General features: G+C 35.9%; 2 protein-coding genes and 1 long non-coding RNA gene across 4 annotated transcripts in view; all 3 read right to left on the bottom strand.

The window, feature by feature from the left end:
* The window catches only part of LOC125654366 (Fanconi anemia group J protein homolog), a 56737-nt gene extending 42195 nt beyond the window's left edge, over positions 1-14542 (bottom strand). The window contains exons 1-6 of the mRNA XM_048884319.2: positions 14437-14542; positions 13882-13978; positions 6971-7082; positions 5081-5119; positions 4274-4354; positions 3566-3669 (exon numbers count right to left, since the gene is read on the bottom strand). Coding sequence (XP_048740276.2) covers positions 3566-3669; positions 4274-4354; positions 5081-5119; positions 6971-7082; positions 13882-13978; positions 14437-14441 — 438 coding nt within the window. The 5' untranslated portion in view covers positions 14442-14542. The remainder of the gene's footprint in view (positions 1-3565; positions 3670-4273; positions 4355-5080; positions 5120-6970; positions 7083-13881; positions 13979-14436) is intronic.
* Positions 14543-17754: 3212 nt separating this feature from the next.
* LOC130050223 (uncharacterized) lies at positions 17755-27905 on the bottom strand. Its single transcript, XR_008798647.1, has 4 exons — positions 27728-27905; positions 27396-27490; positions 26879-27099; positions 17755-19348 (listed from the first exon to the last, which is right to left on the bottom strand). It is a non-coding gene; the product is annotated as an uncharacterized LOC130050223 (long non-coding RNA).
* Positions 27906-65540: 37635 nt separating this feature from the next.
* LOC125654409 (T-box transcription factor TBX2-A-like) overlaps positions 65541-72089 on the bottom strand; it is a 16527-nt gene continuing 9978 nt past the window's right edge. For both annotated transcript variants that reach the window (XM_048884376.2, XM_048884370.2), the window contains exons 5-6: positions 70551-70711; positions 65541-67360 (exon numbers count right to left, since the gene is read on the bottom strand). In XM_048884376.2, the coding sequence (XP_048740333.2) occupies positions 66453-67360; positions 70551-70711 (1069 nt within the window). In that variant the 3' untranslated portion in view covers positions 65541-66452. The remainder of the gene's footprint in view (positions 67361-70550; positions 70712-72089) is intronic.

The following is a 72089-nucleotide window of genomic DNA, read 5'->3' as shown; positions in this document are numbered from 1 at the left end:
GATCCCTGTAGCATTCACTACTCGACTAACACAGATCCCTGTAGCTTTCACTACTCCACTGACACAGATCCCTGTAGCTTTCACTACTCCACTGACAGATCCCTGTAGTTTTCACTACTCCACTGACACAGATCCCTGTAGCTTTCACTACTCCACTGACACAGATCCCTGTAGCATTCACTACTCCGATGACGCAGATCCCTGTAGCTTTCACTACTCCACTGACACAGATCCCTGTAACATTCACTACTCCACTGACAGATCCCTGTAGCTTTCACTACTCCACTGACACAGATCCCTATAGCATTCACTACACCACTGACACAGATCCCTGTAGCTTTCACTACTTCACTGACACAGATCCCTGTAGCATTCACTACACCACTGACACAGATCCCTGTAGCTTTCACTACTCCACTCACAGATTCCTGTAGCTTTCACTACTCCACTGACACAGATCCCTGTAGCTTTCGCTACTCCCCTAACACAGATCCCTGTAGCTTTCACTACTTCACTGACACAGATCCCTGTAGCATTCACTACTCCACTGACACAGATCCCTGTAGCTTTCACTACTCCACTGACACAGATCCCTATAGCATTCACTACTCCACTGACAGATCCCTGTAACATTCACTACTCCACTAACACAGATCCCTATAGCATTCACTACTCCACTGACAGATCCCTGTAGCTTTCACTACATCACTGACACAGATCCCTGTAGCATTCACTACTCCACTGACAGATCCCTGTAGCTTTCGCTACTCCACTGACACAGATCACCATCACAAATTTTATAGATTTATTATACCCCCCCCCCCCACCCCCCCCCCCCCCCCGGCAAAGTTATTGGAGCCTGGTGCTCCTGCTCCGATGCCATGCCTCCATTTCTTTCTTGTATCAACGTGACAGTCCTTGACAGCACATTATATCACATTTAAAAACTTGTACAACAAATACTTGTACATGTTTCATTTTCTCCGGAAGTATCAAGGGCTAACAAAACTAAGAATAAACATTACTTTATACAACAAAAGGATACTTGCACATCAATTTGACAAATACTACTCTTGACAAAGATATTTTCTACAAGTTCCTAAGTAAAACATCCTGTCAATCCTGGCCACTGCAGGGTCATGGTTTGAAAAAACTTATATCTTTCATGCATGCATGGTTTGGCTTTTAGTCAAATGGTTATTGAGACGATTTCTTAAACACTCCATCCTCCTTTCATTTTTTTCTTGATCATCTCCCCTTGGAAAGGGGCGTGGTCTGTCCATTGAAAATATTTGAATACCCAAGACTTTGTATGAAGTTTGGTTTATAGTGTCCCAGTGGTTCTCATACCAACATATTGAAATCTACACTGACATATGCTGACATCAAATGGTCAGGCTTGATAGAAAACTAATTTCATTGCATGGCAATCTAATTTGGTGTTACTATTGAAATTAAGGAAGGAAATCGGGACCAATAAGTACTACATGTATATGATGTTAAGAGTGTTAAAAAAATAAAAATTTAGTAATGCAAGAAACACAAACATCTGTAACAACAATTGAAAGGACTCATCATTCCAACAGCACAAAACACCAATGAGTCAAACAGACCAGTCTACACCGTAATTTGAGAAAAACTGATGCCATATAAACAAAATTGCACACATTACAATGTATGTATTGACTTCACACTTTTCAGTCCTTGGAATCTTGTGTTACAGTTAAAGTGATCCTACCATGCCATTCGGATCTTTACTCCTGTTTTAGGGTAATGTATGGACATAATGGTACCATGTTCTTCATACAAGAGTGTAGTAAAAAATGCTTTGAAAAAACCCCCATCATTTTAAGAAATCCATCAATCATGACATCACAATGCTCGTGGAGAAGAACTTCGGTCAATTACAAGTCTTCCTATTGTTGCGCTCGTGAGATATATTTTTTTATTAGGATAATTACAATAAAGTTTAAGTCTGATATCAATCAAAAGTGTTAGAAATTCTCTTTTGTTTATTACCTGGATGTCATTAGATGTACAGACGGGAAATGCTTTTCGCACGATAATTACAGAATCCGTATGGTAGAGACAGATATTTTCCGGATTTAGGAATGACATGTTGACACATCAATAGTTTTAGAAATAAAACTTTATAAATAAAATGCTTGGATTACATTAAAAATCATAGATAAATTAACAAGTTATACATGAATTATACTAGTAAGTCAGAAGATCTCACTTTATTGAGAAAAGCATGTTTTAGGAGTTTTATGTACAGTACATGATGTAATGGGCTGCACCATTGTGTCAAGATATAAAAACCGCGAATCATAGTCCACGGCGACAGAATCCTGCAATATTCCATTACAAAGAAGTTTGGCACCGACTGCTGCACCGAAGTTGAGGTATTTCCTTTATTTTAGCAAATACTTTAAGTATTAAATTACGTAGCAGATTTAAATTATCAAGATACTACAAGAAAGGGAATTTTAGAGAATTAAAATAATAGTATATTTATTGATTACTTAGAAATTCAATAAATTCTCGACGTGAATTTTGATAGTCGGTGCATTCGGGGTTCTGTCCCTGGGAGACACACAAGGCCTCTCCCAGTTATTTAATATTTTATAGTTTATAATTAGTACTGAAGTTATTTGTTAATTCCAACGGATCTAGTTGGATCTTGAATCCATTACATTCTAATGAATTAGAAAACTTGAGATAATTTCATAGTTCAGTGCAAAGTTGCACCGTCACAGCACATTTCAGGTGCGTTGAATTTAGAATTGATTAATTATATCTTCTGTATGAATGTAGACTTGGTAGTGGTAGATTTGCATGGCATGTGTATGATGTATCCCTGTTCATTGAATATATAGTCTATGACGAGGTTATAGATTTAGGGTGGTGGACTTTAGTATGTTACAGATGGAGAAGGTTTAGAGTCGGTGCCCAAGCACATGGCACCGAGTTCCTTAAATATCGTACTTAGTTTAACCATGTTCTATATACATGACATGCTATAGATTGTGGGGGTTGGATTTTTATGTATAATTAAATTAGTTCAGGTTGTAATCCTGATCAGAGTCCGAGATCCAGACTTTGCCATCATAATCTAGTAGTATACTAGACTAGTCGTAGTGTTCGAGAACGACTACACCTGTAGCACCTAACACCAGATACCTAGTTACACCGGATACCTAGTTACACCGGACACCTAGTAACACCGGATACCTAGTTACACCGGACACCTAGTAGCACCGGGCACGGATTCCCATAAAAGCTTTATTACCAAGACATTTTAGTCAAGCAATCAAACTGATATTATGAATAAATTATTGTATTAACTGGTATACATTTTTCTTCATTGATATAGATAGGTACCTTCGAACTCTATTATTGTAATGAGCCTCATAGGTACCAGGTAGATACCTTATTGGTGTCATACCATCGATTATAATATACATCAAACAGTCGTTACACTATCATGGTGTCATTTACTTAGAACATATATGTAGATGGAATTAACTATGGTTAAATTGAATGTAGTCTTTAAAATCTTCACCTGTTTGAGATTTCCTGGTGTTCTGAAACTTCCAGGCTGTTGGAAGTCATCATCATCCTCTCCAAACGCTGAAGAACTGTTAGAAACAGCACTCAGTACATTTTCTACAAACATAAGTTGGATTTTAAATTGTCATGTGATATTCAAATCATATATAAGTATTTTTTTTTCAGTGCACATTGCTAAATAAATTTCTGGATACCCCCATAACTCAGTTACTATATTGCATGTGTCATCATGACAATTACAAAATTCTCTGTCTGTTTTAGATTTGCTAATCAAAGCTTATCTTTTTAGGATACCTTTCCTAAATCCATGATACACTGTAGATTCCCAAATATATGTGAGAAATTTATCATTGCATAATTTCACGAGAGGTATCACTCAAAAAATAAAGTTACTAGCTTCTCATTTTTTTGGTTAAAATACATGCAAGACCTCTTGATTAATAGACATGTGACTTCTTGTTCACGCGATTTGACGTGTACGAGTCATTCCGCCATATTAAGTACTCGTGTAAAACAGGAATCAGACAGAATAACATTTCAACACTGTACACTTACTCACAACTGAATTACTTTACTAAATCCATGATAAAAATGAAACAGAAAAAAACATTTCCACACTATACTTACTAATTACTGAATTACTTTCCTAAATCCATGATAAAAACGCAACAGAAAAAAAACATCTCTACACTATACTTACTAATTACTGAATTACTTTCTGTAATTCTATTTTCAATCTCCACCTTTTTGTCATCATTACAAGTACAATGTTTCTTGGTTTCTACAATAAAATACAAAGGTAAGCAAACATCCCATGGGAAACAATGCTCACCTGGGTAATCCTGCTCACACAGGGATAACAATACATACGCTGGGGACACTACTACTGTAAACTTAAAACACCAAGGGTCAAAGAATGAAGAAAATCGAATCTACATTGTATATCAATTCAATGCTTACATTATATTAATTTAGTTTGACGAACTGTCAATGCTTACATTATATTAATTTAGCTTGACGAACTGTCCCATTGTGGTTACAAGAAGAAGATTTTTCTTACTTCAAACTTTAACCCATCTTATGACCCTGTCGTGGCCCAGGAGGAGGGGGAGGGGTGTGTAGGCATGATCAAATTTGAATCTACACTATATAAAGAAGCTGTCATTTAAATTTTGGCTTTCTTAGTCAAGTGGTTCTTAGGATTCTGAAGAAGATTTTTAAAACAGCCCACCCTATTTCTTAATAATCTCTCCTGGAATGGGGCATAGTCCCCTCATTTGAACATCACAAACAAACTTTGTGTTGCAATTTTTGTAGAAATTGTCTCAGTGATTCTGAAGAAGTTGAAAATGTGAAAAATGAATGATGACAATGAAAGACAACAGACATTGATTAGAAAAGGTGACTTAAATGTACAGCTCACACTAGCTAAAATTGTTGGCACTTTTAAACAGTTGTAAGAATTCCTCAGATATTACACAATTACCCAATGTTTTGTAAAACATACCTTTGTCACTTGAATTTGTAAGTTCTTTTTCCCTTTTATCTATAAAATATAATGCATGTTTTATCATCAGAATCTATAACTAAAATAGTTAAACATCTGTTATGATTTTGAACTTCGGTTATATTGAAAGAAAAAGACTGGTCCCCTGAATTTCAATATATCCGGAGTAAGCTGTATTTTTTTTTTATTTGTACGAGTGTTGTGTGTGCATATGTGTATGTATGTTACTTGCGAAATTGGTGAGCAGTCTGCATGATAATAAAGTTATTTGCACATACTATTTGTCCTTTTTCAAAGAACGGTTTGCAGTGAGAGATCATTTCCATGCCATTATCACAAATTGTGACAATACTTTTGATTTCCATTAGTGGAACTCTTCAAATTAAAGGCGCGTAAAGTCGTGCTACCGGGACAACGTAAACAAATATGGCATTGAATACGAATTATAATCAACTGCAAAACACAACACTGATCAAAATTCTAAAGTTAAAAAAAAATTAATTATTTTAACAAGAAAAAAGACAAACTTATTAAACTATGTGAGGGAGCATAGGTACTGAATTTGCTAAATTTGACCGATATAAAGCATCAACTGCAAGAAGAACTGTAAAGGTTTTACCTATGCACATCCAACATAAAGAAATCTTCTTGCAAATAATGGGGGTTCATATGCTTTTAAAATTATTCTGTCAGACTATGAAGATATTTTATCATACAATTAGTGCAGGTTCATATGGCATGAACTTTGTAAGTATAAATTGGTACAGTATAAGTTTTACATGTAACCCCCCCCCCCCCACCCCTTCCTTTTCTAATATTAGAAAATAAATTACCCATCTGTCAAACTGCAATTTTGTTTTAATTTTGAGATGTTTATAACACTAATTAACACAACTGCTATGTTTCTGAACTTCATCTAAGCTATTTCAAAAATTACATATGTCGATGGAAATCGGATATAAAACATCGATTTTTGAAACAGATGTGGCGTTCAAAAACACATTAGTCTTATATATTAGTGTTAGATTTTTTAAAATGCAACTTGACTAATGGCTATTTTACCATGGCACCATGTTTTTTATAATATATATATATATATATATATAAAAGGGGAGGGGGGGGGGGGGGTACCAACGTTTTGCTTATGTCCCGGTAATCTCGCACTTGCTCGCGAGACTTGTTTTATTGACGCGCAAGAGTCATCAAAGCGCGATAACTCTGATGGGCTGGTAATAGGAAGTATTGTCAAGGTCAAAAGAAAATATAATGTACATGTACTAGTATTTGTCATAATTATCGAGATGGTATTATGATCATTATCATCACGATTTATCTACAATAGTTACCTCTCACATGTAATCGAACTTCAAAACCGTTTGTTGTAATGCTTAATGTGCCAATTTATTGAATAAAATACTGATAAAGAAGGTCAAAGGAAAAATCAATTCAAAAGGCATGATGGAAAGAATTTGTGATTTCCAAGACATAGATGACATTATTTCTAATAGGTCAATAATGAAGGATTCAAAAATGGAGAATATTAAATACTATATTAAAAGAAATATTATAGGAAATGTTTGCTTTATGATACTTTAACCGGGACACATCAATAATTCCATCAAGGTTTATGTTGGCCAAAAGTCATTTTTGTGACTTTAGAGCAATAATTTACCAAGGAAATTTGAATTCACGCAAATTTGCCTACTATGGATAGTGTTAAAATTGACAAAACTAAAAAAGGGGCAAAACTTTCTGAATATGTCTATTTGGGTTGGTCTGAAGGGTGCATTAAACTCAAAGAGGAAAAGCTCTGAGTCTAAAAAAAATAATCCTATTCATTTACTCTCCACTATTTCAATGTACAGTATATTGCAAATATTGTTTACTGACTGTACTCTGCAGCCTGCCATGCAAGCGCTGAGCATAACAGGGCCAAACTTTTGCCACTGCCTGTGGGACTCTCCAGAAGACAGTTCTCTCTTCTCTCGATTCCTTTAATCACCTACAAAATATTCAGTTTCAAAATAAAACAGTGACTGAGCATCTTGGAGGCGCATGTAAGCTGTGTCATATAAATGTCAACATCTTTTTCACCATAAGTATATATATAATTCCTATGTTTGGATAACCAAAATAGGTTAACAGGTGTTATATTTCATCTTCAATAGGAGTTGAGCGTAGCCAATCTGCCATAAATGACAAAAATTCATTATTCATTGAATTTTGTCTTTATTAATCACTTTTTTAAAAATAGATGTATCAGTATTGTATGAATGCCCCCGCTGACATTCAAGTTTGAAATAGATGTATAAAAAAAAAAAAAAAAAAAAAAAAAAAAAGATTGGGTGCAAATAAAACAAAAAACAGAATATCATATTCTTGAATCCGTTGAGAAGAGAATTGATTCACATCAATTTTTTAGGACATAGGAGTGCAAAGTGGACCTCATAATGAATAATTAAGATACCAATAACTTAATTTTGATAATTTGATTTTGATTTATTCAGAACGTTCAGGTATATTAGACAGTGATAAATCAGAGTCATTATCCTCTTTTGTTTTCTTTAAATTTTCCGCATCAATAGCATCAGACGCTTGCCTAAATCACTATCACGTACATTTAATAAGGTGTATATTGGGATGTATAGGCCTCTTAATTTGTTCATTAAACAGTGTTCTAATGAAATTACCATAGAAGTAATTTCTACATGCATTATTTTCAATTTTACTTTTTAACCTGGGCTATTATGGGTGAAGGTCTTGTTTTTTTCATAAACCAATTACATAATTTTTTTCCCCAGCACAACGGAAAGACTATGGTTTAAATCTAACGATCCGCTCATTAATTTGTCGGTCTCAGACTAACAGACAGGCTGTTGAAAATTGTCTGCAATATAAAGTGACAAAACAAAAACCTGCTCATTATCTACAAGCTGAGCAAATAAAAAGTAAAAAAAAAAACGGATTAATTAAGAAATTCTCAAAGTCTAGGGGTAATAATTTTAGTGAAAGTAGGTCAATCAACATGAAACTCAAATTTGATCAGCAAATACTACCAATTGCAAGTACATAAAGAAAGTAAAAAAACTAACTATGATGGAAGACCAGGTGGAAAGGATAACACTACATGCCCTACCATTTCATGGGGGAGGCATAACAATACAGATGACTCTTGATGGCTGAAATGTGAATCTCTCTCAAAGTTCTTGATCTCTCAAAGTTTCAGTTTTTCTCTCTATATAACTGAGCAAATTTCCTCTTAATCTCTCAAACTTTCGATCTCTCGAAGTTCTTGATCTCTTCAAGTGAAATGTGAGTTCCGTAAAACATATTTCAATTGTTTTTCACTCAATATCTCAAAATGGTTGTAGCATATACATTGGAGTCTTGTTAATCCGGATACTTTGGTTCCTAGCAAAATCGCCCGGATAAATGAAGCATCTGGATAACTGAATGATATATTTTATATCTTCATGTCAGTAATCAATAAACAGGGATGAAAATTTGCTTAATATCTTAGGGGCCAAGTAGGCCCCAGAGTCGAAAATTTTAGGTGTCCACATTGAAAACAATTAGCCCATATCCAAATCTACATTTTTTTAATTTCATGTTACACCAACAGAAAAAAAGATGTAAATTACCTTGTTTTGTAATTATATAGGAAAACTCATTTTCAAAGAAACGTTATAGTTTAGAAATGTTGTAGAATACCTATTTTAAGAGTTAGTAATCCATTTGTCAAAAATGTATTTGCGGTGAAAAAAGTCACGAACCAATAATTACTCCTAGCAAAAAAAAACACTGAAAATTTAAAATATGTTGGATACAGGTGAAAGTAATAATTAGCACGTATGCATAATAGCCTAGTCCTAAAGTTAACAGCATAATAGCCTAGTCCTAAAGTTAACAGCATAATAGCCTAGTCCTAAAGTTAACAACATAATAGCCTAGTCCTAAAGTTAACAGCATAATAGCCTAGTCCTAAAGTTAACAGCACAATAGCCTAGTCCTAAGTTAACAGCATAATAGCCTAGTCCTAAAGTTAACAGCATAATAGCCTAGTCCTAAAGTTAACAGCATAATAGCCTAGTCCTAAAGTTAACAGCATAATAGCCTAGTCCTAAAGTTAACAGCAGCATCTGATTTACTAACTAAATAAAACAGGAAAAATTGCAATAGAAATTTTTCAGTCGCCAAGTGGGCAATTCGAATTAAGACTTTTGGGGGCTCACAGCATTTTTTTTTTAGCTGCATTGGTAAGTGGGAAAGCACTTATTTGCATCCCTGATAAGCTTATTTTGGTGATGTGTATAATATAAGTTAACAATTTGTTGTTATTGAATAAATTGACATGATAATGCTAAAACTTGCATGTATTTCAAAGTACTAAACTTGAAATATTTATGTCCTTGTAAATACAGTAAAATATCTGTATCTCGAATATGGTTTATCTCGAATACCCCGCTTGAGTCGAAGGCCGGTCCCGACCGTTTTCCCTATATAAATGATTTTAAAAACTTCTGATATTTCGAACACCATAATCTCGAATACCCCGCTTATGTCGAAGTATTTTCAAGGTCCCATGCCCTAAATTCACCTGGTTTATCTCGAATTGCAGTCAATTTTCTGCTCTGCTTACCATACCTGGCATCGTAAGTCAAAAGTTCACACCCACGGCTACACCAATTATAATTAATGACCGCTAATCCACGCTCGCCTTTTCGGCGAGTAGACCCAGGTCACAATAAATGGTTCAACAGTTTGGGTGATTAGTGAAGCCTTCCAACATTACGGATTAAGTCCACCGCCAATTATGAACTAACACGCCCAATTCCAGGGGTGGTGTTTTGAATGACACACACTGTGGGTGACGCACGCTATGGGTTAGATAAAAGCACAAAATTGTCGAAGTGCGATTGAAGGTAAAGCTCATAATAACGATAATGCATATAATAATACACGCTTCATCATTAAAACTAGGACAGAGAAAACACGAAAATTTATTTAAATAACATTTACAAGTTTTTTGTTATTTTAAATCCGTCTTTTTTGTTTCTTACGTGATAGGTTCTTTTACTACAACACAATAGCTACATCCCAGTCGAGCCTAGACATCGAATACACCGCTTGAGTCGAAGTCGACCGCCAGTCCCGGCTGTTTTCCCTATATAAATGATTAAAAAAACTTCTGATATTTCGAACACGGTAATCTCGAATACTCCGCTTATGTCGAAGTATTTTCAAGGTCCCATACCCTAAATTCACCTGGTTTATCTCGAAGTGCAGTCAATTTTCCGCTCTGCTTACTATGCCTGGCGTCGTTAAGTCATATTTTCACACCCGCGGCTACATCAATTATAATTAATGACCGCTAATCCACGCTCGCCTTTTCTGAGTAGACCCAGGTCGCAATAAATGGTTCATCAGCTTGGGTGATTAGTGAAGCCTTCCAACATTACGGCTAAAGTTCACCGCCAATTATGAACTAACACACCCGATTCCAGGGATGGTGTTTTGAATGACACACGCTCTATCATTAACATGTGAGTTAGATAAGAGCACAAAATCGTCGAAGTACGCTGGAAGGTAATGCTCTTAATAACGATAATGCATTTAATAATACACGCTTCATCATTAAAACTAGTACAGAGAAAACACGAAAATTTATTCAATAAACATTTAAAAGTTGGTTTTTTTTTCAAATCCGTCTTTTTTGTTTTTTACGTGATAGGTTCTTTCATTACAACGCAATACCTACATTCCAGTCGAGCCTGGACATCAGTAAACTTAGGTATTCCATGTATAATGAAAGGATAATGAACAATTTTGAAGGATTTAGATCAACATAAATGTTTATTGTTAAATAATGATGAAAGTGAAGCAGATGAAATTCACATGACTGGTAAATGATTAGAAGCTGACCTTTTTGCACTTAAGACTTTTTGGAAGAGTTGTCTGCCCTTTGTAAAAATAAGAAAAATCTAATTTTTTAAAAATGTGTGTGGTCAATGATTAATTTTATTTCATATTTTCATTAAGAGAAAGTGTATGTAACTTTCTACCAAGAGATTGGTATGAAAATATAATTTCTTTTTAAAATATTGTAATAAAACATGCTTTTCCCATATACTTCAATGTTAAATTCTAGGTGAAATAAATCAAGCAGTAAACAAAATTTTGAAAATTCCTATGGTGGATTATTTTTATTCGATGAACCCTTCAAAATGATACCATGATTACAAAAATTCCACCATCCATTTATTAGATATGAAATATGGTCATAATACATTGAATACCTTAAAGTAAGCATACAGACACGATCATCTTAATTTTGAAACACATTGTGAATTCAATTGGATGTTTATATATATTAGAAAAAACGAAATGTTTGTCTTTGAAATTCCACAATATTAATTTATCAACTTGTATTAAACTATACGAAACGACAACAGGGTTTTTGTTTATAATGCAAATCCCATACTATGCATCAAATATCCTCCTTCAAAAAAATATCCAAGATCGATTTTGGATATCTCAAACCCCCGGATATCTCGAAGTTTTTTTGAGGTCCCTTGGACTTCGAGATAGAGATATTTTACTGTATTAAAAAAAACAACGAAATATTTGTCTTCGAAATTCCGCCATATCAATTTATCAACTTGCATTAAACTATACGAAACGGCAACAGGGTTTTTGTTTATAATGCAAATCCCATACTATGCATCAAATATCCTCCTTCAAAAAAAGAAAATATTGAAGATCGATTTTGGATATCTCAAACCCCTGGATATCTCGAAGTTTTTACGAGATCCCTCAGACTTCGAGATAGAGATATTTTACTGTATTCTATATTTATCCTAGCCAATATCAGGGGGACAAAACCATCCATTAGCTCGTTATTACAAATTAATACCACTTTGATCAAGCCAAGCGCATTTATTGTTTTGATCCACTAATAACTAAACAGAACAGTCAACTCCAAGCAACATCAAAATTACAGGTGTCTGCAATACATATTAAAAGCAGTAATTTCCTTGCTTCTATAGAGTTTAAAAATCCCTAAACAATAAAACTCTATGGCATCGTAATGATTCGAGAATCAATTTTACACAGTTAAAATGTACGTGTGACATTTCCTAATATGTAAAAATAACTGATCATGTTAAAACTTACAAAATATATTTGACGTCAATCAACAGTATAAAAACAGAATCTGCATCTAAAAATAATAATCTTCATTTTATACAGGAACACTCTTTTGATGTGAACAAACCGATATTAACTCACGATTGAGTATATATCTAATATGTGCAGTAGTTCAATAAAATATACTCGTACAGCATGATGTTCAGTCTATTAATAACCTGTAGATTGAGACGATTAAATAAATAATATACCGGTATTGCAAATTTATTGACGATTCCAAAACACTACGTGTAAAGGCATTGCAAAAATCGATTGGCATATATGCTGTTTTACTGATAGGCCAATTCAATTCAATTAGTAGATTATCATCCAGGGTCACCAAAAAGTATAGGGTAGGTGGGAGGATTTTATTTTATAATTTTTATTTTCTGAGGAAAATATTTATGACAGATGAGTTTTTGTCAACATAAGTGCTTCATTTAATGCCAGATGAGTATCAATCTATGCTTATTTCAAGACGAATTCCAGGTTAAGCTTAATTTCAAACACAGAAAGATACCAAAACTTCTTCAAGATTTACGCCCGTAAGAATGCAAGAAACCATATTCTTCACGTGGCTTTTCATGTTGCTATACCGGAAATGTAAACAAGAAGTGTAAATACCGGAGTTGGACATGAAAATTTTCCGGAAATCACAAGTTTCACAAAATAAAAAAATTCGGGGCGGGCCGACTTTTGAGGGATGGGCAGGGATGATAATCAATCAAGTTGAATTGGCCATATGTTGTCACATAGATAAGGTAATTACTTTATTAGAAAGGCGTTGACAGGACACATGTAATTGTTTCAATAAGAAAGCATGGCCAAGGATTTTATGCCCCAAGAATTGAATATTTGGGGGCATATAGCTTTTGGCCTGTCTGTGGTGAAAAACTTTAACCTTGGTCATATCTTTTACACCATGAGAAGTAGATTTTTCATATTTGGTATGTGTATTTGTTGTGGTAAGACCTCTCCATTGACATAAAAATCTTTGACCTTATCATTGACCTTTGACCTGGTTCCACTTTGTTGTAATCTGGGGACATCAGTGTTTCACAAACGCATCTTGTTTTAACCTTTGATTTCAAGGGCCAGGGCCATTCACATTGGGAAAAACTGCAATACTTTATTGAAATTGGGAAAACACTTACAATTTTTTAATGCAAAAGCCACAATTTTTTAATGAAAAAAAACCCCAAAACTAATTGATGTATTGACCAATTCAAGTTAACATAAATTTTCTCATTTTGGTAGCAAGAAAAATGGAAATGTTCCAGTAAAGCTATGACTTAGGCATTGTCCGAGTCTGATTTTACCGATGAAAGGAGATTAGTCTCCAGTGCAGGTCACAGAAGTGGTGGCTGAAGATGACGATTTTTATCTCACCTGAATCATCACAATTTATTGGGTTGTATTCACTATTTAGAGCCCACATGGAGAAACAAATGAATGCAAACTAATATCTAGGAAAATAAATAGCTTTCCTACCTACCCAGTGTTGTTTACATTCAGTCCTTACTGAGAACATGAAACTTTCTCAGAAATAGATGCAAATTTGATTTTGAGTATCTCCTGTCGAGGGCTGTGGTTCTGTAGTATAGTATAATACATACCTTTTCCATCATACTAAACTGGGACGGGTAGGGCTTACATGGGAATACCACCTCCACCCCGTGGATCATTTGTCTCTTCTCGGTAGCCATGGCTGCTCTACAGGAACAAAACAGCAATTTCAACACCTACAAGTATATATATATGTACTTGATAAACCTGGAAAAGGACAGTGGAAGCAGAAAGAAGGAGTGCAGGGTGGAGGGTTAGTAAATCACACGTGTGTATGTGTCCAGCTTTTTATTGGATGCAAAATAATTTCTTAATTTCACTTTTGTTATTAAATTTGTACGTATGAAATAGCACAATGTAAATAAATTCACAAATAAACTTGGAGAAGGGCAGTGGAAGCTGGATGGAGTACTTTGTTTGGTTGTGAATCTATTTCAAACTAGTTAAATGAAGCTCTCTTGAATAGCTTGATAAAGCTATTAATATAATCAACACACTAGGCCTATAACGTCATCACAGATGTGACACTGTGTTTGTTTTTTATTCTTTCAACATTAGTTTACATTACAAAGAATATTCAAAGGCGTTAAATCAAATTAACTTACGACATCCTTTTATTCAATATCTCTAAAGTGTTATTTAGTATCCAAGAAGTTTCTTATTTTCATCTTTTCCCTCCATATTTTCCATTTCCGGCTGTTAATACTAATTAGAGTTTCGAGCCCGATATAAATTCCAATTTATGCGATCCACTAGAGTTGTCGCTCATGCCACAATATATTGTATTGTTAACGCGAAAAGCATTCAGTTAGTTCAACGATGTTTGTCACTTTTCAATTTTAAGGATATTTTCTTCGCACATCAAAGAACATACACGACCGTGTCAACATGTACATGTACATTTGTACATCTTTATATAGTTATATAAGTAGTTATCAGTGCAACAAACAACAAATTTGTTCAAGTCACTGTGTAAATTTTACCGCTTTTTATCAGAGACATGATAACAATACGATTTCGAGTACTACTCCAGATGTTTAATGTTATTTATTTGCGGTTATTTAAAATATTAAGTGGCTATTTTATGAAAAATCCTTCAAATTTTTTAATAGTGAAATACTCTGAATTTTGTATCCATCAAGAAAACTGTCATTCTCCTACAAATATAAATTCCTTCCATATTCTAACTAAGCGCCCTCGATACATTGAACACGAGTCTTGTTCTCACGATACGTACAAGTAAATAAATTTTACGCAGCTCTTTCGTGTCTGGTCTGAATATGGACGCCTAGTAAACGTGAAGAAAGTTAATTTTCACGCAAAACAAGAGATAAAACATAATTTTAGATACAGACCGAAGCAGCACGCGTCAGGACTATTTACCCTGCTCTCGAGACTAGGGTCCGACGTCTCGCGAGGCACTTAGTGAGCTGTTTACCGGCTCTTCAGGCCACAGACGAGAGCCTTGTATGCGAGAATTGGGCGTAGTGTTTATAAACTTTTGTCAACTTTCGCCTTCCATAAAGCTCTCCAGTCCTCATAAAAATCTCAAATTAAACCCCTAGTCGTCTGAGGATGGAGAGCAGAATGCACGGTGGAGACACAGAGATTCCTCGCTCTGCTTTTTTACATGAGTAAACGAGGGTGGATGTCTGTGAAGTGAAGAGAGAAAACGCCACGCAATGTTATCGCATTGGCTTGAAGTGTCGGGAGAAAACACTTCATACCCAGAACATTGCATGTACTTGAGAACAAATCGAACGCACCCGTTTGTACGCGAGAATGAGTCTGGGTTTGTAGTCTCAGATCTGTCAGACGAATTACAGACATTGGTGGAGAATGAAATGGAACACTTATGTGCAAACAACGATGGAAAACTTCCTGTTAATATTTATAGAACAATATACCACAATTCTGATGAGTAATTGATTGATTAGGTAGGAGGAGTCGATCATTTATTATTATATGTTTAAGGGGTCCAACAAACATATATATCACTTTGTCCAAACTTAGATAATCACGTGATTATGTAGAAAAAGGAACAGAATTCCACAATACTCGGAGTACATCGCCAAGATTTAGAATTTTACTTACTTGTGTGTTTAACACGCACAATAATCGAGTTTTACAATGTATATGGCGCATTTATAAGAGCAAACCGTGTTTTTCATTAAAAGTTTTCGAATTTTCTAAATTCATTTTATTAGATGATATGCTGCTAGTTGTATGTGGAATATGTATACTATAATTAAAACCTTCAAACTCAACTCAAAGTTTATTATTTGAGTAAACATGCAATTTATTAAAATTGCCGTTATAAATGTATGGCGCGATGGAAAATCCATTCTTTTCCATTCAAATATGGAGATCTATTTATGCATCGATAATCGATAAAAACTTTCGCAACAGTTTTCATATGTGCATCGAAGCTATTCCTTCTATCAGAGACATGCAAAGGGAGAGCAGCAAAGACCAGGATTGATGATCAAGAAGGAAGTATTCGATGCTATTTTCCCCAAAATTGTTAACAATACTATCGGAATTTGATTGTAAATGGATTGACACTTTTCAGCACTTTTTTGTCTATACATGTATATTTTACATGACATGACAACCACGCTCATTATCCATTGTGAAATCTGCGGTTTCCAGATAGCATCCGGGACGGTGCATGATCTGTATATATATACGCAAAGAGTTATCATTCTATTTTGGAAACGTACCGGCACGTGTACAACGCTAGGATAGGTTTCAAATTTTTGTACAGGCTTGTACCTTTCATATAGAATGAAAACTCCCAATAAGTGAATTGTGTTGATTTTAAGAATTAGAACATTATATTATATGCACTTTTATTTTCGTGCGTAAAATTCATGAATACAAATCAAGAATGAAATAGATTTGGGCCTACGTGATAATTCCACCCCCGTGATAAAAATAAAAAAAAAAACATGATTCGATCCTTCCTATGTTGACATTCCAACACAATTAAGGAAACAGCAGAATTTCTAATTGATGGATAGCTGTGTGTCGTGGAAGCGACTCCACGTGCCTGGAAAAAGACCTCTTCGGTTCCCGAGGAGCCTTTCGGTTGTGACATCTTGAAGGCTAAGTGCCAACGCAATCTTACGCTTTCTCCTCTTCTCAAGTGTCGAAATTTTTATAATGGTTCTCAATGGGAGAACAGTGATATTTCTTAAAAATACTTGACTTTAATTCTGCTTTTAAAACTTCCATTAGTTCTAGGGTGCTAAAACCCACAGCATTCTTGAGATGGAGTTGATTTCTTCTCATTGATTTAACACGTTGACTTCAAGATGTGATGATTTGCGGAAACGAGCCCAGGGGTTAGGAATGTAGCTCTCGATACTTTGGTTTTTTGTCGTCGTTTTACTAGGAGCTAAGTAAAGAGACCCATTATGTGAGCAGTTTCATTTTCTCCCCCAAAAACGTAATCTATATCATGGAAGTTTCTGTTTTAAACTTTCCCTCATATTGTTGAATTTGGCCACAATGTTCGCCGAGTGTACTCATCTGAGTCATCAAGAAGTTTGGGAAAATGGTGTAAGCAAATACTATATATTTATAACATATTTCTATTTTCATATATACATGTACATGATATGTAAAACTTCTGGTTGAATATTTAATTCACATATATATCGTATTATCATGTTATAGAAACAACAAACCTAGATAATTGAAACAGAGAAAATAGATGAGAAAAAGTGAAAAATAAAATACAATAAAAAGGAATAAAATTGCACGTTTCCGTGCGTAAATTAAAATTCGAAATAAATTATTCCACCTATTTACACTTTACACTATGAATAAGGAAATGACTTCGACAACGTGTTGATAAAGTAGTAAATGGAGAATACTTCACACTTAACAAGGAAACTGTCAAAACTCTGGCAAAACAACAATGTACGTATGTACGTATGAGAGAGAGAGAGAGAGAGAGAGAGAGAGAGAGAGAGAGATGGCATCTGTCATATTTGATTACTGGTGTATTGTGGTTATATTGGGATAGTGAAAGGACATGGCCATAATTTTGACCTATTAACTCCCTTCAAACTGTTACTTTTCATACGGCTAAAACACCTTTTACAAATCTGACAAAATGTGAAGTGAACATTAGATCTGATAGGGACTACCGATCCTTATCTATCAAATGACATCTATTCGATTCTTTTCAGAAATGATTTTGATTTTTTGAGTGTAATGTCATAAGTACAGTTGCCCATATGCCAGGCGCCTCTTTGGAATTTTTAGTAATTACCATTAAATAAAATCATAAATATAACTCGAGAGCAGGATGTTAATTGTCCATGTTTAAAAGCGTTTGGAGATTTTTATCTGAAAACCTCACGATGTCCGAAAGCAAGAGCAGCATTCATTCTATGTATACCAAATGGTGCACTCTCGTGAAGTGATACCAAGAATTTTTTTTCAATTTAAAATTTTACAGTGTATGACAAAAACATATCCCGAAGGTGTATATTCTGTGCGTTTGTAAGTTAAGTTACATAAAAAATAGATGAAATGTAAACTGAAGAATATTTTATTATTGCCATCCGTCTACGTGATCGATATTTTTTAGCTTCATTTATATCATTGCCCTTCAGTCTTCTCGAGAACAGCAAACGTCGAACCCGTGTATTTCCCTAATTGCAGTAATTTGTCAAACCAGTGCTAACCTTGTATTCCTACGTCCCGACTTTCTGTAAAACACTATGTTCAATGCTGTTCCCTTATAAGGAAGTTGGTGAACTAAACATGGGGTAAAATTAGGTTAATTAATGAAATGGTCTGTGTCACTATATTTCACAAGTGCTTAAGCCTACCAAACACTGAAAGACATTCACCCTTTCACTGCTCTAATGCAACCACACTTTTTAATATAATTTTTCATCGCGCCTAATGCATTTTGTCAAAATATTAAAAATTTTAATTCCCTTTTCAAGTTGAATATAATTTAAACAAAGAATCGCAAGAAATAATTAAAATGAGTAGGGGGACGTAAGCGTTGAAATGATTAAGCCTTTCAATTAAATATTTTGAAATACAGAATAATTCGCTGTTTAATTTCTTACTATATTTTACTAAAATTAATGTTGCACAACACTAATATCAAAAGTACATGTAAATTATTTTGCTGTTATGTCCTCGGGGCCCAAAATTGAAATAAACTTATCTCTTCTTATCTTATCTGTATTTATTAATATAATAGAAAGATAGAAGGTTTTTTTAGGATTCCATATTTTTCAGATCTTTTAGGTTGCCCATTTACACGGCATCGTGGACAGGAACACCGTTACTGACGGGTTAGGCCTGAATATCCCCTTCTAAACATGGAAACTACACGGAACAATGCGTGTTAACCAGCGGCAAACAGAGGAGGGGTGACGAGCTCAACGCGGTCCGTACTAATTAACGTAATGGTCTGTTAATTATTATCATGTTCATCAACGGGGGACTGTCATATCCTCATGCCGTTGTACACACATTCCTCCCCTGCAATATATAATACACATCACTGTTTTAGTATTTTAGTAGATGTTTTTCAGGAGACATGTTAAGTAATAAGACGCTGTCATTGTCGTTTACTGTAACAAATCTTGAAAGGACTGGCTTGTCTTTTATTGTGAATGTGGTTTTCTTTCATTTATTTTACGTAATCTGAAGAAATATCCCATGTGTAAAACAGAACTTTAAGAGAAAAAGAGAAAGGGATTTACCATTTTAAAGCAAAAACAAAAAAAATATACTCCTTCATTAAAAAAAATCTTGTCCTTAAAATGATAAAAGTTTTAAACACACCCAACGTACGCTTGGTATAACATTCTTCTTCATTCGAAAAAACAAACAAACCCACACATGGAACAATGGCGTCAAATGAAGACAAATGTGCGGAAACCGTGAGGTGGATTTTTTATTTTCATTTTGAAGACGTCTTGCGAACGAGAAGTTGAGTAGATATATAGATATTTCAAAGTAAAATGTTCTTGATCAAGCCCGGCGATGGTGCTCAGAAATTTGATTACAGCAGGCTCGTCACTTTTATATTGATATTAAATTGACAAAAAAAAAACCCCATCACAAACAGACAATGCAAGGACACGATATATCTGTACATCGACTGGCTTCTGAACTCCAACTGTAAGACATTTACAATACATTATATTTTGCAGTGATCTTTGCTTATTACAAAAAGCTGGGGTACATGTTACTCGTAATCAGAATTTCAAATTTTGAATACTTCATACCAGCACCTGCCGTTGACCTTTGACCTTCGAATAAAGACCATACTGTAAACTGCTGGAGTCACCTTATATTAATTCATCGATAAAGAATTTCTATTTAAAACATAAACTACAAACTCAAGCTGTGGGCAATATCTTTTTACATGATCTCCGAGTCTGGATTCTGGTCACGGGACAATACGGAAATGCTAAGTTATACTCGACAGACATACGAAATGTTTTTCCCAAGGATTTAGATATTCTAGAAAAGTTTTATATTCAATCATCATCTGTCTTTGTTTTGTAAACTGTTTTTTGTCAATAAAGAATTCGTCATTTTGTGGTTGGCATGGTGACGAAGACAACAGACATTAATGGCCGGCGAATATGGCGTCGGCGTCAGTTTTACAGCACAGAAGTGCTAAAATTAAGTCCCAGACAACATTTGCGGTGAAATTGTCGCCTCTTGTTCGATAAGATATGTCTCTTTTATATCCAGGTTATATCTATGTTCTTACTGCCATGACTGTAACCGTTTATTGGTAATAATACATGTTTGGCAGGACTCGTCCGACCTATAAAACCGCGTACATTTCTAAACATTAAACATGACGTATTGAGAATTTGACACCATTTCCATGTGGCCCGTGGTCAAGAATATGATGATTAAAAAAAACAAAGTAGCAAACTTTAAAAGTAAAGTTTTACTAAATCTTTTTTTTTGGGGGGGGGGGGTATACCAGTTGTATCAAACCGAGATGTTTTATTAAAATCTTGGCTTATTGAACGGAATGCCAGCCCATCTGATAATAAATATTCTAACATATCATTTCATTCTATTTGTTTAAATATTGCGCAATATAATGCACGCAATAAACTAGGAAAGGTGTTAATTTATTGAAAGCAGGGCCTTAAATTCGTGTGTTGTGAGCATCATTTAGAACCCGACCTGTTACACAAAGTGATGACACATTTAAAGTGTCGAGAGTTATCTTGCGGTTTGTATGTAAATCAGTTTGTCAGGTATGGCTGCAGTCATTGTTGCGTATGGATTTGTACAGAATTGTCATAAAATCGACCACACAAGCACTAAATAGGAAACAAAAACTAGGAAACAACAACTAGAAAAATCAGATGGAATATGTTTGTAAAAGTAAAACACAAAATTTTGATTGATGGAATTTCAAATACGAGCTATAGTTCAGACTTATTTAATTGTGTAAAATGAAGAGTATTCTAGGTGAAATAATGCAAGTGGAAATCTAATATCAATATAAAATATATTTAACTCCAAAATATTTCAAACACCGTTGTTTGAATGAAATTAATTATCCAATCACAGATTTCCCCGTTATAGTGGGTGAAGATACAATGGACATTGACAAATTGTGTAACAACCAATTCGATTTTCTGGAAAAGCAGGCAGTTTCTACTATAGTCTGCTGTTGGGTTTACTTACATTACCGTATTTAACAGATTTTATCAATATAAAACAAAATGATTTGAAGGACTCTATAAACGGTTTTGTATGTTCTATATATAAACTATACCCTCTTAGCCAGTTTCAATCACTACTCGACTTTATCATACGAAACGTAAATAGATGAAACACTGAAGAAGAAAAACCGCACCCAAACACGGTACATTCTGTATATAGATGTTAGGTTGTGGGAAATGAGCATTTCTACACGTATACATGCACAACACGGTAAACGCAAATCATATTTATTCTGCGGTTCGCGAGTAATATAGACGAATGCATTACTTTCAGTACTGTCATGGATTGGCAAAAATAGCTTTATTGTATTTTCCATCAAATAATCTAGCTGGGATTTGAATTGGCGACTTTGGCAACCTGGCATGGTCTCGATCTGAACAGAAAATTTTGTTATTTTATTTTTCAGTTTGGTGGTTGGTTGTGTATCGTTTACGTCCCACTCGAGAATTTTTCACTCATATGGAGACGTCATCTTTGCCCGTGAAGGGCTGCGAAATTTAGTCCTAGACTCAGCGATTACAGCCTTTGAGCAAGGAGGAATCTTTATCGTGCCACACCTGCTGTGACACGGAGCCTCGGCTTTTGCGGTCTCATCCGAAGTACCGCCCCATTAAGTCGCCTCTTACGACAAGCAAGGGGGTACTGAGGACCTCTTCTAACCCGGATTCAGTTTGAATAAAGATGTACATTGTCCACGTTATTTGAAATGCCCAACAAAACATGTTCAGTAACAAGTGTGAACATTACAGAGCTCACAATTCTTTGTTATGTAAACGTGGCTTGTGCCTTGTTGTTGTTTATTAAAGTTATATAAACCTAATGTGTTTGGTAAAAATTCCTTTTCAATTACATAATGATTTTTTCGTTTGTTATGACCAGGACTAAATTACCGGTATTGTTAATGCCTGCTGCATTGTACTACATGTAGTTACTTTACTTACAAACAAATAAAGGCTCTATAGATATCGTTTGTATATCAGAGTTAAACAAATAAAGGCTCTATAGATATCGTTTGTATATCAGAGTTAAACAAATAAAGGCTCTATAGATATCGTTTGTATATCAGAGTTGTGATGTCTGTAACGCGCCTATTGTAAATTGACATCTGACGTTTAGAGTTAGTTGACCCAATATAATGCATCGTGAACAACGCAGTTAATAAAGATTTTAAAATATCGGATCAAATCGTGGCTATAACCCTTTCTGTTACTGGGACAATTTCTCCTACCCATCAAATGTGATTATTGCATATTGAACTCATTATTGTTCGTTCGTTTGTGTGTTGATTTACGCATTCATTCTATCACTTCCCATCCCGTGGGGAGCCGGGTAAGAATGGGTCCTCAGTACCCCTTGCTTATCGTAAGAGGCCACTAAATGGGGCTTAAAAACCGAGATCCCGTGCCATAGCAGGTGTGGCACGATAAAGACCCCTTCTTGCTCAAAGGCCGTAAGTACCGAGCATAGGCCTAAAGTTTGCAGCCCTCCATCGGCAATGGTGACGTCTCCATATGAGTGAAAAATTCTGAAGCGGGACATTAAACAATATACAACCAATCAATCTATCACTTCCCCTCATGTCACTAGCTGTACATAGATGAAGCACACATATAATATGCATGTCGCTCAAGATCGTAAAAGTGAAGGTTCTTTATAGCGCCAACACCTACCATATGGTACAGGACCTTTGTTTGATAGACCCGTAACTTTCATTTATACTATACCCAATGCTTGTTGAAGGAACAGCCACTGTACCTATTTTGAACGTCTGAGACATGAAGCGTGGCCGCCGGGAATCGAACGCGGGGTTTCCCGGCAAAAGATGATGATAAAATGAACACTTCCCCTTTCTGTGATTTTGCCAGTAATCCAAGCTTTTTTATCCCCGTAAATTTTCTTTAAAATCTATAGCCAGCAACATGACATAAGCAACATTTCCAAGCGTTTTGTTTTTATCATTGTAAATTATCTTTTTAGTTACTTTAACACCAGTGCCTTTTTACAAAGGGTTAATTTATCATTCACAGTTTTATTTCTATTTTTCCGGATCTGATGTATAACTAGAGGTGAACATTTTACTCCTGTCTAAGACTTCCACTGAATTCCAAACTTGAAAATTAACACATGTTTTTTAAAGAATACAGTAAGTGCAGCAATATGTCATGATAGAATGAACATTACAGAGAAATAACATTTCATAAGTTAGCCGTCTCATTTCACGTATCGAACCATTAATCATTTCTCCAAAAGCAAGACGTTTACAAGAATGAGAAATACAAAAACTGATGTCTAGGCGCCATTTCTTCCATTAAAACAGCCCTGGAAAATCTCGGTTTTACAATGTATTCACCACCTTACCCGAAGAACACATTTTTGTCATGCTGGTTGTTCTGTAAACATTTTTTAAGAAATTGTTAAATTTGACGTTTCATTTCTGCCTCTCCGTGTTTTTCAAGGAGAAAGACACGACTGAAAGTCTCGAAGAAACAAGGGGGACAATTGAGGTCAACAAGGACAGTTCAGTACGCCATGTGATTTAACGCGTTACTAATGTTGTGATTTTTTATTTCATTTTTTTCCCCCTTAATGAGTTCGAAACAAGGCATTTGATGTTGTCAGGTTCAATGGAAAAGAAATTCTGCCAAAATTTACAGGACGACTTCGAGACATTTCGTGACCCTTTGTTCTGTGTACTATCTTTGTCTTCGGATGCATTCAGAAAAAAGGAACTAAATATAAACATTTCACACTAAAAACAAAACGCCCAGACAAACGTGTTGCACTAAGTATACACAAGTCAATAAACAATACTGCGTTGAAACTGGTCATCACAACTATATTGAATGTCAAGCAGATCATCATTTATAACTGCGCAAGATAGGTATATAGTCCAAACGGTGCCTGTACTCAATAAAGCAAGAACGCCATTTCCACTAAAACCAGCATTTATAGCTGCTGCCGAGACACGGGCGAACCAACGTGCACCGGTTCACCGCTGATTCGCGCCCCCGGTATGTACTGACCATACAAACTCCCATCAGATCTTGTTTTTATTACCGACAAACACTTCTTGATAGTAAAACGCTAGTGTGGCGAGCCGACATGACACTTATATATCCTAATTAATTATTGGTGACACTCATCTATAACAGTTATTATTGTAACACCTAAAGTATAAATGTCTAAACTTTCCCTTTCCTATTCCCCTATTAAGGATATCTTTATTCCACTTTGAACAAACCCCGAGGTTATCCGAATTTAAGTCTCGTCAGTCCCGCGAGACGTCAGACAGGCGTTCGGAAGTAACGTTAGTCACGGTGTCTTGCTCTTCTGGACGAGTGAACGACCTACAGCAGCTTAGCCCACCGCAGACTTCATGTCCTCAATGAGTTAGCAGATATATACTGACCGTCCAGACATCGTGTCAAATCTCATATTTACTGTCAAAACAGTGCTTGTATATGAACTGGTCCGAAGCAAGGGAAAATTGCGATGAGAATTTTCGTTAAACTGTTAGGAATAACATTATCTCTGGTATCCGTCTAAGACATCTCTGTAGGTTGATAAGTCCCCCGACCAATAGCCATCCCAAAACTTCGATCAGTTTACTTGTACATGTACATTATGCAATAGATACTATTTCTGTAATTCACCAACCAATGAATGACGACAAAATACAGTGACCTATTTGCAACGATACACTGTAGGTGTGAGGTACTATTTGCAGCCGGAGGTGTGAGGTACTGTTTGCAGCATGAGATGTGAGGTACTGTTTGCAGCATGAGACATGAGGTACTGTTTGCAGCATGAGACATGAGGTACTGTTTGCAGCAGGAGACATGAGGTACTGGTGTGAGGTGTGAGGTAGTGTTTGCAGCGTGAGATGGGAGGTACTGTTTGCAGCGGGAGATGGGAGGTACTGTTTGCAGCGGGAGATGTGTTGTACTGTTTGCAGCGGGAGATGGGGGGATGTGTTGTACTGTTTGCAGCGGGAGATGGGGGGATGGGGGTACTGTTTGCAGCGGGAGATGGGAGGTACTGTTTTGCAGCGTGAGGTACTGTTTGTAGCGGAAGTTACAGTGCATTATGATTGCACTGTATCTGCGACTACGTCGTGTTTTAAACATATTTGTTTTCTTCAGTCCCATGGCATCACATGTTTGTAGTGGATGCTAGTTTTCTTTGGTCACATGACATCAACTGTGTGTATTATCCCAGAAATAAGCTGTCTTCTCTTTATGCCATAATGTAGCGTACCAGTATTATAAAATAGAAAGATGTATGTAACCATAACTGTCTTTAGTTACTGACATCTTATAGCGTGTTATACTCTTCGTTGATCATTTATGTAATGTAGCAAAGAGACGAACAGTCATTATAATGCAACAAAACGCAAAGCGTAAGTGATTTAGGGCCGGAGATAGCGAGGTGTGATTTTTGTGACACAGGTAATGAGAAGATGACACTTAACAGTTATCGATGACCCTGCCCTGGCATCGACATGGAACGTCTTCGATGAGGGTCTGGGGCATAGGACGGCGCTTATAATCAATCTTGGCCAGACAGATCTTATTAAATGGCGCACTTATATGGTGACAAAGTGAAGATGCTATCAGACGGTGAGCGAATTATCATTGTCGCGAATAAAACAGAGAGCACCAAGACGTGTATAAAAAGTTCATAACATACACGATCCGGCTATTTAAAATTTCATTAAGTCGGGGGATATGTTTTGTTAAGATCTTGAGATCTCTATTGTTATAACAATAAACATACATCTTTACCGCTAAATAGCATGCTCTGAATACCTTCCGTGTGTCAGATCTATCTCGCTTCTTTTTTATCTTCATAGTGAAGCGCTGATACAGTAAAATGGATGTTCCTTTAAAGTTACTATACTTTCCACATTAAATAAAAGGTGGCAATTTTATCATTGTTTGCTATAAGCGAAGTTTTATATCACTATATGCGTGAAGACAAAGAATGACTAGTTAAGATCATAGGATACCCAAGATTTTGACGCATCAAATGAAATAGGATTTTGCTGTGTTTACGTGGGATTTTCTATTGTTTGATCAAACAAAATTGTAAATCGGTCATTGATACATGAAATGCACCAATAAAAAGACGTAGTTGACGGATTTTAATTTTTGCGTAATGATTTTCCATTGAATTTTCAAGTAAAAATCTGTGAATAATGCAAAAATAAAGGTGGTTACATAGGTAACTGTTGAGGTAAATGTGATTTTTAGCCATATCAAAACATTCACAAATAGTTTTACAAAATTCTATAGCAAAATTCACCTGTACTTGTCCAGTATGTCTAGATCACGCTATTTACCGGTACTCGATCATCAACAGCTTGGGTTGGCATTCTAAGGATAGATTCATAATCTGGATGCGTTGTATAGATGTATAGTCATTTTTTGCAGACATATACTTGAAAAAAACCTTGCACACTCTATAAATTAAAGAAAAAAAGGTGTTGCGCTTCTTGTTTTTCTGCAGATGGTGGCGTTGTACTCCTAGGAAGTGAAAGAAGATGTAAACGCAATCAAATTGGGGAGGAATAACCATTGTATGCTGAAATGTAATGCGTAAGGAAATGACTTAAGCCAAATACTTTGAATTAAAATTTCGTGATTTAATGTCAACCTTAAGTGATTCCCCACAAAAGAATAACAGCTAATAAAAATATCATGAACACTTTATTTATTCACACCTATATAATATTGTTTTAGTTGTTTTTATTTGAGTTTCATAGGTATATCATGTAAACTAACATCTCTTGTTTTTTAACATTTTAACACCATACATATACCTGAATAGCAGTGTGATGGATCTTCTACACAGGGGCGGATCCAGACTATTTTCGAAGGAGGTTGGGTTGTGACACAAGTCTGTACCTTTTTCATCCTAAAAGATGGCCCAAAATAGCAACAAAAAATACCAACTATTTGTTTTACAAATATTTAACCAAAGGGGAGGATGCAACTCCCGTCACCTCCTCTAAATCCACCACTGCGACATGCATATAATAGATTATTATATTCATCACATTGTATCATGCCAGTTTATGTAATTTGTTCCGTCAGAATTCTCTTCATCTGAAGCTGCAAATGGTTCAAAGTTCAAGCCGATATGAAACAATACCTTGATCAACATTTCCCTGATCAGTCTTCCCTTCTAATGTGTTACTTGGTGTCAGATTCCTTACTGTTGGTGTGTTGTCGGATTCCTTACTACTGTCTACAACATTTGATTCCACGAATTACATCACTTCCTTCAATTATCTATAATTCTGCTGATGGTGTAACCATTGTCAATTCTACTGCTGGTTTGCATTTGTGACGTAGCACATTCCACAGCTGATAAGTCTGGGTTTCATGGGTTTCCGTCAACGGACACTAAATGTCAAATTTAATTGGAAATATCTGCCAGATTGCAAGTTTTTGCAACAGGGCATTTTAAATTATGTTGCTACTTCAGATGGTATAAAATAACAATCAAAAATAAAAAGAATTCGCTACAGTAGCAGGCAGCAGTAAATTCTAGTTCGTCATTCTGATAAAAAGCTAACTGTGTGGGTCAGAGAATATGGCTTACGAGGTGTGAGGAGTTGGGTTTGATTAATTTGTGTGCGGTGACATTTGGACGTTCGGTTTGCTGCCCGTCCGAGTGGACGACGCTCAGGCGGTATTGTTTTACTTATCACCAATAATCCTCATAAAAAACTTTCACGTTGTCACCTTGCCATTCTTCGTTAGGGTCAAGACACGGTTCTGCCCAGGGATGGAACGCTGAAGTTTGTGAAAACAACGAAATTTACAATTCAAGATAATGTTATGCTTAATAGGAAATACATCACCACTAGTGAGGGACTTCCTATTGAAAGGGGGCGGTCCCTCTATGATCCGTACCTTTCCTCTGTGTACATAGTAGGTATGGTTGTTTGTTTGATCATTTGCTTTAGTTCCTTCGATAATTTCCCCTCATATTGAAACATCACCTGCTGTAGGTGAAGTACCACATTTAGACCCTTGCATGTTGCTCAGGACCGTAGCAGTGAATGTACTTTAACGCGTCAACGTCTGTCGTGACACGGGACCTCGGTGTTTAAGGACTCGCGCCTTTTAACTTTTACCATGATGCTGTTTGGCAAAGGAATAATCACTACCTATTTTACGTCTTAGGTTTGACGTGACGTGGCTACGTCACGAGCAGGGCTCGAACCTACGACATCTAGTCACAAAGCGGAAACTCTAACCACGGAGCCGCTGCGACAGGCAGGTTGAGCAAAACTCTTTTAAATCAAACATCACCTCGTAGTCATATACTTCTAAACCCAAACTTAATTCGTTTTCTGTTATTCTTGATATGGGATTGACAGCATGATTAACACTAAAAGAAGTTTTACGTCTCACGAATCTTCAATAAATCTCATATATTTATCAAAACGTCATCATCAGCTTTAGTTTACATGTAAGCTTCCCTCAAAATTGACCTATGTCAGGCGCTTTGGACTATATAACAGCCTGGATTCTTTGTCGTGCTCACGCCGATTGATGGTTGTTTGGGGTGGGTTTTTTTGTACTGAGACGTCACCAGATGTAGGTGAAGTACAACAAATTTAGAACTATAATTCTCGCTTACGACCGTAGCAGTGAGGGTTCTTTAACGTTTCAACTCCTTCAACGACACCGTTTTAAAGTCATATCCGAAAGAGCCGTGATTCTGACTTCTAAATGCCGAGCGTTTGGCGAAGGAGCAACCACTACCTATTTTAATGTCTTAAGTGTGACGCGGCCATGGTACGAGCGGGGCTCAAACTCATGGTTACAAAGCGAATGCTCTACCACTGAGCTAGCGCCAACGTTCTGCGTAACCTAGGTTTTAAAGATCCTACCCGAAAGACCAACAATCTTCACTTCCGATGCTGAACCTATGAATCGAACTTCAACAAAAGTTCTGCCCCCCCCCCCCCCTTACGACCAATGCATTTCATATTTCACAGTATCGTCTTTGTTTTGTATCGTTGCCGTTTAGTATTAAACAATCATATTACTACGTCACACAAGTCATAACTTTTCCTTGTTACTGAATAATTAATTTACCAAACTGTTATTTTGATATTGACCCTTAACATCGTAGATCTACCACAATGTAAATCATGCGAATGTTTCCAGGTTGCGGTTGCATACATATATGCATGTTCTATGACCATGATGTATACCACGGTGGAAGACTATAAGCTATGGCGGCGTGTTCACAGAGTTTTTGAGAAGGAACTGCCTACAACAAGTCTCCACCTCTCTGGTGATAGAAACAATTACATTTCATAAAAGTCTCAAAAAGGTCAAATGTAAAATCACAAGATGTATAATATCTACACGTGAACAAGAATTCTCCGGATCCAGTTGCACGAAAGCAATCAATCTGGGGGGGGGGGGGGGGGTTGTCTTTCGATTTCATTATTATTTTACTTTTTTTCACAAAAATTAATAATATAAATAAAGCCACCGCACTGGATAAAATTTCGTCAAAGAAAAAGTTTTAAAAGTTGTTGAGATGTTTAAAAGTGTTCTAGTCTAGTTTTCATCAACCCCTATTCTCTTTATTATGCTTCGTCTTGCATCAAGCTGTCTGCCCCCAATTTTAGGAATAAGAAAATTGTAAGGTTCAACGTTGTTATATTCGTTGAAACAATGCTCAAGTAAAATAAGATATCTCCAATATTTACAAGTTCTAGCAGTCTGAAAAAATCCCCACTACTTGAACACTATTCGAGTTATTTTCAAGTTTCTTGCGGTCTATACGTCGACCAGAAGAATTGATCTATAACTTTTTTTATACCAGCACATTAAATTAAGGTGACTTTTCCCATTTATCGGACTACTCAAAACTCTCACTGTCCATACTAAAAACATATGACAGCCATTGCTTTATAAAGAGAACCATGCTAGACTATATCTTTGTTTTTAAAATTTGTTTGACAATCTGAAAATATAAGTGTTCGAGACATGAAAAGACATTAAACCAGAAATATCCTAAACGTAAGCTTTTAAGAGGCTCGTTTAATGGTCTAATACAGAAAGTTGAGTCAAATTATCATGAAAAGCTTGGCTATTGACAACTGTTGTATTTTCGGCACGAGGAGTTAGACTGCTTCCAAGAAAATGTAGTTAATAGTGTCACCAAAAAAAAAAAAAACCGTCAGGCAGACCCAGACAATCCGAAGCCCGGCGATAAAGCGCCTCTGATTGTGACGTGTCCGTGACGTTTAATTTGCTGCTATCTTCACGACTGCTTTCATCTGTCTCACCAAATTTGTCGTTTGCAAAAGAAATGGAACAAATTCGACAGCTCTGATACCAGATAGGCCACCGACCCATCAGCCGAATCGTGTAATGGCCCTCGTCCGATACAAACGGCGAATTTCTCGGGTAATTTCGTTCCTTTTTGGAGTTGATAACTAATGTGTGTTTCATATAAATTGATTACATAAGGATTTCGATCAAAATCTTTGGCGTGTTCAATATAGTGGAAGTGATTGGACGGGAAAGTTCCCTTCCAAACAGTTTATATTTACATCTAAGGTAATAAATAAATAAATAAAAAATTATGACTAGGGCTAAAATATGCTAGTCTTCTACAATTTATAGAAAGATGAAAATAACTATACGACAACTTTATCATGTAATCATTTGCAACTGCAGACTAAAAACAAAATACAAAGACCCCGCAAAATAGGGGCACCCCCATGCATCATCATAACAAATTGTAAGATAGCATCCCAACAAGTACTACATTTACTGAAATCAGAATATAGGAAGTTTGGAATTTTCATTTCAGTGACCTTGAAAACCACTTGGGACCAAATATCATAATTGCACGTACAATTGAGATGAAATGCAAATTCTACCACGGTTCACCTGCATAATCATTGTCGTAGTATATACATAAAAAATATTATTGGACAAGGTCATCTACCTTAAGCTTGTTGAGTTACTTAGCCTTAGAAACAGAAAACAACTTCACAATCTTAAAATTTGTATCTTTCTTCAAAAAGCTACTGCCCATAGAGATAATCTATGCTCATAGACTAGCGCATATAATAAATTGCATATCATGATATAATGTATGTTCAATATATATGCTTATGTTAGTAAACTTATGGTCAATCTGATTAAAACCAGATCCTGAGATCCGCTCACTTAGATCGCTACACTAGTGTAGCGATCTAAGTGAGCGGATCTCAGGATCTGATTTTAATCAGATTGACTTATGGCATGTGTGTTTTGTACACCATTGTATTCCCAGTATTATTATTTGTGTATATTGATGTGAAAGTCTTGTGTAATAGATGAATGTTATTAATTTTTCTACATGTATGTGGTGTACTTGTTACATGCCTGTAAACCGTATGGTTTTGTGCTTATAAACTGAACTGAAAATGGTACAACCTGTGTTGAATTTCCAATAAACCCCATACGTCATAAAGCCATTATTGCGTCAAGGGGTCTATTGGAAATTGTATACCTTGATGTCATGTGGAATAGATGCATGTCTTCCTCCACAAGTTACAAACATACCTATAGTAGAATAGAAATGAACCTCGTTGAAATATGTTGTAACTAGACTAAAATTGAAACTTACATATACAAAACTTGTATCTGTAAAGATGCACAACATCAAATGTTCTTTAGCGGTCTCATCCGAAGGACCGCCCAGTTTAGTCGCCTCTTACTGAGGACCTATTCTAACCCGGATCTCCACGGAAAAATAACATCACAATATTTCAAAAGAAAGTAGGTCACAAATCACTTATTGCATGTCTATTCCTTATCCCTGTTAATGCTGCTATCTAATTTGTTTAGGCAGCAAATTTATCTGGAGTTTGGGGATGTATATTTTCTCTCGATGATTTTACAGTAAAATTGCAATTATTCACTAAAGAAGGTAAATATTACGTTCTTAATTAACATTATACATATCATATACTTTTTATCCATCGAGAGATTTTGGGGATGTATTACTTCTTCTAAAGCAATTTTCGTGATGTTTAGAGGAAAACATCTGGGTGCGACCCCAGTTAGGTCGACCCCATTTAGGTATATATACGTCATTTACCATGTATATATATATTTATTCATAAACTTATGCGTGTATATATACTCCACGTCTTTCATTAAGATGTAATAGTACTAGCATATCACTTTGTATTATAAGATATATTACAGATAGCATTTAACACTATAAAGATCCCTCACTGCTGCGGCATTTGGTGTCATGTAAGGTCAAACTTTGTGGCACTTCACCCCCAGCTATAATTACGTATACATGTACGTCTCTATATGAGTGAAATATTCTCGAATGTGACCTAAAACAACAAATTTAATACGGCCTATGAAATAAGCAAATATTGTACCGTGCAATGTAACCAAATTTTCATTTATCCTTGAAAAGTCAATGATATACAATTAATAAAATTTTCTCGGTCAATGTCATGCTTTAATTAACTACCCGAGATGCACAATATTCATTGAGCCCGGAGGGCGATGATAGTATCGTGCTTCCAAGGTACATGTAGGGCTAAAGCATCGTACTGACCAAAAAATATCAATAATTGTTTTATTTTAAAGATTGAACGATTCAAAACATCGTAACCAGCTACTAGAAGCGATACTTGATCGACCATCTTTGTTTACAGCGACAATGCATAACTTAATCGAAAGTGATTAGGAACGCGAATTTTTGTTTAGTATATGATTGGATGATTTAAAGCATCGAAAACGACTACTAGAGTTTACCAAATGATACCTGATCGACCATTTTTTATGACATTTATAGTGCAAGACCTATAGTCAAAATAATAGACGCGAGCATTCATTGGACGACCAAAAATAACGGTATCAGTTTTGAAATTCGCAATTGACTTTTGGACCAATGAATTGCGAATTTCAAAAATGCTTTGGTTCGATGTTTGTAAACACAACGTTCAGTATTTGAAATGTTTGTTGGATGAAAGGTGAAGGAAACGAACAGTGACCAATCTCTTAACTCCTATAAGGAATATGAAAGAAAGAGTTGGATAAACACGGACTCCTGGACATACTAGAGATGGGATCAAGTGCCTAGGAGGAGTACGCATCCTCTGTCAACCGGTCATACCCGCCGTGAGCCCCGTCTTGATCTGGTAAACGGAATAATCCGTAGTCAAAATCAGTGTGCCAAGAACGGCCTAACAACCGGTATGAAACACGTCAGACAGCATTTGACCAATGATAGATTGTATTGGCAAACTAGATCATTATAACGACCATATAATTCGCAAAATGTCCGACGTTAAACGAGATTGTTGAAACCCATGTAACACCAACTTGTTTGTCAGTAGCCTGCCTCGATTTAAAAACTGATCATGCGTAGAACAAGCTCGATATCAGCCAATCAGAAAGCTAAGACTTATTCAGTTATATAAAGATAATTGTTTTCATTGCTAAATCAAAAATCATTAGTACACTGTAAATGATACGATCGAGACGAATAAGTATAGAGCATTTTTATTGGTTAAGTAACACATGACTATAATCTCAAGCCAAATTTTGTTTGAATATCAGGGAGAAATTATTGCAGTTAGTAAAATATTGTCAATGAAAAGCATCTTTTTTCGCTTGGAGAGATATCTCTTTCCGCAATTTCAAAAGAGACATGTCTTTGATTTATGAGCTACAAGATATCTCATTTACTATAATATTGTTGATATCTTTCTTCGTTGAAAAATATCTCTCCATTTAGAAAGGCATTTATGGAAAGTTATATATCCTTTTCTTTGAAAGATTCTTATCTTTCATTAAAATAGATATCCCTGTACTTTAAATAGGCATTTCTGTAATTCTTTGCAATATATTGTTTTTGGAAATAAATAACAAAACAAATTGTCAGGGAAAAATCAATATTTTTGTGAAGATGCACAGCATAAATGGACATGTCAGAAAAAGTCCAAGACATGAAATTCTTTGTAAAAGCCTGCGTCATTCTTCGAGTTTATAACAATGAAATCATTCTCATTGAAATTTTAAACAGAAATTAAGGTAATAGATGCCTAATTACTCCAAACTTGCACGAGAATTTTGTTGTTGAAATCTACAACCCAGCAGGCGACACCAAAAAACATGAAAAGTGAAGGGATTAAACACATGTAACTGAATTGTATTTGTAAATCACGGTTCACAATCTCATGTTTTAATAAAACTTATGTTCAAGGGTTTAGAGAAGACGAAAGATCACAAGTGCAGTTCATGCAAAATCGCTGCGTTAGTGATGTTTCAGCCATAGTTTGGAGAATGACAAGAGGAAATTCCCCGCCCTCCTACAATTAATAATCACACAAAGAGGGTTCAACCCCCTCTAATATATGACATGTATCTGGGAGTTTATTCAACTGCATTTACCTCGTAGTTTCTTCCATTCATCTTATGATTGTCACAGAACAAATAATCCGACTCCTGCGATGTACATATATGTACTATATATATCTTCAACGCAGGCACCTCTTTTATTTTCCCCTTTTGTTTCTCAAAGCACTCATCAAGATATGTTAAAGTCTCATGAGCGACACGACTATGATTTAACAAGGTTCCGACCTTGACTTTTTACTCTATTCTAACTTTATTTCAGAGTCCTTGACTTTTACATGCATGCCACAAGCTTTGACCTTGTCTTTTTACTTGATCCTGTGGTTTCTATATACCAAGTACTAGTAGCTCAAAATGTAGGTAAAGGTTAATATAAAGTTGTAGATAGAGGGCAATTAAAGTCTGATCCTATCTCCATAAAATAAAATGAAATTGTATCTTTACGCATATTATTTCAAGTTCAAACCTTATTGGTGATTCACAAGAAATATGAATATACATGTACCATTAACCCTCACGAAAAATAAAATAAAAGTATTGCATTGAAATAGCATGAATGGAAATGTGTTAAGACACACTTAAGTAGAGTACAACATTGCTTTCTAGGATTTGATACACATTGACCTAGTAGTATCTGGTCGACAGGATTTCTACATACTTGCAAAACAAATATCCGTCAAGAGTGGTATCTTCACATATAACTTATGAAGCACTTGAAGCGCTGAAAAACACGAACCGAAGCTCAAACATTTCTTTAAAATTTCTTTATATTATTGTCTGTAGTTCATAGGATGTTTGAGACGACTGCCGTCTTTAATCAACTTGTTTCAAACTCTCTGTAGGTACGTTTTTCTCACCAAACACCATCAGCACCATCGTTCATTCACGAGATTTCTACTCTGGTGGCTGGTTGTTAATCGTTTAAGTAATTTTCTTGCCGTCTTTGAAGATTTCAATTATTCTTCGTTTATAGTTAAAGAAGTGCAAATCGTTACGTTTAAAACAATGCTTACAAAACCTTTTCACTGTTGAAATTGCCATAGGGCGACATTAACAATAGATATGATGGTAAAACCCTTAGTTGCATGTAGCACCACGGGCGATGCACTTTCTATAACGAGCAGATGGTGCCGCAAAACCACATACAATGTTGTTAGTGTTATCGTATTAGAAAATTGCTTCTCAAGAGGAGAAAACAATCATCACAGCCAGATAATACTGTTACAGCGCATGTTAAAGATTTCCCGCGCTCGCTGATCAACATGCTGATTCAATAACAGATTTATCTCCCCCTTATACTAGGAATCTAACACGGGGGACAATCGAATTAACTTGGAACCATCTTCCTGTCGCTAAAACTTGAAACAAAATTTCCGTTCTTCTCCAGATAACAAAAGATTACTCGGACCTTTCCGTGACAAAAGCTCCTGATTTTCTCCGGAACTGCTTCATAATCGGTTATTATGTTGCAGCCTCGGATATGAGATTTAGTAAAGTTCAATTTGTTTAGGCATGGCGATTTTAATATAAAGATGTCATGCCATGCACACCGTGATTCTGGAAACCATTTACGTAGCTCATGGCAAAATCGTTGTGTGATACAATTCGATCACCGAGCATGCAATGATGATAAAAATTCTATATTTGAAGATCATTTGATGATATAACCCTTCACTTCATCTTTTTATTGATGTTTGTTGTGCATCGCGGTTCAATTTGAAAACTTTTGTGCAACTATGTCTGTCACATGAAAACCTTAACAAGTATTCCACATTATCTTCTATGCCTACTGTAATTTGTAGATCTCATAATCCTGACTATCCTGAAGCTCCTGAATATCCATGACTCCTTTGCGGACTGTTCACACTGAAAATTCAACAACAGTATTCCCCGTTTCTATTTGCGATTTACATCAATTCTTCATACTTCAATCTCTACACATCGTATGTATAGGAAATACTATCTTAATACACAGCGATTGTTAATGTCCGTTGAAGGTCACCACAAAGGAATAAATGTGTAGGCTGTTTGTATTATTGGTCTATATTGTTGATTGATTGATTGTTTTTACGGCTCGTCAAGAAATTTTTCACTCCTATTGAGACGTCACCAGCTGTAGGTGAAGTACCACAAATTTACACCTGAGCTTATCGATCAGGTCCGTAGCAGAGAGGGTTCTTTATCGTGTCAACGCCGAAAGACCCGTGATTCTCACGACTAAATGCCGAGCATTTGGCGAAGGAGCAATCCCTTCCTATTTTAATGTCTTAGGTTGGACACGGCCATGGCACGAACGGTGTTCGAACTCACGACCTCCCGGTTACGACGCGAACGCTCTACCACTGAGCTACCGCGACCGGTTATTGGTGTATAAAAGCAATCTAAACTTGGACGTTTTTATATGAGTGAAAAATTCTAGAGTGGGACGTTAAACAATATACAATCAATCGTGGACTAATTTACATACAATCGACAGTCTCCATTATGCAATGTACTTAGTTATTACATGCATCAATGTTTTCTTATTCTTTTATACATGTATGAACGTTTCGCATACATGTCAAATTTATCAACCCCGCCTGCAAGAAAGTTTTTGTTTTTCAAATCGAAAATTACAATACATTGAAACAAGTAATCAGTATTCATGGACGTATCTATGAAGAAGTGGTTTTATTTTCATTCTGTTCAATTGTAGCGGTTTTATAACATACATGTACAAGAACCTCTACAATGAAACAGATGAAGACGATCGCATAACTCCTACAAAGAATACAAAATTGAGGTCAGGGCAAACACAGACTCCTCGAATCACAGAGGTGGAATCAGGTGCCAAGAAGGAGTAAGCATTTCCTCTTGACCGGTCACACCTGCCGTGAGCCCTTTATCTTGATCAGGTAAAAGAAGTATTCTGTAGTCAAAATAAGTTTGTAAAGAACGGCCTAATTGGTATGAAACACGTCGGACAGCATTCCACCTAATGACAGATGGTATATTGATCACCTACCAAAAAGATCAATACAACGATCTTAGACTTTGTGAATTGCTGAATTAGCCGCAATAATGTAGCCCTCTCCGATTTTTTTTTGGGGGGGGGGGGGGGGGGGGGGGGCTACAAGCCTACAACTCCTTAGGATCTCCGCAATGGTGCAAATGCGGGAGTGATTCACTTCCGCAACATTTTCGATCAGTCTAAACATTTGCTGACTTTCTTTATGTAAATAAAATGATATTCTATGTTTCTTAGTCAATGTATAAATTTACAACCTGACGATTTGTAGGCCCTATTCTACCGTTTTCAACAATTTCGATAAATTCCAATTTCTCGATTCATATTTGTGCGCCATGTTTGATGTACTGAAGTTTCAACTTCCGATTGTAAGGTAGCATTTACATCAATGGACGAGTACGGAGGAGAAAGCTATTTCGTCAGTATTGAAAAGGTTTGAATTTAATATCAAGTTAAAAACCGAACAGCAGAGTGTAAATTCTTTCTGCAAGCATATGATTTTCCTTTCTTTGTCGAAATAGCTCGAGTAACTACATTTTCGCGCTGATTGTCAATATTTAGGTTTTTCAGTAGATCCACCTACGAGATATTGCGATAACAAGCATGGAGGAGCAGACGAAGAATTTTGCATGCTGTACATGATATTTAATGAAAAACACCTTTATTAGACATACCCGAGCACAAACTTGGTGCTCCTTTTGGTGTAAACAACATTTGGGACTAAAACATGGAGCTTATTATCGGTTATTCATAAAATTCTTTTGCACCATTACGGAGATCCTATGGAATTGTAGCCCTATCCCGAAAACGTCAGAATTAAAAAAAAAAATCGGATAGGGCTATATTATTGCAGCTATGCTGAATGTATACGAGACTGTTGAAATCCCTGTAACATCAACTTATTTGTCAGTAGAATATCCCAGTGTAATTAATTATCATACGCAAAAAAAATTCTCGCGACGTATCGAATCTGGTGAGCGACAAACATCATTTACATGTATATGCAGGGGATAATGGAATATCACTTCATACATTGTCAAATGGGAAGTTGACTATGGAGATTTTGTAATGGTGATGATATCCAATAAATTGAATGTTTAACGTCCCTCTCAAGAATTTTTCATTCATATGAAGACGTCACCAATACTGGTGAAGGGCTTCAAATCTAGGTCTATGCCCGGCGCTTACGGCCATTAAGTAGTGAGAGTTCTTTAGCGTGCCACACCTACTGCGACACGGGACATCCGTTATTAAAGTCACTTTATCTTCGAGGACCCGTGACATTCACACCTGATGCCGAGCGTTTGGCGATGGAACTGCCACTACCTGTTTAAACGACTTAGGTTTGTCGTGGTAGGGATTTGAACCCCGGCCTTCCGGCATGCGGGGCGAACGCTCTAACCTTTAGACCACCTCGGCGGCCCTTGGGGATATATCGAATCGACATAGGAATGAAAATGGATATTGTTAATAGATAGAACGTTGTCGATGTACCATAAATGTCAAGTTAAAAGCCACAGCAAGAGAATGTTTCTTCTCAGGCAGAATCTTTTCAGTAAATTCCGCCTCATGAAAACAAAACTGGTCAGTAATAATAAAGTAGCATAATTTGTTCCCATGGTAATTCCAATAGGATTTGATAGACCTGTTCTTCAAAGACTGCATAACTATTGTCAATGAGGCATCTTTTTAATATCAACTTCATCAGAGTAGTTATGCGTAGAATCAGAATGGTGTTTAACAAAGTAATTTTGTGGATCACTGATCACAAGATATGAATAATCCCGAGTTTATTTTTATTGAAGAAACAGCTGTGTTTGTGATACCAAAAAAACCTAGTCTTTAATTTATCGTGAGGAATGTTAGTGTAAAGTGTTGAAAAGTCGTACGTTTTGATGCTGTTGATTTCGGAAAATCTTTGTGATTTTATATTTACTAAAGTTTCTTTGTAAATTTTGAGAATCCATGTTACACGGTTATTGAATGAGTATAAACTGACAGAATGACTATTGCCCGAATTCAGCATTCGATAATTGATTTATTATACTGACACGCTATTGGTAAGGATTTCTATGAAATATATAGGCACATACAAATGACTATCATCGACGTAAATGTTGGTAAACTTATGATATCAATTATTCGCAAAATTAAGTATTAAGTAAAAATTTGAACTAAAGCTACTTCTAGACCACAATAAGCTCCCTTTCCCGACTTTCGATGTGATGAATGTTTATGTTTATGAGCATATACTATGAAAGTGCGTTTATCAAAATGGTCTTATTCCCGAGTCAGCGTGTTTTCTGACATCAGTAGCCGATAGCCGCGAACAATCGCTTCAACACCATATAGTGCTAAATTCGTAGAGATATTTAAGAAGTAAATTTCAGATTTGAACATTAATGAGGATATGAACAACGACGCTTCACGAGGCCGAGAACTTGACGAAGCGCGTTAGTTCTTCATGAGAAGTACACCGGCGTGAAGGGTTGTAATTCATACAGGGTGTTCCATAATAGCTGATACTATTTCAAGCGTAAATAAAGAATAAAAACATACAGGAAATGATCACATGGTTTAAATAAGTTTTATTACTTAGATAATAATGTTTTCAACAATGAATAAGCAAATGATGCAAATACAATGTACGAACAAAATGATACAACAACAAAAAAAAAAACCCAAACAAACCCAGACGTATTCGAAATGACGTCCTTTCTGCGAAATCAATACGTCAATGCGCTTCTTGAAGTTCTCCATCACAATGGCGCAAGTTTCAGCTCAAGTCTCTCTAATTTCTATAGAAATTACAGCTAAAATTTGCAAATGTAAGTTCGTTAAAATCATTTGGACTGGGTTCATATTCTCTGTCCTTAAGATTGCAGGTTCAGGCAGTGTGTAGGGCTGCGCCATCGTACCAAAACCATATGTCTGTTGGATCGATTATTCTTCGTATATAATTTGGTAAACACTTCCTTCTAACAAACTTTTGAGGTTTCAAACTTGCTCAATAGTATTCATATGACAGCTTGATCTTGGTCTACCAACATTTGAATGTCTTCTCTCTAAAACAAAACCCTTTTATAAAATCTTCTAGTCTAGATACTTCTGCTGACTAACTTTACTGTTACTGGTGATTCCGTTTGATAATACAGCTTAACAATATCCTTAGCTTGCTCTTTATGCACAGAAATGACAGATAATATTTTGTTTCGCAAAAATTGTAGCAATATCATTTTAGAATAGTATCAGATATTATGGAACACCCTGTACCCTCATGCATTTTCAAAAATGAAATTTATTTTTAATATTTACATTCTACTTTCATCTCTGTCAGAATTCCCAGCCGTTAAAACAGACGTACTACCTGTATAGTTATCAAGATTCATACACGCATTGTTCACAACTGCATTACATTCACGAGGAAATGGCGATCATTACAATTTGTAAACATATCAAAGGCGAAAACATTGGAAATGTAAATATAACATAGTACCAGTCATTACTCCGAATTTCGTCTGGTGCTTTTAATTTCATACCAGAATTCTGATTATTTTATTTTCAAAATTGTGATTTTAATGCATAATGGCAAATTTAACACATTTGCCAACTTTCTATAAGAGCGTGGTAGTCAAATCGCAATATATGTAAATTGCTGGGATAGTTGTTTTCCTCGTAAAAGACGAGGATAACGAACAGTGATCAATCTCATAACTCCCACAAGGAATACAAAATAAAGAATTGGGCAAACATGGACCCCTAGACATACCAGAGGTGGGATCAGGTGCCTAGGGGGAGTAAGCCTCCCCTGTCAACCGGTCACACTCACCGTGAGCCCGATATCTTGATCGGGTAAACAGAGTTATCCGTAGTCAAAATCAAATGTACCAAGAACGGCCTAACATTCGGTATGAAACACATCAGACAGCATTTGATCCAATGAAAGGTTGTATTGGCAAACTAGATAGTTATAACGACCATAGAATTTGCGAAATGCTGACTTTAAACGAAACTGTTGAAACCTCTGTACCATCAACTTATTTGTCAGTAGCCTGTCTCGATTTAAAAAACTGATCATACGCAGAACGAGCTCTTGCATATCAAATCACTTGAGAGATATAAGCACCATATGCAGTTGATAATGGAATCTTGCTACATAAATATGGGAAGTTGACGATGGAGAAGCTGAAATCATCCCGTTTGTCGTAAAGTTGAATTGTTAGTTTGCCGTTAATATTTATTTTCAATAAAATATCGAAGTATGAAATAGAAGTGGACGACTCTGTGGTGTCTTTAATTTCGAGTTCATAGGGATATATCGAATTAACATCTTAATGAAAATTATTGTGTGTTTTATTTTGTTCACCTTGTGTAGTTTTTGATGCCATTTCTCACTTTTCACTCTCAAGGCAATTGTCAAAGGAAAAAGTATCGGGAGAAAAGAGATACAATTTGTATATCTAAACACTACCGATAAAAATTTAGACCCTTATTTTTTCGATATATATGTATTTACTCTATTGTTTACCATTCTAAGCACAAAATAAACAGAAATAAACAGCTACAGTAATTTGAAGTAACGGTTTGTTATCATGTTTACAGATAAAGACACTGATATCTTAAGAACCAGCAACTTCAAGAGTAAAGAAGAATAGGTGGGTTGGGTTTTCTATTAATTGATAAAGTAAATCTACTTGTATTGTAAACTTTATTTTCGCGAGGGAGAGAGAAAAAACCTCGTGAACGGCGACAGTTATTTGGAAAATTGGCGTCTAATCACACAAATTGGTGAGGACTGGTCAACAATATGATGAACAACTCATCGATTACTTGGTAATTATCGGTACATTAAACAAAGGAGGTGGCACTATGCTCCCCAAAATCAATGCGGTACTGGTAACAAAGTCGGGTTCGGTGACAAGTTGACGGATCGGGCTTGTTCTCCCTGTTTACGTTGTAATCTAAGTGGTGATTACGAGTAAACATTTGTTTTATTTCTCTTGTCTCTATTGTTTGCTAATGACGGATAGGAATTGGTTTAATCGTTGTAATCTTCATGTTTTCCAAAAGGTTTTGTCTACTATCAAAGATAATCTAAATGCCTCTTCTGTCCTCTAATTTATCTTCATCTCGGTGATTTGCCATTTTTGGTTTTTCAAACCAGTCAGAGATAAGAAAATATTGGAACTAATTGATTAACGTAATAAAAATGTCAAAGGAAATACATGTATACATAATGAATATTTTAAATGAGTAATGGGCATAAAATAAAGTATTTTGAAGCGTCATCTGTCACCTTTACAGCTGGAATTGTTGATTTAAAAGAAAAGACTTTAAAAAATGTCATGAACCAATAATATTTCAATTGCCTTGATTAACAATAGATACAAATACCGAATGTGCAAGGTTTCAAATTCTTTTCATAACCACAATGAAAAAGAAAATGAAAATTGGATTGAAACAAGATATATCTTTATCAAAGAAAGTGATTTTACTGCACTGAAAAGCCTGATCACGCTGTCCTATATACCTTTGAATTACAGCATGTCCGTATCAAGAGCACAAATTGCTGGAAGGTGATAGAAAGGAGAAATTTACCCAAAGTGCACCAGGTTGTCACGAATTAACTTCTCCGCGATACTGAAATGATGGCGTTGAACCGTAATATTGTGGGTACTTTTTGTATTTGCTCTAAATTATACGTCTTTTCTTTTAATCACAAAACATCTAACCGGGAACTTTTGATATCCAAAATGTACATTAATTGTATACTTACATTTGCAACATTCTCTGGCCAAGAGGTCACGGCTACACGATTCAACGGTGAAGTCATAATCAATTGTTAACTTTAAAAAATAAACCACTCGCGTTTATGCATCTCAAACTGAGCTTCGACAAATATAAGAAATAAGGTATATGTAAATATTTATACGATATAGAAGCAGTCAGCACTTGATATCACAATGATCACGTTACCAGTTGTGTCTCTATTGTATATAGAGTTGTAACAAATAAATTAATATTACAGGGTTTCAATAGTCTCGTTTAAAATCAGCATTTCGAAAATTCTATGGCCGTTATTATGATCTAATTTACAACAACTAAACTTTGAGACAAACGGAATGACTTCAGTTTCTCCATCGTCAACTTCCCATATTTATGTATCAAGATTCCATTATCACTTACATATGGTGTTTATGTCTCTCAACTGATTCGATACACAAGAGCATGTTCTGCTTATGACCAGTTTTTAAATCGAGGAAGGCTACTGACAAATAAGTTGATGTTACAGAGGTTTCAACAGTCTCTTTTAAAGTCAGCATTTCGAAAATTTTCTGGCCGTTATAACGATCTAATTTACAAATACAATACAACATTAGGGTGAAAATGCTGTCTGACGTGTTTCATACCAATTGTTAGACCGTTTTTACACACTAATTATGCCTATGGATTACTCCGTTTACTTGGTTAAGATATTTAGCTCACCGCGGATGTGACCGGTCAACAGGGGATGCTTACTCCTCCTAGCCACCTGATCGCGGATCCGTGTTTACCCCCACTCATTCTAATTTTGTATTCGTTATGAGAATTATACGAGATTGATTACTGTTTGTTATTTTTACCTTCATTCTTACCTATATCTTAATCATGAAAGGTGAAGATAACGAACAGTGATCAATCTCATAACTCCTATAAGCAATACAAAATAGAGAGTTGGGCAAACACGAATCCCTGTACACACCAGAGGTGGGATCAGGTGCCTAGGAGGAGTAAGCATCCCCTGTCGACCGGTCACACCCGCCGTGAGCCCTATATCTTGATCAGGTAAACGAAGTAAATATTTGTATAATTCTACAATGCAATAATCACCAAACTTCCGCCAGAGTTTGTTTACACGCAAACCAAACTCTTCCATGCAGGCATTGTGGGATAGAGAATTCCCACGAACTACATTGTACTTTTCATAAATATGGCGATGGGGTCATCAGAAAGAAATGAAATCAGCCGCAAAATCATACTTTTTCCATAGCAAGTTGGTAGTAGGCTCACAGTGTCTCTTGTCTCTACAAAGACAAGAGGTGCAGCGGTCGACTTGCTCCGACTTTAATTCATAATCGATTCTTAATATATGTTTCGCATGTGTTGCATTGGCAGATCTAGAGGGGGTTACGGGGGTCGCATCCCCATCGATTTTGGGGAAAAAATCAGAGAGAGATCGATCAGAATATAGTATTGATTATCTATCAAAAAAGTTCATTCAAATACATCCGAGAAGAATCGATGTTGAACTCTTTTATGGGCCGAGAGATCAAATGATCAATGTCGGATAAAAATATATATTCAAATACATGCAGTTAAGCTGAGGCGGGAGGGGGTGTTTAAAAATTCCTGAGAGTTTATGTCATCCGATATCAATTATTATCATTTTTAGCATTCATCAAATTTAGTTTCAAAGGTTGGGGTGTTGATGAAAACTGAACTTAGTTCTCATCCCTTGCAGCAATAAACGTTGTAAATTCGTTTGTCATTTTGAATTCTCTTTAAAGAGTGTTTTAATTTTGGTAGCTTGAACCTATAAAACCCCATTCAGACGATAAAGATTATTGATTCAATTCCCCCTCCCGGAATTTTTTTTTTTTTGGAACTGCGCCTGCGTTGTGTCCGAGTTCATGTTATTTCTTGAAGTGAAAGTAGAAAAGTTACATTTACTTTAATGTTTTATTGAACTTTTCTTTCCTTTTTACTTTATACTCCAATTTCGTACCTTAGTAAGTAAGTAAGTAATTTTTATTTAAAGTCGGAACTATATACAGGTAAACAATAAACAACAATGTTGCAATTTCAATTCATTTATGAAACTCTATGCTTTTTTATTAGATGAAACCTCTGATTATAAGTGTGCACTTATTGCACTATGTAATGATAGGCCGCGTTGTAATCGCGGATGTACATTATCCCAAAACGGTATGTGTTATTCGGAGACGCAGAGAACTATGGGTAGTATGCAATAATCATATGCTGCAATATTATTTCAGTTGTAACACGCAATTTGATTGGTTAACTGACAGTAATCAAACTAGTTTAAGTCGCGCTAAAGAAGTCACGATTTTCAAATGTTGCTATAAATTGCTCCGCTTTAGATACTTCAGATTTTCGTATTTATGTAAACAATATAAATGATATTTATATGATTTTCAAAAAATCAAATGATCAGGATATGAAGAAGATTGTTACAAATTTTATAGTGATAAATTAGTTTGGACGCTTTTTGATAGTTATAAAGTGTAAACTGCCCAGAAACGTTATATCGAATACATGTGTCAAAAATGTGCTAAATTATTCCTTAATGCATGTATAGTAAATATGCTTTAACAAAACCCATGTCAAGTGAAAGGTCATCAGTGCAAAGAACATGCATGCTAGATAGTAATGTCCTGTCTCTTACGATCACAGAGTTCTAGAGTGTCCGAGACAGACGGACAGAGAGATGGACAGGCAAATCAATCCTTATGTGCACGTGTCGTTACGCTTTGCAATTTACACAAATACAGGAAACTATACATCAGTCAGATTTCATAAATGTATCGATTCCATCAATAAATATTCCTTCTCAAAGAAGACACGTGGTCCTACGATCGAAGGGAATCGCAATTCTGGTAAAAAAGTAAATATATGTGTACCAAGCAATATACATGAAACCGATGTTAACAAAGTGGTTAACTTTGTGACAAATCACCTCTGTATACAGCGAAAGGTGACCCTTTCAGGCTGGGACAAAAAAAACCCCACAAGATCCTATAAATCACAGACAAGCCCGGTTTCTGCTACCCGTCAATAAAGTAGTTGATAAATAATTAATACAGGGAGATTGGATTATATTAGAGGTGCGATAATTCTTGTGTTATTTGTTATGCATTCATTTCACAACCGACTAAGGCGCCTTCCTCGCAGTTTATCAAAGGAAAGTAAACGCATTGATACTTAGGAAGGTTGACAGCCCAAATGGAGTAGATTTAAGTGATATTTACAAAGACGCAAATTAGACATGACTAATGTTTTGTTCCCATAATTATACGCACATTTACTTACCCAAGTCAAACATTCACCGGCTATTACACGTGGCTATGGGGAGGTATTACTACGCGATCGTGAAGTGGCGGACTACTTGATAGCGCCAGACGTATCACTATTTGCCGGCCTACTGGCGCTTCTTACCTTCATCAAACATGATATATTACCGAACAACCCGTGTACACCCGCAATTCAAGATACCCTAGTTGTTTCAAATCTCTCCGCATAAAAACACCGAATCGTGTATTCTTTTTTCACCGTCTGTAAACTTTCACATCTATTTTTGTAAAAGGTTTTTGTGATAAAACATTAAGGGGAAAGAAGGGCCTTGATGTCAAATTATGTTTGCAGTCTGGGTCCTCATTTTGCGGTAGAGGAAAGGAGTCCTTCACGTAAGCCCCCAGACTCCAGTATAACTGCGGACTAATCTCCTCAAGCTAAAACTTAATGCCGCTAAGTGTATCTGTCCTATCTAACTTCAAAATATAAGCTTTACAGATAATCCCTTTTTTAAAAATGATAATCGATGGTTGGGTCATTTATCAAGCGGGCTTTTAGCACCTAAAGAGTGACAAGGCTGAATCTTAAGGCCGATTGTCTCCCTTAAAACTGGCGCTTTTCGTCTTTTAATTCGCAGCTAATTTTCGCAGGAACTGTTCTTATCCATGGTTTAACCTTGTCTGTATAGAACCAAAATGTGTCATTTATGTATTTACTTTAGAAATTAAAAATTCCAAGCATTAAAACACTTTGACATAAAATGAAAACATGAGATCTTGAACATAATTGCTGTTTGAATTTCACAGACATGAAAATTTATATTTGATTGTGTAAAATTACTATGGTATAGTTCTTATGATTTTTATACACTCGTGTTCTGACGGGCCGTTGTTTGGTATATGTTTTCCTGCCCGTTCGTCCATCCGTGTTTTAGCTTTTTAAATCGTGTTCGAGTCGTATCTTTCAAACTGTGAGACCTGTAACTATCAAACTTGGTCAGTTGATATCTTGGGGGTGGGTAGGTGTGTGTGTGTAGGGGGGGGGGGGGTCGTAAGCCAATAATAGTTCACTGTGACCTTCTGCATGACATTTTATGGCTTAACACACTCAAACCGTTTCCGCATTATATATTTCACACTGCGTGGAGTAGGACATCAAACTTGGTCTGTTGATAGGGGGGATAAAAATTAGGTCACCGTGGTCTCATTTTGAAATTTTATGGCTATACATGTACAAATCATGTCCAGATCATATCTTTCACACTTTCAGGCCTGGGACCAAACGTGGTCAGTTCTAGCTGCAGATCTGCAGCTCTCTGAGAAAATATTGGGACAGATCAGAGAACTACACGTCCAGTCCCCTTATAAAAACTTGCAATTTACGGGGCAGAAAAATCTACGAATTGTTTAGGCCTTGTATTGCTGAATTCTTGCATTTCCCACTATACTTGCGTCCAAACTTATCTTCAAATATTCATTAAAGCCCCATGTGAAAACGCACAGCTTTAAATGATTTCGCTTGTTGACGTAGGTAGCCATGATCAATGATCATTATCTTAAATTAATTTTCATATGCAAATAAACATATGTTGGGTATTCTTAAACTTAAATCGAAGCAGGTTGCTGCCATTGCCCCCACCCCACCCCACCCCAACACACTATTTTTATACTAGTAGTGAATGAGAAGAATGTAAGCTTGAATGTTATGAATCCATGAAGCGAAGGATGAGCGTTGTAACTCCCAATCCCCGTCCATTTAGAAAAATCGAAGCTGGGGGTGGGAGTGGGTGGGGTGGCGGTTTTCGTTAATGAAGTCTTCAAATTCCGCTCCCCATTATTTAGGATTTTGAAGATCGGGTCGAAAAATTCTATGACAATGACCAAGATTAACTTTCATTTGAAAATGCATTTCGTAATTTTATCACAGTATAATTCTGAGAGGCCATGAACTCCATGTGTTCATGCACAGGATATTTTTTTTTGGGGGGGGGGAGGCTGTGAAACAGACAACTGGCAATGAAGAAATCTAACCCATCATGAGGTCATATGTAATTCACAGAAAACTTATGAAACAGTTGATGGCTTTGTCCCAGACCGCCATTTTCTTCCATAAGATTTCTTTCCTTCAATTCTCATGGAAGAATATTGAATAGATACATGTTTCTATCAAAATCCGATGATTTTATAAAATTTACGAAAAGCATGCACTTGTCTGCATACTAACACAAATACCGAAGTATTCCCGTTATCCACGGTAGTAACCTCGTTTTCAGTTCGGCTAAATGCCGTTAACACACCTCCCGCTGAATGGAATTGAAATTGTTAAGCAAAAACAAACAGATCTTTGATATTTCGGTCATAAAATAAGCGAATAAGCGGATATTAAAAGACTGATCAATTTTCCCGTGAGATTTATGGTCAGCCTGACCAGAATGGCACATTAATTTTCATCAATATGCTTTAGAAGACGGCGAGAAGTACCCGCTCTGTGCCTAACAGTCTTAGATTTACAACTCAAAGCTCCGGGTGATTAGCGCAAGTTTGTCCTCGACTTAGGACCATCTTAAAATATAATTTATGTACACAAAATGATGCCCGGTAAAATCGACTTTAAACCGTCATAAAGGTGTGATAAAGCCGAGCATCAAAGGAATATACCTGAATTGTCTTTAGATTAGAAATCCTCTCGCAAGATAAGGTACGGACAGCGTATGCAATACCCAACACACAGCTCACCAGAAAAGTGACGTTATTTTTATGTATTCAATTCTGCAAGCAAGACTGATAACGAGAGAGAAGGTGTTAAGGAAAATGTAATAGCTCAAGATAAAAGAGACAAAGGTGTCAGTGTTAAGATTGATGCTTGTATCATATGCTTGTTAATTGCATAGAGTAAAGCGCTTCCGAGACACCCCGGGTTGACATTTTCGGATATCTACTTGTGACATAGCTGTTAATGAAAGTTTTTCTTGCCCTGTAGGACGTAAACTACCCAACTAATCCAAATACTTAAAATGCTTGGAATATCGTACTTCCAGGATACTTTGAGCTAAAATGTGTAGCGTGTTCATGAAGCATTTCACATGTAAGTACTTGTAAAGAAACATCACGTCCATTTTCAATAAATACGAATATCTTTGAGTGGTTCACAAGAACGTTTTCGGAGGATGAAAATCAGATTTTCCTTAAACACTTTACTAAAATGAAGTATAGCTGTTTTTGATATAACCTTGAATAGATTAAAAGAATAATGGATTTAAACATTACGTCATTCTACCGAGAAAACATCGTCGGTTACCCACGGGTGCTTCTAATCGATTCTCTCCACCATCATGAGGGAGCGTGTGTGGACTCAAAACCGTGGTTTGCGACGATGCTGAGACAACAGATGCGGGGATCCTTTGAGGCCACTTTATATCGGAATTAATTGATTTAGCATTAGATTTTACCCCTTTTTATACATACAGGTGGGTTTTACAATACATACGTTGTATACACAATTATGTAGATGACAGTTAAATAATAAGCACCCTCCTCTCAGAACGTACAGTTATATAAATGTCATATGTTGGGTTAAAATATACCATGGTTTAATCCACTTATAAACGCACACACACCTAACATTAAGTCATAGTGTGTCATCGTAAGGTTTCTAGTCCCATGACCCCTTGGTGACTCCAACTTGTTACGATTTATTAACTTCAGTTGGACAAAATTGGCGACAATTTTCATTAATAAATGAAAGTACTGATTGAATACTTGAATTATATTCATAAGTCGATGTTCTTGATTGAGATAAATAGTTCTAGAGTTATTTTCAATGCAATTTGTGCAGCAGTTCTCAGTAAAACGCTGACAATGTCAACTCTGGATACTTGCATGGGCCAGACTTGTTCAATCAGAGGCTAATGAAACCAAATTTACTTAAACCATAAACTTTTGAAGGTTTTGATCTCTAAGCGTATTAAATGAGTAAATGTTTCTCTAAACGATCGTTACATATATGCAGCAGCCATGATAGAAAGATGAATGTTTCGCTTCTGGGTCGATGAGGGCGCCACTGGTTTTGTCATCAGCGATAATCAGTCATATTTCGCTCCGTATTTTGTCATCGGGGGTGTTAATATTAACGCCAGTACCTTGACAGGTTCTGCCCCAAGACTCTCATTTCAAAGAGAATTGTACAAAGGAAGACGTTAGTTGCCGGTAGGTCTACCTAGTAGACGAGTCACGTGATACGACTTCAGAGGTAACCTCCAATGTTCCACGATAGCAAGATTGTCACTGCCATCATACCGGATTATTGCTGACGGGTTATGGAGCATTGACAATTCCGGGGTTCATATGTTTTGTACAATACACCAGTTTCATTTTTTGTTTTCAAGGGAATTTAATTTTTCATAATTTTCTTTCATGATAATTGTTCTTGATTGAAAAGTCGTGAAATTGCATATCAACTTACGTTTTTCAATATTTGAAAGTGACGAAGAATCAATACAGTTAACGTAGTTATTGTTAGATTATTTCTCCTTGACAGAGAATGAGAAACCCGAGTAGGATATAAAAATTTAGGTGTGCAAGCCAGTGGGGAGAACAAAAAATCCAGAACTAACCTCTTAAAATAAAATGCAATCTTTCAGATTGATTTCCCTCCGATTGTTGCCCTCTGAGAGGTTTTTTTTTCTACATCTGTCAACGTTGGAAGCCCATAACACATGTAGTTCTGAATGAAGTTACTGGGGGGGGGGGGGGGGTTGTGGGGGGGGGGTTGTATGTGTATATGAATTGTAGAATGTATAATACTTGTTTAGAAGGGAAAATTCAAATTGTTTTCACACCACTCTACACTTTGCTTCACAGAATTTTTAACTCTGGAGACATTGACATATAATATGAAATAAAGTTACACTATATTAATTAAGATATACAACATGTGGGTTTATTGAACTAGAGCACTAATTATCCCGTTTCTAAAACACGATCATAATTTCTTTGTACTCTTGCTTTTTCTAAACTGAAATCGAAACTTCAACCCTATAATTTAGCCTTTGATATTGAAGAGGGTGCTGCGAGTGCAGCAGTGTTTTTCTTCCACTAGGGCCTAAGTTTGAACGGGCCGGGAGGGGAGTGATAAAGATCAGCTCGGAGTGACGGCGATCTGATAGCGAGTGTCACTGTGACGGGGCTCGATTGATACCTGTATAGAGAACGTACAGTCGGTGTTCACTTTAACGCCTTCCTAATCAGTGGTTATTATACCTATAAAATCTTTATTTCAGAGCAGGATAGACGTTTCCCTAAATAGGTGTCGACATGTAGTTTTCCAGCCTGAGCGAGATGGATTCATATGTCAAAGTTCTGGTCAAATCACTTTGTGACAGACTCACAAAGAACCTACCGAAATATCTGCCAGGCAATTTTCCTTTCGTTTTAATTTGATTACCAAATTAGAAGTTCTATTTAATTCTTTTGGATTTGCATTTAAGAAATATGACACGCGTTCAAGGAACTTTTATACCTAGCTGCACATTTCTTTTCAAAATATTTTCTTTAACATAGTATTAAATTAGCCTTGGCTTTTAATCATGGTTATAAATTGAAATGAAAACATGTCGCTTATCATGCGGGAAAATGCTTTAATTAGTGTTCCCACTTAATATGTCTCCCCAAGTCGTCATTTCAATTCAAAGATGTCTTTAATTTAACACGGTGCCATCAGATAAGTTTTCATAATTTTACACAATGTAGATTTATTTCAACTGATACTAATATACGACTGCAAACTTTCTAGCGCTGCCAGAATTTTATACCTCCTTTTACCCACAAAGCCGCCTTATGTTGCAATTATACCTTCATATATAGAACGAGTTGTTGCGTACAGTCAGCTTGTAAAACAAAATAAAAGAATTGGGGAGATTTGTTCTAAATCGTTTCGTAACGCAATACTTTAATTGTATCCCCCATCTTTGACGCCGAGTAACCATTAGAGCAGGTCGGCTTCCTTCTAATTGAGATATTACGGGGGTATTACTATCTCATCTTTCTGATATAAATTGTTATCACCCCCCACCTTATGGGGACTGCCTCCCTGGTCTTTGAATAGTTGACACTGGATTAGGTTGCATTCGTCCATGGGTGACAGGTACATGGGTTCCACGACCAAAGCTACAAAAACCTTCTCGGATCTGGCTGCTGACTTCCTTGAACTCCTAGGGTAGACGAACACATTATCATCGAAATTGAAAGAGTTCCTGTCGAAATAGCTATGTCACACATTTGTTATACATAGAAACTTCTTTGTTATCAAAATGCTTAGCTTGAAAGATTTATTTGTGAGATAAATTTGATAAACCCCTTAGAAGTGTGAAGTATAAATGTTCCAATACATGCATTGTATTGTGCAATGGCGCGTTTGATTTCAATCGCTCGACAGAATGGCCCAAGAGATAGACATAATTTTCAACAAACCTCTCATTTTCGTGTTCATTTTAACATAATGGATAATTGGAATGAAAGGGTGAAAAAGGAAATTTTAATTTTAAACGAATTCGACACGAGAGAAATGAATGAATGTGATAAAAGCGAAGAAATTGCTCCGTAATTTGACTCTGTTTTAATTGTAAAGAAAACGGTTAGTTTTGAACTGTATACTTCTTGGGCGACAATTCCTAATGAAAAATTCGTGAGTAAATCGCACATTTGTTCAAATGAAATTTATCCTGTTAAATTATAATAAAAATTTGTAAGGTGAACAACTTACTACAATATAGAACAGTTTTGTTCCCATAGATCTATAAGAGGAAGAAATATATTTTAAAAGACTATTTCGTCTGAATAGGAAAAATGTTGGGTTTTTTTACCATCACAAACGAAACAAACTCTTTTCTACTCGTGATGTCTTTGCACGATCAATATGTACAGTTAAGAACTACTTCTACATGTATCAATTATATTTAATTCTAACAAAGTCAAATTTTTCATAAAATGTGTAAACAAGCGTTCTTCCCGCTGTAGGCCTCTGAGGGCGTGGTCTTCAATGCCCCCTAGTGAATAAAAAACTTAGCAAAAATCACCTGTAATAGTTCTCACTGGAGACATGCAGGAGACAGGTTATAAGGGGTGTTGTTTTATCTTCAAGTATCACTGAGGCTCCTACTTTGATCCCCGGATGAGAAAGCTCCAAAATGTCGGGATCGGCCTACAGGTTGATAGATGCCATTCTCCAGAGCTATAAAAATGCCTGTGATGTAATGGTTTTTCAAAATATTTATTTGAAATATAACTAACCTCTTAGAAATTTGAACCTCAAAGTATATAAGAATATACATGTCGTGAAACTTGACTACATTCATCTCTAAGTGTTATTTAGCAAAGAGGCGAACAGCCTGTTTGTGTTGTGACGAAACAGGGATATATAGCTTAGTTTATCGTCTAAGCAAACCAATACCAACTTAGATGAAAAGACAGACACCTCTTTAAAGGTGAAAAAACAAACTTTTGAAAGTGTTAATTTCAAACATGTGATGCCGCCTTTTACATTAAGTTTACACTCGTGAGCAAACAAAGATTCATCAGTGAAGTGGCCCGAGACAGTTGTCCGAGTCGGTTCAGTCCTAAAACCTTTACCGTCACTTTACATTCCTTAACTATGTTGAATTTATAATTTCAAACAGACAATTTGGAGAGTTTTTTATTTGCTTTTTCATTTACAGACTATAACGTGTCAAACCTTTAGGCAAAATCTGGCACTAATTCAATATGCGGTTATTTACCGAAACAGTACTTGTTTCTTAATAGACTAGTAAATTTGTAAAAAAAAAAAAAAAAAAAAAAAAAAAAAAAATAATAATAATAATAAATTGTCATTATCAAAACTTTGCATACCACTCCCACCCCCGCTCAAAACATTGACGAATTGAAAGATAAACACATTTACAAACGGACATGGGTAGAAATTAAGAGATCAAGCGCATCGGTACATGTAGTTCTTTCTATCATTATATTTATATTTTCATCGTTTTTTCCCCTTTGATATACAACTTGTAATGATAGGCCACATCCTCGTGTTGAACAACGCGTGCATGAATCTTGATAAATATAGTACGTCTATTTTAACGGCTCGGTAGGAATTCTGACAGAAATGAAAGTAGAATGTAATTATAAAAATTGAAAACACATGAGAGTATGAACTGCAACACTTCACTCGGACATACTTTTCATTAAGAGCGTTAAGTATGCCGGCGTGAAGCGTCACAGTTCATACCCTCATGTATATTCCAAAATAAAATTTATTTCTTAGATAAACAACCATTTTGCAGGCTTGGTGATAAACGTTCATGTTACTTTTATTTTGTAATTGATTCAAGACAATTATTTCCAAATAATCGGTTAAACGATATGTACGGTAATTGAATTAAACATATTTTATTGACAAAATCATCAAAAGTTCAAAAACTTAGATAGCCCTCTCCCATTACAATAATTTATAAACTTGCCATACATTTCGGGTAACCTACAACCGATACAAAGAAATACAATACATATTTGGACTATTTCAAATTAGTGTTTGCAGAGTGTACAGGTAGTATCGTTATTATAGTCAAAAACTTCATAAAATTATTTGTTCTCCGAAAAACGGCCACAATCATGTAGAAAAGATTGAATAGCCTTGAAAAGTTCTACATTTTGTACATCATAAAGAGATTAATTCCCTCCTAGCATTAGATGCACATCTATAATGTACGTGTATATATCATTGGATGATAGTAGTTTCTTCATTAAACAATGTCTTGCTGTAGTGTATTTTTACACATAAAACATAGATGATAAGCATCTTCTAGTACATATAGTTCACATGGATTGCCTATTAGGTTACAACGATATAAATCAGAGTTTATAATACAATTATGTCTCAACTTTGTGTGAATTATATTCAAAATCTTTTCCTTTATGAGAAGTATTTTAGTGGTTTTACAACATTGTTTAGCAGTTATTTTTAAAAAGTTTTAGTAGAAGTTGCCTCCCTTGTATGAACTATGCAAGGTATAGTATGAAGTTTAGTTGATAGCGTACACCATGGGTGTCTCAAAGATAAATTTTATACAAAAACATTAGTAAGGAAATGAAATTGATTTCCATTCATTTTTATATGATTTAAAGTAATTTGGGATAGTTTGCGCTTTAATCTATAAAACACATTCTATGTAAATTTGACGAATATCTTCATCTTATATGACACGTGAAGCAGGATTGTCTTAACAGCCAAACGTATGGTGAGTCATTCCCAGAGCGTCATATGGCGTGAAATAACGTCATACTGAGTGGGTGTAAGTGCAAAAACTGGTCACATGGTAATTTTTGTATTTTACACCAACCAGTAAATTAAAGAATTACAGACAGTCAACTCGCTTTATCTGATGTAAAGAATGCTGATATAGCTGCAGAACTGTAGCTCTCTGAAAAAATATTGTGACGGAACAGAGAGCTACATATCCACCCCTTATAAAAACCTTCTATTTACGGCACACAAAAAGCTGCGCACGGTTGAGGCCTGATATCGTTGTATTCTTGTGTTGCTTTCTCATAAATCTAATATAAAAAAATTCTTAACATATGTTCCTACTATAACTGTGTCCAAACATATCTTCAGATATTCATTAAAGCTCCATACAACCCGAAAAGTCACAGCTTTTGATGAGTTCGTTCGTTGAGGTAGCCATGTTGGGTAGCCGGTCAATTCGAACCTTGTTGCTATTGTTATCTATTTATAAAATTCGTTATAAGTTATGTATTCGCTCTTCATTTATTATCAACACGAATAAATAATAGAAATTTAAAAATATAGCTTTTCTAATGGTAAAATAAGCTCTTGGTTAATGAAAATGCTACAAAAGCCCATTATGGTCATTAACACTCGCGTGGCAGGGATGGAGACCGAACCAGACTAATGAAAGCCGCACTGCCGTGAGTTTAGCTATTTGAATAATTATCATTTAATGGAACTGGGATGATATATTATTTAAAATATTTAGCTAAAATATTTGTGGGGATATTCACATCTAGACGTTATTGTGCAAGTATGGAAATGAACCGGGATTCGAATTGACTGGCTACCCAACATGCTACGTCAACGATCGAACTCATCAAAAGCTGTGAGTTTTCGGGTCATATGAGGCTTTAATGAATATTTCTTGATACTAAATTTATGAGTCAGCAACACAAGAATACAACGATATCAGGCCTCAACCGTGCGCAGCTTTTTGTGCGCCGTAAATCGAAGGTTTTTATATGGGGTGGATCTGTAGCTCTCTGTTCCGTCACAATATTTTTTCAGAGAGCTACAGTTCTGCAGCTAATACTAATAAAGTCATACGAACAAATCAAATTGCGTTTTACAAGTGAAATTAAACAATTCCCCAATCAAACAAAGAAGTCAATATTTTTACCGAGGGATCATTTTCAGTCAAAAATGCCTGGTGTAACCTCATTTAGAAAGGTTTTTCGCGGATAGTATTTTACATGGACTATGTTTTGTTGTGAATGGATTTATCAAAATCAAAGCTATATAATGTTTAAGTTTTTAGCTATCTAAAAAATAATAGACAGCTTTATTTTCGGTAACAAGAATATTGATTTTTGAACTGCGTAAAAAATACAAATGTCGAGGCGAAACTCAACCAGTGGATAAATATGTGATGCAGATGATTAAGTTACCTATGGATTTCTGCTACGATTATTTTCAAATGAAATAAGTTTGACAACTATACTTGTGAACTGAAAAGATTTCTTGAATTGTTTAATTACATTTAAGCAGTTACGATATATAACGATATTTTTTCTTGTACCATATCAAAAAGTCTTATTTGTCCTTTTCCGTGTCTATCAAACACCCCTCATGAATGTGACCACAATGTATTTTCCACATACAGCTCTTCATACTCACCAGTGTTACTAACACAACCCCATCCTGTGTCCATTGTTTAGGTTATATAAATCACCATCTGTGATGTTAATTAAACCTTGCTTTATAAAAGCGGTAAATACTGGAACATTTTTAGATTTATCAGAAACCCCCCTTTTTAAATCTAGAAAACATATCTTATTGAACTATGTAAACTTTGAAAATGAGAAATGACATTTTTGATGTTTTTTTTACGCGTCTATCTGCTGTTCAATCTAAAGTAAGATGGAGTTCTTTTGCGTGATTTAATTGAATTATCAAACCCAAAATTACGACACAGCCCTGGTATGGCGGTTCGAGTCTATCCTCCCGCGGCGTTAACAAGAACTAGATATTTTCCCGCCATCTCTTCCGTTCGATACTAATCAACCGCCGAGACAAACCTTTCTCCAGTTCAAAGTGAATTACTTTTTGGTATGTATTTAGCTCAAATGTATCTTATTTATCAAGTGTCTGCGCTTCAATTATCATACTTCAGCTTCTAACACTTCTAGGAGGCGCAGACGCCTGAAAATTGATGAGTTGTGATTACAGTCCGCGTAATGATACAAAATGGCGGTAAGCAGTTGCTAAGATAAAGGAAACTTATTTAAATCAAAAGACTCTGTAAAAGAGCGTGGTTGACTTATGACTTAGTAGCAGACAGTTCAAGTTTCATTTAAACATCACACAAATCATCAAGTGTCTTTTACTAATAATAATTTTCAGAATCTCCGTTTCCAAGACATTCTATAACTTTCATGATGACGGAAATTCTCAGTCTTGAAAGCCGCTATACAAATAATTAATACACATGGCGTCAAAGTTTCTTTAAAATGCTAAGTGCTGTGTTTTCTCACGATTAAAAATTATTTCGCGTAAAAAGTGAGGAAAACCACGAGAAAATATATAATTATATTCGAGCCCGCTGCTTTAATTTACTTCGTGATGCACGATGAAAAACACTTTGTAAAAATATTATTTTTAATAACTTGTAACATTTTAAAGCAAATCTTACACAATTTCATACTAGTTAGCAGTAAATGATATTGACCAGACCCTTTAAACTGAGAAATTCCCACTGACCGTTTACAAAGTGCTTTAGGGATTTAAGAAAATTTTGACGCCTTTCCGATTAAGTGAGAAAAGTCTGTTGCATAAATCCGCGCCGTGTCTGTTCTTTGTACATATTTTGCTGGGAAAACAATGGAGAGATTTCACACTTCACGCCACCGAGACCCGCCGCCAGACTGCGCTGGAAGCCCCGAGATCCGGGCTTTCTGCGTGAACTGTAACAAAATCGGACAGAAGTCTCTCTGTTATCAAAATAAAGGACTCAGCCTGGCGTCGACATGCACATTGGAATGAAAGTTTTTAATATTATGATGCGATCAGTGAAATGGGCGTTATAATGTAATTACACGCGTGAAATAAACTACTATTTCAAAAGCTTAATTTTGTGACGATGAATAACATATTTGTGCATAAGAATTTGAAAATGGTCATTGTCAAAACAGCGTATAACCAAGACCTTAAGGGAACAGCAGAAGTACACATTATTTATCGTTTTGTAAAATTCATTTCATACTTGTAATGCTGGAACCCGTTTCAAACACCCTGTGCATTATGCAGTATTTTGTGGTAAGATCTGAGAATAAATCATTTCAAATCATCATATGGTTTCTAAATCCGTAGATGGAAAAGTACACAGGCAATAAAACATGTAATTAAACAACTACAGCAATTAGAATTATTTGTGTCTGGTGTATGAATATCCCTTTGATTTTAAAACCTATCATTTGATTGTTTAACAAGGATAAAGATAAAAATAAATTAGCAATTTTGAAATCATTACTTATTTTTTAAGTAAATGTAAAATACATACAAAGTTGTTGATACGTTTTGACATAGTACATGTAATGTGGTCATTGGCGAGAGGGATTCGTTAACAGTGTAACTTATATTCTGTGCCGGGAAAAACGGTGTGATTTATACAAGTGAATTTCCAGAATAGGTAGACACTTGTCGACATATATATAGACAAACCTGAAACGTGTTAAAATAACAGTAACCGTCAAATTAGCCAGTTTTAAGTCGAATTTTAGACTCCTCTGATCTCACGTTTAGATAGTATTTTTTATAGACTTAACACATTTTACACTCGGTTTAACTGAAATAGGATTATGACTTTGCACTTTCTAGAATATCTTGTAATACTGGTGTAATTATGCGCACATACGACCATGTCTCTGGTACAGTTGCTGACAGAGAGTCTACGATCGGAGTAAAAACCGCTAGGTATATCATTACATTGTCCATATAATATTTCAACAAGTGTGTGCTATAATTATCTCGTCTTAGAACCTGTTACCTTTGATCGTTGCATAGTTCTTAGTTGTGTTTTTTAAATCATTAATATTTTGATTTCATGTGATCGATGTAATATATCAGAGCATGACTACACAAGGTGCATTATCTCGTAAAAGGGATTCAACCTGTTGTTTGCCATTAGTAACACTCGGTGTCACAATTTGAAGGCACATTCATATGTTTATAAAAATGGAAATGTACTGAAATCATCAAGTATTTTCAAAACCATAACACGTTGCATGCTGTTAAAATTAAGATGTGACGCCAAGTAACATTGATCAATATATAGGTCCTATTTTGAAATTGACAAACTTGAGTTGTAATAAATGACTATAGCTTTGAATTTACTCAATATTCCCGATTAGTACTACATTTTCTTCCTATTGTTACCGCGGTGGGTTTTTTTTTTTGTTTTTTTTGTTTTGTTTTGTTTTTTTTGTTTTTTTATCACGGTGGTTTTTTTTTCTCTCGATTAGTACCACGGTTTTTTTTCTCTCGATTAGTACCACGGTGTTTTTTCTCGATTAGTACCACGGTATTTTTTTCTCGATCAGTACCCACTTTATTTTTTTTTTCGATTAGTGCCAGTGGGTTTTTTTCTCTCTCTCAATTAGTACCACACTATTTTTCTTAGGGACAGGGTTAAAATAGGCTGTGCCTGCTGTTCAAATCCATTCATTTTGAATAAAGTGTTGTAAAGTATTGTTTAAAGTTAAAGATGTTTTTCTCGATTAGTACCACGGTGTTTTTTCTTGACTAGTAACACGTGTTGTTTTTTTTCTTGGCTAGTACCACGTGTTGTTTTTTTCTCTCGATTAGTACCACGGTGTTTTTTCTTGACTAGTACCACGGTGTTTTTTCTTGACCAGTACCACGGTGTTTTTTCTTGACTAGTACCACGTGTTGTTTTTTTCTTGACAAGGAGTAATCCCTGTTCTGCTAGATTTTATTCCTGTTTTTAAAATCCGAAATAGGACTACATATACATGTCCTTTTCTAGCATGAAATTAAATGTAATGTTAAAATTCTTATAATCTAATTCATACACTTATAACAAAAATATGTACCTTTTCAATAACATAAAGCCTTACAGAAGGCATTTAAATTGCTATCTTGTGTATTTCACATACATGTATATATATAATACAACCAAAATCTGCATGACACTCCATATCAACCCAAGACTCCAATATCAGGCCAAGGGCCATTGTTTTTATTATATATTAGAAAATAGTGAATTTTAAGGGCTCGTTTACGGATAAAAGTTAAAAACAATGATTTCTGTTTTTGAATGATTTAAGATATTTAATGAATACATGTACCGGTATATGACATAAGATTGGAATTTGAATGAATTGTCTTAATTCTTTCGCTAACGATTCCAACGTTCTCTCTCCCATTTCTATCTTTCTTCATTTGCAAATTATATCGTCTGCTTCCAAGCGGAAAAATTCCGAAGTACTTCGAATGAAAACTACAGAGGTGTTCCAGAAACGTACGATAAGGGGTGAAATAAATGGCCAAATAAAGGGTGCTGATACAGGGTGTGTGATAAAGGGCGCGTGCCTGTGTTCATATCAGACATGCAGAAATCCTGTATTAGATATAACACATATATGATAAATGTATGTATTTCACTTCCTGAAATATATTGAATTTCACAAACAGAAAATTTGTCATGCCTTCTGTAATTCTGTTATTGAAAAGGTATATTTTTGTTGAAAGTGTGATACAGATTTTGCCATGTATTATTCTATATGTATTTAATGCTCTTGAGCGTGGCAACAGTTTAGTTTAACAACCCTTTCTTTATTTTTTCTATTACAATTCTATATTTCATGAATTCTTCTCTTTTACTGCAAAATTTAACGAGCGCTTTTGTCAATGGTGGTTTGTCGGAATCGTTTTAATGACGCAAATCTCGCGTTTACTCGTATCCTTTAGGGCGATCATGATGACCTTTCACCCTCCAAGCTGTTGTCTTTCCATACATCCTTATATAGAGGACACATTTTCAACCTAAAATGGTTCATTCTCTTAAAAATGGTTGGCTTGTTTGAATGTATATCATTTTTCAAATAAGGCTTTATTCACACATTAAGGTATAATTGTATCATCAAATCCCGAACAAGCCACGTCTGCTCCCACCTCAAGCTGCCCAAACTAATTGTAGCCAGTCACGAAACTGCTGCAGTTTGTTTTGGAAATATCACACAACTTTTATCGAATTATCGACGCAATTAACATTTATATATCACTACATCATCAATTCTTGTAAAGTAATTTCGTTAATATGTAAAGCTCCAAAAAGGCGTTGAATTTGATACCATTTCTGCCAAAATATCAATATTTGCAATTCGAGATAGCTTTCAGCCTTTGCATTGTTTCAGATGCGTGTTAGGCTCTTTTGATGATGCCATTGAACAAAAACTTAATCGTTACTGTTGTGAGTGGTTCGGTGGGATCGTATAATCTTAGGCAAGGCGATCGACCGGTAGCCCTACCAGATACAGCGACAATTATAGAACTGTGTCGTCCTATAGGCCTTTCTCCAAAACAGATGTTTGGGACGAAGACGAGGACCCATCTCTCTCCATCGATAATTAGCCTTTATTATAACGTAATTATCTTTTCAGCAATGCAGAAGTCTCATTATTAAATAACAGCAACGTTTATAAGCTTAACCTTAAAACTTCCAATAACCATATTTTTTTCTCAAACAGATGTCCAACCATTGTGGATTATCACATTTGCAAAAACAAAAACCATGATCCACTCCTTGTGTTGAAGACATCAATGTTTTAATTTCTCTATGTGGGCCAATAATTACATTACTGGTAATTGAAGAACAAACAGGTACAGTTTCACCTTGGTATCATGTTCAGAAATTTTGATTTTACCGGGAAGCAGAAAATTCTAAATTCACAATTGCGCTGAAGTGTCTGCCGATTTTTTCTATCTAACTATCATCACGACAGTTTAGAACACATTCATTTTATTGGTTTGAAATAGAAAAAACACAGTCATACACGTAAGTGAACGTGAAGAACACTTGCGTTCATCGAACCACGGAGTAACTCTGGGAGAATTAGCATAACAACAGAAGAGTATGTAGGATCGCATAAGATTTAGGATAACAAAAGACAGGGTAAATTTATCAATAATAAGGGTATATTGAGTATATTTCTCTATAACCTACATTTGTTTTCATTTAATGAACAGTCCTTCAGTTTAATGATCCATTAGTTAAAATTGTACTTAGTGAGTAGATTTCAATAGTGAACGAAAATAACTGTCAAAACGTATCCCATTACATTATACTGCATTTGTATTTACCTAATTATAGAGGAGTTTTCGTTCCCAGCAGGAAAGGAACTCGATTGTCATTTCATCGCATCAATTTGCCTTTAAACAAGACGGTAATATGAAAAATAAACCTTTTTGATTTGATTGAAATTAAGCATAATCTGATACAATCAGTTAATCGTCTGTGGCGCAGCGGGATCGCGCCGCGCGCGAGCTCTAGAAAGAACTCGTCTGCTGTAAAAGCTGACCTTTGAAGACTCTTTCAAATTGGGAAAATATAACACCAAGAGACTAAAATAATCTGATCCCAACTTTCAAAATATCCAATAATGTGTTGGGCTTCCTTTTCCCAAAATTCAGATTACGGAATTATTGCACAATATCGTCTTTGCGGAATACATTTCCTGGCAAATTTTGTCCCCGGATATTTCGTTATCTTCTGCGCGCACCTCCCGAAGAGTTTCATAGCGCTTTATCGGTCCCTAAATCGTTGTGGCGGCGAAATGGTACACGGCTTTTCTTTATAACTCACCCAAAGCATTTTATTTCAAATTGACGTTGTAAAAACATTTGGTTGATTTCTCATTTATGCAAAAGTAACAGTCTGATTTCGAATTTATTTAGATTCATTCGATGTTTCAGTTATTAATTGTTGTAGATGGCCTCTCTGCCTGCTGTGGTATACATATATCGAACTAAGAACAGAAAGCTGAGTAGAATTTCAGTTAAATTTGTAGGATTTATATTCAATAGTGAAAAAGCGGATGTTGAGCGCTTTGGGGAGATTTATAGATATCATATCACATCACCACATGTGACGCATCGAAAGCTCTAAATGCCTCGAAAAGTTATCATTTTCTTTCGTCGAATAAAATGCGATTGAAATAAACCCGTTTCGACTGTCTGTCGACATCACAGTTGTGATAACTGCCACTTGGAGGCCGAACCCGATCTCGGAACCACAGATGTGTACCCGGATTTGTTCAGTCCCGAGATCTCAATACAGCTATCAGTTACCTCTTTTTGCAACATGTTGTAATACTTTATTATTGCATAAATAACAAGGGATTTTTAATGGTAGCAGTGATCTGTAAAAGTTGTATATAGTGTTCAAATTTTAAAATTTATTTGACGTTCCATTTGTGGGGATCCGGGTTAGAATAGGTCCTCAGTACCCCTTGCTTGTCGTAAGAGGAGACTAAATGGGACGGTCCTTCGGATGAGACCGTAAAAATCGAGGTCCCATGTCACAGCAGGAGTGGCACGATAAAGATCCCTCCCTGCTCTATGGCCATAAGCGCCGAGCATAGGCCAAAATTTTGCAGCCCTTCACCGGCAGTGGTGACGTCTCCATGTGAGTGAAAGAGTCTCGAGAGGGACGTTAAACAATATTCAATCAATCAATCAATACGTTTTCCACCGTTGTATGCACATTCAGGTATATGTGAAGAGTTGTCTGCTCTTTTTTCATTATACTTTAAGACTTAGGCTGTAGTTTTTAATGGACTGCTATAGATCAAGTTCGACTTTCGTTCCTTAAAAAAACGAGTCATGGCCCCTTGCATAAATTCGTTATGTTCTGAGATATTAATATGTAAGTTGTGTAGCTTGCTATGCAGTAAACCACTATCTACCATGTCACGGTTGAATACATTTTACATGGGTTGTGTCCCTTGGCATTTCATTTTCAGCAATAGGGGCGGTCAGTACGGGACAAATATTACAATCATATAGTTTTTGTTCTAGAATTTCATGGACTCGGTGGTTATGTCAATTGACTACAGATCTGATACTGGATGTATTGATCCTTAAAGTGGAAATAAACGGAGCTTATCTAAACAATGTCTAAACAAAATTCACAACAAGGAAACCTCAGTTTTATTACCTATATTATACCGAGTGACACAGGCACAATGTCAAGACTCATACAGAGAGTTTCAATAAATTAAAATTTATATATTTCATTTTTATTATTTAATTCTGCTAAAGTAAAACAAAAAGTTAACAAAAAGGGGAAAAAAAATTAAATAGCACCATTAACACAAGCAAGAAACTTAGGTTGTGTCTAAAATAATAACTATACACGATCATGACGACTTAACCTTTGAAGCAATTCTCCCATGGCAATCAATTTAAAATTATATTTATGTTAAGCCATAACATATTAAAATAAGTAAACAATATTGTAATACACATGAAAGGAAAGACATCTTAACCTGAGAACATGACATTATAGACACACAATACGATTAAACATTTGACATTTTGTATATTTGCACACTTCCCGCATTGCTCAATAGATAATAAGCATTCTCCAAGAAAACAAGTCCCATTTTACACCATTTCAATCTTAAAATTACACCATTTCAATCTTAAAAGCCATTTTAAAAAATAACAGTTGCTTTTCGGTCCTCCTTTCTCTAGAACAGCCAATAATAACACCTCTTACAAAATGAACATTTAGCTGTCATGTAACGCTTGATTAGTCAGTTGAGAGTGAGCACTATAGGCAATTCTTTTAGGCATTCTGCCTATTGACTGCACTCCATCGTACAGAAAAATCAGGCAGCGGTGACAAATTTCTGAAATTTGATCTTCTTGCGTCTCGCTTTCTGGCATGCCCAGCTTATTAAGACGGTCGCTAATGACAGGCCTCATATTCTTGCTTTGTTGAGCGGCATGTTGCACTCAATCGAACCCGTGCGTCACCAAAGACCCGTGCTACCATGAAAACGAATATGCTTCCTAGCAATTACAACCAATAAAGTCTTCATTTTTCCATAGCTACACTGGGTGATTCATGATGTAGTGCTTTCTTACGGTCTAGTCCATTAAGCATCTGCTCCATGCTTCGGAGCTCACTATGTGGTTTCGAACGCGCCGTCACTGGTGAAAGATGATGGGAAAGTGGACTTCGAGGCCTAATCGGTGACGGTCGTGTGATTCCGCCATAACTCGGTGGAGACGAAGATTTTATTCCACTGTCTCTGGTATTTGGAGAAATGTCACCATGAGATTTTGATAATGAGAACGAATACGGAGAAAATCTTTGATTTGACCTGCTAGGGAAGATGGGTCCGAGGGGGGAGTTTGGGATTGGAGCCGTGGGAGAGGCTGGGTTTCTACTGCTTAGCGACGACGACAGACTAGAATAGTTTGACTGCATTAGATGACTCTGTAATGAAAATTGGTTTAACGACGATAAAGCGTGCGCTGGTATATGACTTAGGTCTGAATGTCCTGAGGTAGAGAGAAATGGCATTTGCAGACCTTGGGGTAGCGAGGAATTTCCCGAAAACAACATATGACTCATTGGATATGGAAAGGTAGATGCGGATGATGTGTAAGGATATAGGTATGGAAACATGGGATGGGTCACTGACGGTTGAACAACAGTTACATTTGGGGGACTAGAATGTTCCTTTGAAAACATTCTACATCCAGGCGATCTATCAAGCTCCGGTGAGCTTCTCTCGCTAGATCTCGGGGAATCACTTCCGGTTTCTGGTTGTTTTGAATCCGTGTGTTTAACCTCCATACTAGGCGTCTCTGGAGAAATCGGAGGCGGTTCTGGAGATGATGTAGCACTATGAGATGGAGCACTGGTCTGTGTGTCGGGTTTCACGGGACTTTCTGTGGAGTCCTTTTGGGAGTTTTCAGCATTTGAAGCTTTGAAATCTGAAAATAGAAAAAATTCTGCAAATGATCTCGACTTCAAAAGTGAAATAATTTATTTCTTATATTTGAGAATACTAGAAGGTAATTCATACTAAAATTTAAAATGATATCCAATAAGTTATCGATATAGGAATCAAAATGCAAATAGCTCTTGAGTTGAATAAATCTGTCTCCTACTACCCGCCCTACGAAACTCATTACAGAACTGGTCTTGGGGGGGGGGGAGCAAAACTTTTTATAGTTTATGGTAGGAGACTAACAGAGAATGATTAAAGTATTTCTCACTACAATTTCACTGTTCATTTAAATTTCATTAATATTGATCTCCGCCCATATTATGGATTAACAGCAGGGGCGAGAGAAGTAGGGAATTCACACAAAAAGAGAATTAAATGAAGGGGGAGGTTTGGTTTGGAAGTGTTAAATTTGCAGTGACTGGAATGCTTTCATCATAATCTATTGAAAAGGTGGTAAATTATGTCGGAAGCAAGGTTATTTATGACAACGCTAGAATTTAGTGAAACTCTCGCAGGCCTGTAGACAGCGCGTCTTTTGGAATGAGAATGTATGAGTCGTCTTGCGTAATTCCAAACTAAACTCTGTAGATACCGTGAAAAGTGCCACCTTTGTTGTCAATTTCAGGCATTTTCCCTGCTTTGTTGGGTAGCTGTGTATACTTTGATTAAATTTAATAATCACTTAAGTTCCGGTCATTGAAACCAGCCAAATGTATACATCGGAGAGATTGAATAATGATTATCGGTGATTAACGGATTTCACTTTTAGTGTATGCTGGTTATTTTATCTTAACGTGCGAGTTTGTCGATGTAAGCTCCAAATTAGTAGTTTGATACAACGTGTAAATAAAAGATAAGATGTGTGTTTACTCCTTTGTAAATAGTATGTTTCTCTCTACTCTATGTCTGAGGAAGTTTTTAATCTTGTATCGTATAAACACCTTATTGTCATGCTGATGTGTTAAATATTTTACGATATGAACATGTTTTACACAAGCAATATACTTCTTGGTTACTGAAGTCTTCTAAAAGCATGATATCGGTCATATTTGGCTTTCCGCGTCATTATCTTGTATGCTGTCTGTACCAAACTATTTAAGGTCTTCTGCAAATGAAGGAATTTGCACTTGCGCAAATATTTGTGTTTCTTGTCATGTTCTTTTTTCTAATTCAGTACCGTATATCAGATATAGTATTATAAATACCCATTGTTTTCCATAAATATCCCCGCTGATACTATTGTTAACCCTCGACAGTTTTAGTCATTCATTTTTGGTTAATTTCCCATCATTTACGCACAATGGGACAACTTTCTTTCGGAGAAGAACGGTCACGAAGTGCAGAAACACATTATACAGCACAAAAAACAGCAAAAGAAACTTGTTTTTCGCCAATAACATTCTTTCGCACACTACGGGGATGTAACAGCGTGGACAGCGCGACGTATACTGCTTTCTGATACTCGACGTGGCACCACATATATAAGATTCAGGGAACGACGAGATGCTATCCTGCAAGAACGTGTGGATTTCTCGACGTGAAACGTGCGATATCGTGTTGATAAAGTCCGGATCTAAGCAAAAAGCAATACCACACAGAACGGTGTACAAGATAAAAGTCAAACGTAGACGGGATAAGTATCAACACGGAGCGATATTTTTATTTATATCAGGAGACGCGAAGAAAAATGAAGGAACATCTCTCTTATCGGGCGACCCCTGTTTATAGTTAAGTGAAAAGACAAAATAAATGGGCGAAATGTGTTGGATAACATATCTATAATTTCCCACAATCAAAGGGTGAATACCTTAGTCTGTCATCAATAGTCATTTTCATACATTTTTGACTTCTAGCAGATGTGATTTCACGGTTTACATGTTTGAAAGATTTTCAGGATGTTGCAAGATATTACGTTAGATGAAAAGTGGTATGAAATTGAGAAAAATAAATTGCTGAAGGCTTTGTGCAACAACTGTTTGTGTGAAGGCGACACAGGTGTAACTCCATGGAAAGAAAAACTCCGACACAGCTTTACACGTCCAGCAGAAAAACTGCTTTGTTGTATTAATTTAAACATTTCTCATGACGGCGACGTGTGCTTCCTTACCTTCAGCTAAGCCAGTTTCAAAATGAACATACTTATTTGTTGCTTTCGCCACAAATAGTATTTTGTGTGTTCTCAAAAGCTGTGTTTTTGTTAATTTCATATATTAAAAAAAACTTCTAAGAAAAAACCGAATTGTGTAACAACGAAACCCTTCTCTCTTGTACAATTTATACTTGTCTTATTTTTTAAATAACAAATGTTTCAGTGTTTTCTCGGAGCAATACACATACTTAAAAAATATTCTTCCACTTCATAAACACTTACTTCTTGACATTAGTAGGCAACCCATAAAACAAAATAATCCAAATGTCATTTTGTGTATTAAAGGAAGGCGTATGTATTCGCTCCAAGTCTTAAGTGGCTAAGCTTAAAGTGTGATAGTTATATAAAGAGGCTTAAAAGCTCATAACTTTAATATAATGCCGGCGCCTGCATTTCTTGTATGAAGAGCTCTACGCCATCCACATTTTATACGTGTAAACAACGTTGAACACTGTCACGTGAAATTTCCTCAAAAAATTATTTATTGTACGAACTTCAAGAGGCGTTTTACATCAAAGTCTTCACAAAACGTTACATTTTACGTTATTAAAAAATATCACAACTTTACGAGACTGCATAAAACAATATCTTTGATCTAGAATTAATTCGAGTAACATAGGAATTAAAAAGATGGGCCACGATTTTATTTTAAAACAGGATCAAACTTAGTTCTTTTTAGCGGTCTCGGTGTTTATTTAGAAGATATAGTTTGTAAATATGTAGGCGCCGTGCGTAAGACGACAAAACTGGGAAATGTTTACCTAAAGTCTAAAGAAAAAGCTTATCCACTTACTACTGAAATAGACAACATAGAGAGGGTTTTACATACAGACACAACGAGTAAGGGTGTCTGGGCCAACCGCTCTAATCAGGGAGATTGTCTTCTTCAATTATTGTTTTTATTTCCCCAGGTCCGGAGCTTCAGCGACGGCGGGTTGTACGAGAAAACATTAGCAGTCTCGAAAAAAAAAATCCCAAGGATTTTTAAATATTATCATCTTACAGTTATGTAAAGCTTCAGTACCTGAATGTAGTCGGGAGAGTATAGACACCGTGTCCTCTGTGACGTCATCACTCTCGTCCACACAAATCTCGTCATCTTCGTCACTTTGAGGATCGTCCACTCGGGATCCCTCGTCCGCGAATGTTGTAGATGACTGGTGCATTGAGCTCATCAAGAGACGCCTGTAAAATTTATGAATTTATCTAAAACCCTCTGCTGAAGCCATTGCATTTTTGAATTTCTCTTCTAAAAGTAACATTGCAGTGTACAAAACAAAATAAATAACGAGGCAAGAAATTATTATGCCGAATGATTTTAATTTCAAAGTCGATCATAATTTATCTATTATGAAAATAAGATATAAAAAATAAGATATAAAATAAGATTTCTTGACTTGAGAATATCTATAAGTTTTATATATAAAAGAATTCGATAAATTCTTGAGAAATAAATAGGCAGGACATCTTTTCGTTGTTTGCATACTGTTATAAAATGCATGTGTACTACAGAAAAATATCTTAATACATGTATTTAAAATAGTGAGAGTTGAGCATGTCTTCTTGAGGAAAGCTGATGCCTTTCTTTAATTAAATAAGTAATCACACTGAAAGTGATTTTGTTCGCAAGATTGACATTAGACATTGATAGATTATTTAAGAAAATTTCATTCCATGCCGAGTAACTACTTCCGGTGCACATGCATTCCCCAAAGATAAACAAACCCGTAAACATTTTTGTTAAACAGTTCATACTTGATACTTAAGAATCTAATGTTTTTAAAGTGCAATTTAATTTCACCGAGACGTTTGACGCGACGGGTGATGAACGACCATGAAATCATTTGTAGCGGATGGCAACCCAGCTAGCTGGCTTTCGGGACGTTTTAAAATTCGGAGGGAAATTCATAAACACGAGAGGACTGGCGCTAAGTCTAAGAGAGGAGTGTGACCACAGTTTAATTCAAACAGAATTCAATTGCTCCAAATAATCCGTTGAGATAAACCCAACATTTTCATCCCGGAGAGCGCCTTTCTACCAACCGGGTAACAGACTCTGCTTCCGCCTATGCGGAGGAATTTTCTCCGCATGGCGGACATCATACAAGAGGGGCTGACAGATAGATGAGACTGTTAAAGGGAATTTTAATATCAGAATATCGATGCCGGGCGTCAAAAGTTTTGTTTGAAAATATGATAAGATAGCGTTCATGTCTATGGTCTGGGTACTAAAGAATTTCAAACTTTCTTTGAGTTTCACTCGTTTGAAATTGTTAGAATAGTGACTGGTTGTCTCGCGAGCATGGCGATAAAGATTTATGCTAACCCTTTCAGTGGTGTATTTTAGTGGGGTCTCGGAAGGTCTTTGTCTGTTTTTGGTCTAGCCTCTTGTGACAAGTCCAGTATAAATATATAAGAAAAATATTTTTTGAAGACAAGAGGTGTAACATACAAGTAAATTGACAAATTCTCAAACTATCAGAGTCTTAACTTTATTAGAGAGAAGATTCGAATAAAGACCACAATTTCAACTAATTCATTCAAAGAGACGCGTGGTAGGTTC

Source organism: Ostrea edulis, chromosome 1 (assembly GCF_947568905.1).
Source record: "Ostrea edulis chromosome 1, xbOstEdul1.1, whole genome shotgun sequence".
Lineage (NCBI taxonomy): Eukaryota > Metazoa > Mollusca > Bivalvia > Ostreida > Ostreidae > Ostrea > Ostrea edulis.
This window is presented reverse-complemented; position numbering and strand designations above follow the sequence as displayed.